Source organism: Vombatus ursinus, unplaced genomic scaffold (genome assembly GCF_900497805.2).
Source record: "Vombatus ursinus unplaced genomic scaffold, bare-nosed wombat genome assembly UNPS02014775.1, whole genome shotgun sequence".
In the NCBI taxonomy this organism is placed as follows: Eukaryota; Metazoa; Chordata; class Mammalia; order Diprotodontia; family Vombatidae; genus Vombatus; species Vombatus ursinus.
This window is the reverse complement of record NW_020954553.1, coordinates 15,631,953-15,704,041: the sequence shown is the minus strand read 5'-3', so window position 1 is coordinate 15,704,041 and position 72,089 is coordinate 15,631,953.

Below are 72,089 nucleotides of genomic sequence, written 5' to 3'. Positions count from 1 at the left end.
CCCTTCTAGGTCTTCAACTATAGCATTCTATAGATCTTGCTACTTGTGTAATATTGGGCATGTCATATATTTCTGGTCCTCAAATTTCCTCATCTATCAAAGGAGAAGTTGGAAGGAATTGAAGATATTTAGCCTAGAGAACTGAGCCAAGGATCTGTCAAACCCACTTTTACTCATTTGCCTTTTCCAGCTTGCAAGCCAGTGTTTCTTCTGTTGGGGGAAAGGGAGTTAAGGAGGTCATGTGATAGCTGTTTTAATGTTATTTGAAGGTCTAATCTAACAGGTGGTTGAGGGATTTTGACTTCTTTTTATTTTGAAATAAAAGCCACAATGAAGCAAATTTTGGCTTAATAGCAAGGTCATTGCCTAATGCTTTAACTTACAGGTGTGCTAACAGATAAGATCCCAAAATGTGGCTCTCATTTCCCTCTCAGGGCCTAGGGCTACCTCTGAGCTATAGTGCGGTTCTTCTTCTACTGCTACTGGCTTGAGTCTCCATCCTGGGATGTTGTTTCAATGTCCATTTGTCAGTGATGAGAGCCTCAATATCATCTAACCAATGAACATCAATGATTTTTTTTACAAGAGAATATTTATTGAAAATATATGGCAAGAATCAGAGTACAAAAACATCCTCCTAGAGTGGGAAATACTGTCTTATCTATTACCTTGGTCCCTAGGAAGAGTGGGCTCCCACTTAACTGGCTGCTCCAAAGCAGTTGAGTTCATTTCTGAATGAGGCACAGCTGATGAATAGTGTTGCTTCCTTGCTTATAGGATGAAGCATTTCAGCTTCCTGGCTGATTCACTGGAGGACTGGCTGAGGCAGATTGCTCCTCAGGGCTGCACTAGCTTATAGGACTCAGCCGCTGCCCAATTTTGGTATGGTTCTAGGACTTCCGGTGGCTCTTCTGACGTTTTTAGGCTCACAGGATTATTCTATGTTCAATACACCTTCACCAAAGAGCGGGAAAGAATGAACCGCAATAGAGAAGGAAAAACAAAAAAGCACCATATATTCTAGGCTTCATGATGACTGAGTGGGACAGGGGCTGAGACCCCTCCCCACCCCAAGAGCCAATGTAGTTCATGCCTCTCTTAATTGTCACCAGGGAAAAGGGAAACAAATTTCTCCCTCGAAGCCTTTTGTATGCACACTAAGCTCTGGCTCCATAAGCAATTAAAAGGCTTCTCATGGTCATAAAATAAGTGGACGGAAACAATAACACCTGTACGTGCTCTGAAGCGGTGGATAGGGCTCACCATTATGTATGCCAAGATGTTGGCTCCTCTAGCAACTGCAAGGGTTGGCATCAGACAGAGCAGATTGTGCATACTCCAATGACTGGTGTCTCACTGGCCACTCCCCTACTACAAAATAATTTCCTAACAATCTGAGCTATTTGAAAGTGGAGTGGGCTACCCGAGGAAGTAGTGAATTTCTACTCACTGTAGGTCTCTAAAAGAGGCTAAATGACCACTTGTCAGGTATGTTGGAGTGGAGAGTCTTTTGTGGGTCTGGGTTGGTCTAAGTGGTTTCTGAAGTTCCTTCCAGCTCTCAAATTCTGTGTCATTTCCTCTTTAAACTAAGGAACTTTCCTCCTCCAAACCCTCTGATCCTATGAAAGATGGAAGCTAGACTAGCAATTTGATAATCCTTTCAACCTAGATCCAGGCCATATTTTTTGGAGGAGGCAGGAAGGTATCCCTTCCTTGTTGTTCAGTCATGTCCAACTCTTCAAGACCCCATTTGGGGTTTTCTTGGCAAAGACACTACAGTGGTTTGCCATTTCCCTCCCAGTTTATTTTATAGATGAGGAAACTGAGCAAACAGGGTTAAGTGACTTGCCCAGGGTCACACAGCTAGTAGGTATCTGAAGCTGGATTTAAACTTCCTGACTCTAGGGCCAACACTTAGTCCACTGTGCCACCTAGCTGACCCTTCCTTAAACACAAACAATTAAGTTGGAGTCATCTAGTGCCTTTTTACCAAAAGACAACTGAACTACACCAGAGATATTAAAATTCTGGGCACAAGCTGAGAAGAACCAGAGGAGAAATTCACCCCAAGAGGAAGCAAAAGGGAAAAGTTGGGCATACAAGGAAGACAGGGGCGACATAGTGAAAGCTCTAAACCATTGTGAGGAGTTTCAATGAGTTAGAAGGTAAGAAAGTTTAAGATAAGAGAGAGGGTCCAAAGGGTACCCACACTTTGCCACTAATTCGTTGTGTAACTGGACAAATGTCTTCCCCTCTCTAAGTCTATTTCTTCCTCTGTAAATAAGAGAATTTGATCAGAAGAACTCTAAAGTCTCCTTTAGCCCTAATTCCCATGACCCAAGGATTCTTCTGACTGTACTAATTAGTGTGGACAGATTTGCCCACTCTGCTATCTGTGGAATTGGGATGGACCCACCTCTCTCTCTCCCTTAGGCTCACCTGCCACTTTCACCTTCCCAGGCTAAAAGAACTAGAACCTTTGGGAGGTTCTAGATGGGAGACAAGTGAGCTAGAAACTACAACTTCCTACCTTTCTTTCAGACTCAGCTCATAATGAGGATGGAGTGAGCAAATCACTTCACCTTTCTGAATTTCCTTTTGTAGATCACAACACTAGCTACTTCACAGAGTTGTTTTGAGGAAAGTGCTTTATATAAACTTTAAAGTGTTACATATATACATTTGCATGTGTAAGTGCATATAAATTTGTATGTCTAAGACACAAACCTATAATATACTTTAATAGTGGTTCAAGCAAAGTGCTTTGAGAGGCTGAAGGAGGAAGGTCCTTCCTGGCAGGGGGAATCTAGGAAGGCTTGAATCTAGGCTTCGTGGAGGTGTTATTTGAGTGGAGCTTTAAAATACAGTTAGGATTCTTGCATAAATAAAACCCATGCAGCCAAGAATAGAAGAGATGCAGGAAATTTGGGGGAAAACCTTACAAAATCTCTCAGATGGAATGGTATTGGGCTGGAATACTGCTATGGTGAAGGAAATGAAGAGCCGGTTGATTTAGAAAAACATGGAAATGATGAGGGGTCCATCATTCAGTTTCAGAAGCCGAGACCTTTGCCCCTTTTTGCCAAAAGGAATTTGGCTCCCATTTGTTTACAGACCCCAGAAAACCATTAAACTTTTAGATTCCTTATAGATTCCCCTTATCTCCTTTTTGATCTTATTCAGATGCACCTTTGCCCCTAGCCCTAAAAAGAATCTGGCTCCCATTTGTCTATGAACACCCTTAAACTTTTAGGTTCCTTATCTACTCTCTTTATCTCTGTTCAAAAGCCCTAACCCCACCTTCTGATCCTTTCAAACTTCTACCTTCCAGCTCCCTTCATTATCTATTCCCATTGTCTGTTCATTCTCTCAGACCTCAGAGAATTCTCATCTAGACCCTTTTCCCAACCACCTCCCCACTTCCTCTGGCCACTCAAAGTTACTTTAGTGTATAAAAGAAAAGATCCACCTTGGCCCACATTCAGATGCTGAGAATCTCTCATTCCTAGAGGCTGAGCTTTCTCATGCCTGTTTTTCATTATGTCCTTATGGGTGGTCACCTGGCCTATATGATTTATCTCTAATAAACTTTTTCTCTGCCTGGAAGAAGATTTGAGTTGAATTCTTTCAGGCAGGGCTCAGCACCACAATCTTGGGGTTTCCCCAGCACCCCAAAACCTCTAGACCTCTTCAGAAAGATTTGGTTCTTATGAAAGAAGATGCTGTCTACCTTCAGAAAAACAGATGACAAATAGAAATAAGCACAGTAGGTCTTACATATATATGTATATATGTGTATGTTTATAGGTATGTATTATATATGGGTGTATGTATATATGTGTTCCTATCTGTCTATCTCCTCACTTAACTGTAGCCTTCTTTGGGGGGTATGGGAAATAAAGTAAAAAGTGCACAGTGGAGAACAAAAGAAAACCTACAAGGAAGCAAAGAAAAGCTGGACAGCTCTGAAAACAGTGTGTAATATCATATGGGTTTTCTTGAAATGGAAATTTATTGCTTCATATTAAATCCTCTCATGTTCTGCTGTGCATGTGGCAATGTTTTTTTCTTTTCTTATTTTTTACTTAAGTTTAAAATAAATTTAAAAGCTTAAAAAATAAAATATAGTTAGGAATTCAGCAGGGTAAGAAGGAGAAAGAAAGATTACAGGATTATAGATTTGAAGCTGAAAGGTCATCTAGCCCAAGCACCTCATTTTAGGAGTGAGAGAACTTAGCCCCAGAGAAATGAAATGACTTGCCCCAGGTCATATGGGTAGGAAGTGGCAGAGCCAAGGTTCAGACCAAGGTCCTTTGACTCTAAATCCAGGCACTGGAAATAGGGAGAATCGGAAGTGGGAAAGTGGGGAGGGAGAGATTCAGAAGCTGGAGAGTAGTTCATTTTAACTGGAACACAGACTACCTGAGAACACAGAGGAGTTTTATAAGAGATCTTATTAGGGCCTACTTTGCCTGTGCCCTTCCATTATGTTCTAAGAAGCTACCATCTAGGGCTACCTATAGTTCTACAAGTCTTGCCTTGCCCCAGCTCATGTACCTTCCATGATCCTTCCTCCCCCTCTTCCAGCCACAGATAGCTTCCTGATGCCCTGGGACAACTCTACCTAAGGATGAACTCTTGTAGACAATGATTAGCATTCTCCCATCCTGTCATGTGCACCACATCCCACTGAGTCTAAACCCCTGGTTACCATTGTTCAAAATCTGTTCTCCATCCTCCAATGACTGATCCCTTACTCTTGTCCCCATCAACCCAACCTCCCACTCTAAAATCACCCAAACCTTACATTGTGCTTTTCTATTGTCGCTCCCTCCACCTCCTTGGACTCATTGAGACCTGGCTTCCTCCTGATGCCATAGCTTCCCTAGCCACCCTTTCAGTATTAGTTACACTTTAATTCATACCCTCCAACTCACTGGTTGTGATGGGGGAGATGGATTACTCCTTACTCCCCATTGCCCTTCCAGGCTCTACCTCTACCACCATCACTCAGTAACCCCTCCTCCTTTGAGATTTATTCTATCCATATCTATCACCCAACCAAGATTCTGGTAGTTTTTATCAGCCTTAAAGTACTATATGAATTACTATCTACCAACCTCTAAGAGACTTCCCTTCTTTCCTCAATGAGTTCAGTGTCTGGTTTTCTCTCCTATCTAACTCCTACTGTCATATTAGGGGACTTCACCATACATATCATTATGCCCTCAAATGTCTAAACCTCCCAATTCCTCAATTTACTCATTTCTCACAGCCTATATCTCCCCAGCTAAGCACAGAGGTGCTTACTCCCTTGATCTTGCCATCATCCACAAGTGTTCCATATCCATGTTCATGAATTCTGAAATTCTTTTATCTGATCATGATTTGTCATTCTACCGTTCCTTCTGCTTTGCAACTCCAAACCCTATTTTTCATCTTCACTTTAACCTCCAGTCCCTACACCCTTCAGTTCTTTCCCAGCCCCATGACCTGGCCAAACTCTCTTCTCTTCCCAATCCTGACCACTTGGTGAACCAGTTTAACTCCTCACTGTCTTCCTCTCTTGAGTACCTTGCCCTACTGATGATCTTGCCCTTCCAAACCCCAACCTTGGATTCCTCCCTCCATCCTCTGCTTTCACTCATACTCACATGTTGCTGAACAAAACAAGAGAAAACCACAAAACCAACCCAACTGGGTCCACTCAAGTTTATGTTACATAATCTCAACTAGGCCCTCATCATGCCAAGGCAATCCTTTTACACTTTCCTACCTGATTCACTATAACACTCACCACAGATACTTTTCCAAACCTTTTTATTCCTTCTCAAACTTCCCACACCTCCCTCCCCAACCCTCTTACTGAGAACCTTGCCTCATATTTCACTTTCTAAAAGATGAGACCATTCACAGAAAACTCCTTCTTCCCTCCTGTTCCTCATCTCCCATCATTCATATGCCTTAAGCCATTATTTCCTCCTTCACCCCTGTTTCATTTGGAAAGGTATCCTTTCTCCTTGTCCAGGCAAAGTCCTGTAAATTATTCCACAAGTAATCCCATTCCATCCCGTGTTCTCCAGCAGATTGCCCCCTTTATCATCCCTACTCTCACTAATCTTCTGCCTATGAACTGGTGATTTCCCTATTGCCTACAAACATTATCCATGGTTCCCCCATCCTCAAAAGAAAGTCACTTGATCCATCACTTGGCAGTGCTAATTTGTCATCCTATACCTGTACTCTCTGTAGCTAAACCACTTGAGAAGGCTGCCCGCAACAGGTGCCTTCACTTCCTTTCCTCTCTCTATTAACTCTTTGCCTTCTGGCTTCCAACTTCATCACTCAAGTAAAACGACCCTCTCCAAAGTTTCTAATCTCCTCATTTACTAACCTAATGGTCTTTTCTCAGTCTTTATCCTTCTTGACCTCTCTGCATCCTTTGACACTATTGATCACCCACTACTTTTCGATATTCTATTCTGTCATTTCATGACACTGCTCTTTCCTGGCTCTCCTCCTACCTGTCTGACATCTCCTCATTTTCCTTTGCTAGATCTTCATCCACATCATGCCTGCTAACTGAGAGAATCCCCCAAGGCTCTGTTCCAGAACCTCTTCTCTTCTCTGTCTATACGTGGTGATGACATCAGCTCCCATGGTTTCAATCATAATCTCTATGTAGATGACTCTCAGATATACGGGTCTAGTCCTAACCTCTCTCTTGATTACCAGTCTTCAAATCTCCACCTTTGTTTTGGGTATCTTGAGCTGAATGTGCCAGGTGCTTTAACCTCAACATGTCCAAAACTGAAATGATCTTTTCCTGACAAACCATCCCCTCTTCCCAACTTTCCCATTACTGTTGAGGTACCATCACTCTCCCAAGTCACCCAGACTGACAACTTAGGGTTCATCCTCAACTTCTCTCTCTCACCTCCCATATCTAATCAGTGGTCAAGTCTTATCATTTCTACTTTCATAACATCTCTCATACATGGTGTCTCTCTCCACTCTAATCCATCTTCTACTCAGCTGTTAAACTGATTTTTCTAAAAGGTAGATGTGACAATGTCACCCTCCCACCCCAGTTAATAAACCTCAGTGGCTCCCTATCACTTCCAGGATCAATATGACCTGGTCTACCTTTCCAGTCTTCACTCAACTTTCTCCCCTCCATGTGCCCTGCAATCTAGTGACATTGGCCTCCCTTCTGCTCCACATACATGACATCTCATCTCCTAACTCCAAGTGTTTTCACTGGTTGCCCTCCATTCCTATCACTCTCTCCCTCCTCAGCCCTCCCCACTTCCCTGTCTTCCTTCAAGTCTCAGATAGTCTTACCTTCTGTTAGAACAAGTAACAACACTGGAGGCACTGGAGTTTTTAGGCTCCAGCCTCTAACAGGTTCACTCTTGATCTGGGCAGCCAGAAGGACAGGGAAACAGCTTTGGAGGGGTTAAATAAGCTTACTTTATTCCAGTCTAGTCTTCTTGAAAGGGTTGCTGATAATGGGGGCACCAACTTCTACAGCATTCCCTAATCACTCTTCTCAAAGGGATGGGCAAGAATAGGAGTACAACTCCTCATCTCTTAAGCCTCAATGGGGGCCTGTTGAGGCAAACAGATTCCTCCCAAGCCTTGATGGGGGCTGATCAAGGCAAGCACACACGCACATTCCTTTTTTGCATTCCCATTCCCCAAAATGGGTTCCCCACTTACTGACCAGTGCCCACTTGCTTTATAGGGCAACAGACAAAGAAGGCATATTGCCAACAATAGCCTCACAATTTTACATTACCTCATTCATATATCTCACTGAGCAGTCATAGTAGGATTGTTTTGAACCATGATCATGAGAACTCATATCTAACACCTGGAAAACTAGAGATTGTTATGGCTATGGATCCTGGGAAACTAAACTCTAAGAAAGAATAACAAAAATCCACCTTACACATACTAAAATTCACTTTACTTACATCTTCTGAAAGAAGCTTTTTCCACCCCTGCTCAATCTTTGTCCCCCAATTAATCCTGTCTCCATCTTGTTTATACATAGTTGTTTACACACTGTCTTCCCCATTAGACTTCTGGCTTCTTGAGGGCAGGAACTGCTTTTGTAGTTCTTGCTTTGACTTTTCGTGTATCCCAAGGGCTTAGCATGACGTCAGGCACTTAGTAGGCACTTAATAAATACTGGCTGGTGGACTTAATGACTGACTGAGTTAAGGCCTCAAGGGCCAAATAAATAAAAATCCTGATGGTGATTTATAGAAAGTGGGGCTCAACAATATTTAAAATTAATTATGTGCTGGGAACTGGAACAGAATCAAAGTTTAGATAAAAGCCTATCCTTTCCCTCACAGGGCACACAATCTAGTGGATGGCCTCACTAGCCTTTTATAGTCATCTCTCCTCCCTTGTTTCTCCTCACTCATCTCCCCAGCCTTGGTGAAGCTCTCTTTTTCTGTTTCTTCTGGTCCCTGAGAGAGCAACATCCTATAATGAACTGCCCACCCCTAACATCCCTCTAACCCTGGCAGCTGTGCCCACTTTATCCCCACCTGCAGCTTCAGCCTTGACCCAGACCAAAGGACCAATCCTGACTCTGCCTGCAGTCTTCCTTCTGTAATCCAACCTTCACACAGTTGTCAAGATGATTTTGCTCAAAAACGTCCCATTGGTCCTTAGTGCCAAAAGGAAAAAATACAAATTCCTCAAGCCAGCCATTTGAGTGCTCCCATAATCTGGCTCCAATTAATTTTTCTTTCCCTTTTTTCTCATTACTTTCCTTTAGGCACTCTGCATTTCCACCAAACTGGACTAGTAGCTGCTCCCCAAACATGAAATTCCACCTCCCAATTCTCTGCATTAGCCCAAGTGGTCTTCCATAGTTAGAAGAGCATTCCCTTCACATCTCTACTGTTCAGAACCCTTCACTTTCTTTGGAACTCAGATCAGATGCCACCCACTCCCTAAATCCTTCCCAATCCTCCTAGCTAATCCAGCTGAGCTGGCACATAATGGCTAAAAGTGTTCTTTTCTTCATATTTTCCCATGTGTTTTGTCTAGAACTTTCTTTTGCACCAAACTTGCATTATAATTACCTAATTACAGTGCGATAAAACCAAGACATAGACCATTCCACTTACCCACCATCCCCGTCACAGCTACTCCCATCTGTTGGTAGTCTATTTGCATTCTTCCTCTAAGACTAGCAAAGTCATGGCTTCTCTTACTCTCCCATTCCCATGCATACTGAATCCTCAGCTGCCTGGATTAAATCTGTGGCCTAAGAAGACTTAAGGGGACATTACAGCCATCTTTAAATATCTGAAGGTGTGTCATGCATAAAAGTGCTTACTCTTGATTCTTGGCAGAGGGCAGAAGGAGAAGGAATGAGTAAAGGTTGTAGAGAGGTGGTGGAGATGACCCAATTGTAGGGAAAATCTTCCTACCAATTAGATCAATCTACAAGTGAAATGGACTGCCTTGGAAGGTTGCTATTGTTCCCTTATTAGCAGATCTTCGAGCCTAAGGAGGAGTACATGGAATAGAAGAGATTTGTGGTTAGAAACCTGGGTTCAAATATTGCCTCTGACATTGGGCACTTATTCAATCCACTGAGCCTCAGTCTCCTTATCCATAAAATGAGGTTGTTAAATTAGATGACCTCTAACATAACTTCCAGACCTAAGTCCATACTCCTATGCTCTTAAAACCAGATGACCACTTAGTATATTGCAGAGAAGATTCATATCCAGGTATATTAGATGATCTCTCAGGTCAGAAGAACATAGATCCAGGGCCAGAAGGAACCTCATAGACAGTCTAGTTCAAAGTACTTACTTTACACAAAAGCAAACTGAGGCCCAGGAGATTTGCCCAAGGCCACCTAGGTACTAAACATCCGAGGTGAGATTTGAACCTCAATTCTCTGACTCCAGTGCCGGTCTTCCTTCCACTGTACTGGTCCCATCTAACTCTGAGACTGTCAATTCCAAAATCTAGAATTGTCAATTATCAGGCAGACAAAGGTGAGTTCTCAGTTTATTCACAACAAATTAAATTCATTCGGCATTCTGGCCCAAACTTATGAATATCAATGAAGCACATTAGATGTTTCTATACTGATCAGTAAATTGTCACACTGAGAGGTCAAGTGCTTTACAAAAAAGCACATAACATACTGCTGTCTAAACTAGAAAGGATATCAGACTTCATTTACCCTTTGGTTTGGCTTCCCTGCCCTCCTAGGGACTGCTGAAGCCAGCTACCTAGTGCATGCATACAGGTACGAATGCTCAAATACCGTGTGCCATAGACTTGGTATATAGGTGACCCACATTCAGACCAGCTGCTGCCTCAGATACTTGCTAGCCATATAATCATGACAAGTGCCTCAATTTCCTCATCTGTAAAATGGGCATAATAGTACTTTTATAACCTACATCATCTTACAGAATTTTGAGGAAAGCTCTTTGCAAACTTTAAGACACCATAGAAAAGCACACGTACTTGTACACATTTACTATGAAATTTAATGGATCTTGAGTTGATCTATGTGGGCACTCCCTACAGTAGTATACACTCATCCATACTCCTTCATCCCTCACTAGCTGTGTGAACCCAGGCAAGCCATGTAACTTCTGTTTACTTCAGTTTCCTCATCTGTAAAATGGGATCACAACAGCACCTGCTTCCTAGGGTTGTTGTAATGCTCAAACAAGATAATGGTTATTAAGTGTTTAGCACAATGCCTGACATATACATGCTTATTTTCCCTTTCTCCCTTCCCACTTCCGCCTAACAGAAGGGCCCAACCAGCATTCTGGATGTCTTCCTCAATATAGCTTAATTAATTGCATGCCAATCAAGTAGGCAGCCTTTCTATCAATTATGCCTCACTCTCGTGGACTGACTGGCCTACCATCCAATTAGAGATTTCTCTGATGACAGGCATCCTTTACACCATTTCTCTTATGCATTTCTTTACTGGTAATGAGTTGCGTCCTACTGATGCCAGCCATATACCCTTAAAGTGACTTGAACCTTTACATTTTTGGAGTCTGCATTCCACTTTTGGAGCATCCCACACCAATGTCTGCTTCTCTGAAACCTCTGCCAGGTATTCCCAGTTCTGCCCTCCAGGGCAAACTGAACAAGGCTAATTATTCTTCCACAAGCTTTTAAAATACTTGAGAGTAGTTATCAAACCCCTGTTAAGTCTTTTCTTTAACTGATACTCCTAAGGCATAGGTTTTCCTTCCCTCACTACACTGCTTGCCCTCCTTTGTACCCCCTCCAGCTAGTCAATTATCTTCCTAAATTGTCACACTCTCAATGGAACACAGTATTCCAGATATGGACTGATCAGGGCAAAGGAGAACGGGATTATTGTTTGTCATATTCCAGATACTAGATTTCTATTATTGCAACCTAAAATTTCATTAGCTGTTTTGGTTGTCATGTTGTGCTATTGACTAATATTGAGTTTGCAATCCATTCAATCACTATATCTTTTATATAAAATGTTGTTCAGCCATGTCTTATACACCCTGTATTTGTGAATTTTGATTCCTGTATTTTTATTTTTAAAAGCCCGGGTAAAGGACTTTACATGCCCTAGCAAGGTTCTTTTTTTTTTTTTTTAAGTCTCCCATCATGACCTTATAAACAAAGTAGAGAAATGCAAACTAGATAAATTTGAAAGTGATTGAACAACCAGACCCAAAGAATGTGGATTAATCGATCGGTTAGAAACTGATCGAGGAAGGACTCTGATGGCAGCTGCAGGGTTCGGGATTTGGCCCTGTCCTGTTCAATATTTTTGCCAATACCTTTGATAAAGGTATGGCTGGCATGATTATCAAATTTGTTGATGAAATGAAGTAGGAAGGAATAGCCAACTTGGAGAACAAATGAATCTCAACAGATTAGAGTTATGGCACATATATAATATGATAAAATTGAATTGGGATAAATATTATTAGTCTAGGGGATGTAGCTTTCAGGTTCAAGCTAAACTTTGGATCACTGTTTCTTAATTGGGAAGGAAGGTCTCACATTTTATATCCAAGCCTTAACTCCCTTCCTACTAAATTCCAGTTCCACAATGAACACCCATAGGAAGTAGCAAAGAAACCCATTTATCCAAATTGATAGCAAAACAGAAATAAGAGAAAGGGTATGGTTGTTCAACCACTTTCAAATTCACTGTACTATCAATGTAGCTTGCATTTCTCCACATAGACTAGGCAATACAGAATAAATGAGCTCTCTCATTGGCAGTGAGGTACTTCAACTCAGCCAAGAAGGAGAAGAGATGCTCATAGATCACACCCAAAGGGAAATTCTCCAAGTTTCTAGTATAACAAGCTAGGGATAGGAATATGATGGAGACAGGTGGATCCTTTCATGTTAGCATCTTTCCAGAGTCTTGTTTTCCCTTCAGCAATCGAAAGTGGGCTTGGCATTGTCCATTTTCTCTCAAACTGGAAGCCGAAAGTGCCCAAAATAATTGCTAAGCTCAAAGAAACTCAATAGTGTGAAGAGACCTGAAGAAATGAAGAGTTCCCTCTCTGACTCTTCCACTTTTGCCAACTCCTCCCTGCTCCTCACACAATCATGGCCATTGCTTTCCACCATTGAGAAGGGAGTCCCATGCCAATAGGCTTTGAGACTCAAATTGGGTTACAAATAAAATGAAATTCCTTGCTGAATTCCAGGTATTCTATTTCACTTACCAGTTTTGGGATCTTGTCAAAGGCAATGAGATTAGTTGACTCAACCTTAGTGAACATTTTTGCTAGTTTGAAGTAGTCACTACTTCTGTTTCTAAGAGTTCACAAATCATCAATTAAAAAACTGGAAGAATTTTTCCAGGAGTGGACATAAAGCTCACTTCACTGTATATAATGTGTGGAATCCAATTTCTTCCCTCTTTTGGACAGTGAACCATTTGCCTCTCTCCAGTTCTGTGGCTTGAGTTCACAGATCCTCAAAAGTTATCTACCTAATTAGCAATTTTGGGATTTTGAGCTGGAACAGACCCAGAGGCCAGAAAGTCCAATTTCTTCACTCCATAGATGAGGAAATGAAAGCAGAGAAAGTTTGGGTAACTTGGCCAGGATCATAGAGCTAGTAAGTGCCTGAGGAGAGATTTGAACTCTGGTCTTCCTGACTCCAAGTACAATGCCCTTTCCAATATTCAGTACTGCCTCAAATCTACAAGATCTTTCAGTACCCTAGAATGGAGCTTATCTTGGCTTGGTGACTGGAACTTATTAAGGGATATCTTGGGTCTCCTTTATCTTCTAACTACAACTCTTGTCAATTTGAAGATCATTCTCCTTGATTTAAAACACACACACACAACAACAGCAACAACGACAAAGAATGAATTGAGAATCTTGTCTTTCTGTCATTCATTATCTTTGTTCTATCTATACCTATTCTTCAGTGGTTAGTTCTAGATGCCTCTTAAAATTACTCTGTATTATGTTGTATGTACTTTATAGAAGCAGCATGGTTTGGTGGATAAAGTTAGAGCTCTGGAGCCAAGCAGCCTGGGTTCAATTCCTACCTAGACACCTGCTAGTTATGTGACCGTAGGAAAGTCAGTCACCCACCTCATGCCCCAAGCAATTCTCTAAGACTGTGACAGAGGAATCACTGGGTCTGCAGCAGTGAAGGATGTTTCCACACTGGAAGCTTATTGACATGAATGAAATCACAGGTCTAGTTCTACACCCTCATCTCAGAGGGAGAAAAAAGAGTATGTTTTCTACGCTCCTCCCTGTGGGGACAGGGCATCAAGGCCATGGAAGAGATTGCCAACAGGTTGGCAGTAAAGTGGATTATGGCTGAGCCTTTTTCTGAAATAGTGATCTGGGAGAGGCAATCACCAATCAGGAAAATAGGTCCATAGGACCATCGATTTGAGGCAATAATAATAACTTAACTATCTTTTTAAGGTTTGCAAAGCACTTTACAAATGTTATCTCATTTCATCCTCATACAACCCTGGCAGATAGTTGCTACTAATAGCCCCATTTTGCAATTGAGGAAACTGAGGCAGGAAGAGATTAAGTGACTTGCTTAGGGTCACACAGCTAAGTAAAATCTAGAGGTCAGATCAGAATTTGGGTCTTCCTAATTTCCAGGCCAGCACTCTATCTACTGCATCACTTAGCTGGCTCTAGTTTTAGGGGACTTTAAAGTTCATTCAGCCAAATGCCTCATTTTACAAATAAGGAAATTGAGACCTAGAAAGTTTAAATGGCTTGCCCCAGGTCACACAGGTAGTGTTTAGTGGCAGAGTCAGGATTCAAACCCAGATCCTGTCTTCAAAGGCAGCATTCTTTCCACTGCACCATGGCAAGCACGCCTCCTTCTTGATCCTGACAACTCTGAGGAATCTTTCTGCTTGTTCTGCACTTTCATCAAGTCTCTGCTAATTCTAGGCTTTTACCTTCCTTAACACTGTTCTTTCAGATCCATGCCACTCATGAATTCGAGGTGGGGCATAAGGAGGTCTCCATTTCTTTCCCCCAGTGACTGAGAGTACATTTCATGTAGCTAACCCAGGGTGCACAAATACCTACTTGGCTCACAAATTAACTTTTAATTCACAAATGTGATGGGCCAGAAGGGGCTGCTTCCAATGACATCCCATACCTACTAGAAGAAATGAATAAGCATGGGCCCATAGGCCCAAGAGGGATTTCTCAACTGCTCTGGGGGGAGGCAGTGATGGTCGATTGCCTGGCTGAAATGTCTGTCAGGTTCTGGGATCCATGTTTTCAAGGAAGAAATGAAATCAAAGGGCAGGCAGCTGTAAATCTGGGATGGCCCAACCCTGAATATAATCATGCCCAGGGGCAGAGAATGTCATTCGTCATTCATTCTGTCATTCATCATCTTTGTTCTGTCTACTTCATGATGGGCAAGTCTATCCTTTCCTTGTATTTCCAGTTGTTAGTTTTAGGTACTTCTTAAAATTACTTTGTATCACATTGAATATACTTTGTTGAGGCATCTTGGTGTAAGTGGATGAAGTCAGAGTCCTGGAGTCGGGATGATCTGGGTTCAAATTCTACCTCTGACATTTTTGGGATCCTTAAAGTAGAGCCATAACTAGATATTTGTGCACGCTGGGTTAGCTACATGAAATGTCCTCTCAATTCAGTCACTGGGGGAAAGAAATGGAGACCTCCCTATGCCCCATTCCTGACCCCCCTCACCTGCCCTGATTCTCAGACACCTTGAGATCATGGATAGAGAGTCTGGGGAGAAAAGAAGATGCTAGAGCCAGGCTGGGGAAGAGTTTACTTGGAATACAGGTCCCGTGATTGAGGAAAGAAGCCACAGATGGATGGCTGGGAAGAAGCCATCTGGTGACTTCCTATTTGAACTAATTAGTTTTATGGGATACAAGGCTCAGTAGTTCTCTGTCACTAAAGAAGTAGCAGTGGTAAGTTTCAATGCCGTGGGACAAAGCTCCACTTGCCTCACCCTAGTGATCTTACCCAGAATCAGAGATTGTGTTTGAGAATCTCTTCCCTGAAACGGCCACTCTCTGGGGAAGGTAATTTGGGAGGCCTGCCCATCTGTGAGGTAGATACCGTCTGCCTGATCAACTGTAGAACTAGAAATAGATGACTTTCTAGAGGGAAAGGAGAGAAGATCACCAGGTAATGGAGTGAATATGGTGTGAAAAGGTCAAAGATTACTACCTTCTCATAGACACATCTGATGTATTTGAAATTTCATTTGAAAAGTCACCTGGAACTCAGGCACATTTCAAACCTTTTTCAGAACTCCCTTTTGTTCTATCTTTTTCTGTGATCAGGGAAAGGAATATTGTCAGTTGCTGCACCCCCCCCCCCCCCATCACAGTCACACAACAGGGGAAAGGAAAAATGAAGCTGAGACATTAAAACCCTGTGCTTCAATGAAACCATTAGAGAATGAGAAACCCCAGCTGGGCTTAGCTCAAGCACTCTTACTCAGGTTCAAAGACAGAGCCCTCACGACACAGAATGAGGAACCACAGGGAGAGATGTGGATGGCTTTGGAGCAATGAAGGATTGTTTTCCTCCCCCAGCCCCCTCCCATCAACCATGGCCTCTAGGGGGCTGCAATCAAAAGGCAAAGAAGTGTTTTGGCGACGCAATTGTCCTGCAGGGACTAAGCAACCAGCCAAGTCCTAGGGAGAACAAATTCTGCCCCAAGAGGGAAATTAACCCTTTGGGAGCCCTGCTACAGCACTTAAAATTCTAGTTTATGCAATTGACTCAGCATGGGTTTTTCAGAAGGCTAACTGAGGAGGTAAGAAAGATATTGGACAACCTGCCCATAAGTACAAGAATCTATTTATAGTTGGATAGAGTCATGGAACAGTTTTTTTTTTTTCTCCTTAAAAACAATCTGTTTTCTGTTTTAAATATTCAACAACTTCTTCCTCAGGAAAGGTATTCTTTCCGGATTTTTGGGTGCCTTTGTTGACCTATGCACATGGACTTGGGTTGTAGCCATTATCTTAAAAGGTCCAAACCTTCCTTTTTACCCATTGGGGTAGTTAGGTTTGGGATACCAAGAAACAGAGACCATCATCCTCATCCTCAACTAACTGTAAGTTTTACTGAATCATACATAAACTCCACAGACATACAGAGAGGATACAAGAAGGTATGCACACGTATGCCTTATTGCCAAATGAAGTTGCACATGTAACTATGCCCAGAAGGTAGGATATCCAGACATAGCCCAATTAGCAACTGGCCCATAGAGCCTGGAGGCTGTGTAGTTTTATATCAAAAGAGAAAAGGGGAGCTGGAGGAAGGGGCTATTGTAACCAGCTTGCATCATCTGAGCTTGCAGGCTTTCCCATCCTGCAGGATCTCAATATCATCATAATCCCTATCAAGGTGGTGGAATATATTAGGATGTCACAGATTTCCTGGATTTCTTTACTCTTCTTTGCTATAGTTTAACCATTAAGAGGAAGATGGAAAGTGGAAGGTGAAGGGTGAAAAGTGAGCATAAAGTGAGTTCATGGATGGGGGCAGAGGTGTGTATGGGCAGGGGGATGGATGAATGAATAGATGCTGGGGAAATTGAGCCATAGTCCTGGCAAGCTCATAGATTTAAATGATAATGGTGACAAATGATAACCACAATGATGACAATGGCTGAGATTTATATAATGCTTTCATAATAATGATGGCGATAAAAATAATAATCACATTTATATAGCACTTAAAGGCTTGCAAAGCACTTTATACATCTTAATCTCATTTAGTCCTCACAATACCCTGTCACATAAATACTATTATTACTCCCATTTTACAGATAAGGACCCTGAGGAAGGCAGAAGTTAAGTGAAGTAAGTGACTTGACCCAGGTTATATTGCTAGTAAGTGTCTGAAATTGGATTTGACCTCAAATCTTCATTCCAGGTCCAGTGCTCTATCCAAAGCATCAAAGTGTGTTATATACGTCACTTTATTTGATTCTCACAACTTTGTGAGGTAAATGCTACAGGGATCATAAAATTGAGATAATATGGTTTAGAAAGTTCAGGCTCAGAGGTAAATAATTTGTCTGTGGCCACTTGGCTAGTAACTGTTGGGGATGGGTTTTGAACCCAGGTATCATGTGACTCTAAGTCCTACTTCTGAAAAAAATTAAATTTTAGTATTTAAAAATAAATATTTTAATAATGTTTTAAATTAAATAAATTTAAATTAAATCATATTTATTGAACAATTTTTAATAAAGTATCTAAAAATAAAAATTTAATGTATCATTCCTGGCTTATGGATAGCGGATAAACAGAATTCACTCTGAGTGTTAGGGCTTGAATTTATTTTGTTTGTTTGTTTTTTCATCAGTGCTGGAAGCAAAAGAACTGAAGTCTCCAGGATGCATGAGACCAGCAAGAAGCAAACACATTCATGTGTGTCTGGATAAAGACACAGCCATTATTCAGTTCTAGTTAGCAGAGTCCAAGGGCAAAGGCTGAGAGGAGGTGAGGGCAGAGATGTATGACAAGGAGAGGACAGCCATGTAGGTCACATAGCTTGGGGCCATATTCTCATCAGCTGTAACTCCTGCTTAAGGCTGTTAGCCTATCTATGGGTTTTTGGACTTCCTCTGATTCTGGTTATCTACCTGATCCCCTATCTCAGCTTGCTGAGAGGGATCACTACCTCAGAAGAAGCTGTGAGGAAGAAGCAAGGCATTTGACACACACGCCATCTTCATAGTCATGTGTTTGATACCTACTATGTCTTCATCTGTGAGATAGATATAGATGGAGGTGAGACCTGAATCAATGACAGAGCCCCATGGCACTCTACTAGAGCCTACCCCAAGCTGGCATTAATATATTTATCATCACTCTTTGCATTTACCATTCTAAATCTACCTCCTTTTGCTATTGTCTAGCCTACATCTCTCCATCTTGTTTACAAAGGCACATGAGAGACTTCAGCAAATCCCTTGCCAAAAATCTAAGCTTCTATACCTATAATATTCCTTTGAAATAATAGTCTTGTGAACCTGTCAAAAAAAAAAAGGATAAAACTGAAAACTGATCCTTATCCCATGCTGGCTGATAATTTACTAGTTACTTAACCTTGGCCAACACATTTAGTTTCTTTATTTACAATTTTAAAAAATTGTCCATTGTTTTTTTTTATTTTCTTCTTCAGTATAATAAAAATTGTGACATTTCCTCAAACTACCTCACAGAATTGTTATGAGAAAAGCTCTTTGGAAACTCTAATGTCATATACAAGGGTACCATATAAATATAAATACAAGTTATTATTACTCAGAAGAAAAAAAAGGGTTTAATGCCTTTAAGAAACCAGTTAGTAAAACAGAGGAATTATTTGTCCAAATGACTCTGCCTGAGTGAGTTAGGAGATGTGTGTTGCTATATTAAGAAGGGCAGCTTAGAGTCACCTGGAAAAGAGATAGGAAAGAACTTAGAGTGCCAGATGATAGGGTGAGGGCTTCAGTATACATAAAAAACAGAGCTACTCATGTTTAGGGACTGACAGGGATGTATTAAGGATGCAATTAACAACCTTGTTTTGACAAAAAGTTGAAAAAAAAATCCTGGTGGACCATAGATAACAGAATGATAACAACCTTCCTCTAGGAAACAAGAGAAGTAAATGTTTAAATCAGCCAGAGAGCATAAAATATAATTAATAAGAGAGGTACTCAGAAGCTGCTTAGAAGAAGAAAGTATTTTATATTTATATGAACACATGCATACACAAACAACACACATAAATATATATGTATATATGAAACATTTTCTGTTTTTCTGCAGCCAAGAATATTTCTATCTTTATTTGGAATAAAATTAATATCTATTGTGGAAATTGAACTGACTTTTCTTTCTAAAAATTTTTATCAATATCTTTTGTTCTTACATCACTTTCAATTCTAAATATACTTCTCCCCACCTCCTCCCCTACCCAGAGAGCTATCCCTGGTGACAAAGAATAAAATAAAGAGGAAATATAAGCAATTCAACAAAACCAACCAACCCATAAACCAAGTCTGACAGTATATGCAATGTTTCATACCCATCATCCCCCACCTCTCCAATAAAGAGAGGAAGGTGCATTTTCTTATCTCTTTGGGGGGAAATAAGCTTGGTCATTATAAATGCACAGTATTCAGTTTCATTATATCCTCTCTTCTTAACAAATAATAATGTTTTGTAAGAAAAGCATAGCTGAGTGGGTTGAATATTCATTCCAAATGTGGTAAAATGAGAAGGGCATGGTATCTGGAGTCAAAGGCCCTAGGCTCCATTCCTGCCCACATTGCTCACCAGCTCCAAGGCTAGGCACAAGTGACTTCATCCTTCTGAATCTAAGTTTCATTTCCTATAAAATTGGAATAACTATACTTGTTTTTCAATCATTCTTCAGTTGTGTCCCACTCTTTGTGACCCCATTTGGGGTCACAAATTTCCTTGCAAAGATACTGGAGTGGTTTGCCATTTCCTGCTCCAGCTCATTTTACAGATGAGGAAACTGAGGCAAACAGGGTTAAGTGACTTGCCCAGGGTCACACAGCTAGTAAGCGTCTGAGGCCAGATTTGAACTCAGGAAGAGGAGTCTTCTGACTTCAGGCCAGGCACTCTATCCACTGCTGCCTCATAATTATACTTACAGATGAGGAAAGAGACTTAGAGAGTCTTGGTGATTTGCCCAAGATCATTGTTATTGGTTTTTGTTGTTGTTGTTGTTGGTGGTGGTGGTGGTGGTGGTGGTGGTGATGGTGTTGGTCCTTCATTCAAGAAGAGGACCAATGACATCACAAGGGTGATATCTTGACTTGTTCATGAATTGGATTTAAGTGAGGCAAAGAATCATGGGGAGACGTGTGAACTGATACACAGTAAATAAAGCAGAACTAAGAAAATCATATGTTCAATGACTGCAATAATATCAACAAAAAGATTACAAAGTAAAGATTAATGATGAGTAATTATAATGACTATTCTTGCCCCACTCCCCCCAAGAAAAATGAGAAACACCTTCCTCTTTTCATTTGAGAGGTAGAGATTATAGGTGAATAATGCAGCATGCACTGTAATATGAAGTGTCTGACTCCACTAGTTTTGCTTAAACTACTTTCTTTGTTACAAGGGAAGATTCCATCTGGGGTGATTCTGGGTATGTCCAGAAATTAATGTGATGTAAATACAAAAGGAATCAATAAAACATTTTAAGCCTACAGACTTACCTGTTTACTATAGTAACAGACACATAAGTGGGATTCTCAAAGGTCTGTATAATAACTTCAGGGTGGCATCACTAGTCATGCTCCTTAAAATTCATTTCAACAGATAATACAATTCAATGAGCTTGTATTACCTGCCTCTTATGCTTGGGGCCTTGTGCTAGGTGCTAAGGATACAAAGACGGAAAACAGCACAGTCCCTGTCCTCAAGAGCTCCTGGGCTATCTGTGGGGTAGTAGTAGCAGTAATAGCAGCAGCAGCAGCAGCAGCAGTAGTAGTAGTAGTAATGTAGTAATAATAGCATTTATATAGCACTTTAAGGTTTTCAAAATCTTTATTATATATGACTAGATATTACTATATTAGTCAATTAATAAACATTTATCAGATGCCTATTAAGTGCCAGGCACCGTGTTAGTCTCTGGGGATAGAAAGAAAGGCAAAAGACAGTCCCTGCTCTCAAGGAGTTCTCAGTATAATGAAGGAGATGACATTCAAACAGGTATACACAAACAAGAGGCACGTTGGAAATGACCAAGAGAGAAGGCACTAGAATTAAGGGGGAGCCAGGAAGGTTTCTCAAAAAATATTATCTCATTTGATCCTAACAACAACCCTAGGAGGTAGGTGCTATTATTATTCCCATTTTACATATGGAAAAACTGAGGCAGATGGAGGTTAAATGACATACCCAGACTCATACAGCTGCTGTCTGTGGCCAGACTTGAACTCAGGTTTTCCTGACTCTAGGTCTTGTACTCCATCCACTGCACTACCTAACTGAGTAAAATGAGTATTCCGTCTAGAATCACAGGTCCTGGGTTTGAACCCCAGCTCCGCCAACTAGTACTTGTGTGGCGTTGGGCAAGTCACTTCCCCACTTTTGGCCTCATTTTCCTGATCTGTAAAACCCTTCCAGCTCTAAATCTATGCTCTTATGATCATGGAGCATCTTACATGACCATCTATGGAGTTTGCATTTTAACATGGAGGTAATAGGGAGCCATGTAAGGTTTTTGAGTAGTGGAATGCTCCACGATTAGACCTGTACATGAAGAAAATTACTTTGAAATCTATGGGAAGAATGGATTGGAGCAGAGACAGCTAGAGGCAGAGAGATCAGTTAGGAGGCCATTACAATAGTCCAGGCAAGAGATAATGAAATCCTGGCCTCTAGGGATAGCTTTTTGAGTGGAGAAGAGGAGACAGGTGCAAGAGAGTTGGTTCTGAATAACTCACACTAGGTCCTGAATTGCAAGGAGCCAATGTTGGCATATGAGCTGTCACAAATGCCACATTCCTATGTGTCTTTATACCCCATAACTGAGGAAGAGCCACATCTATATGGGCACATTTGTAGGTGGTCATATGTCCCAATAAGAATGGGGGGAGAGCCAAATCCATACAAGTACATTCCTGTGTGTGCATATGCCTCAGTAAGACCCAAGGAAGAACCAGACCTATATGGGGAAGTTCCTAAATGGTCACATATGCCAATAGGACCAGAGGAAGAGCCAGATCTATGTGGGTAGAGGAAATGGAGTGGGAACCAGGAGTAGTCTACAGCCAGAGAGACAGCACATTCATGCTGCTTCAGCCTTTTTCCTGACTAGTTGTCTACCGTAAGTCCACATCTGCATGAATTGTAAAGTTTATTCAGGTCTCTCTGAGCACTAGAACAACTAACCAGAGGAAGAGGGAAATATTCCATCATCTGGACATTTAAGATGAGCCAGATATTTGGCATGGCAGCACAGACCATCCCACTTACCGGTGGCATTTTCTACCTCCTCTCCAGATGACTGAGGCCTTTTAGAAGGCAGTGGTTGTAAAGGAGGCTGTTTGCCTGCTTATAGTTTGGCTGGCAATGCCATAGCCTCCATTTTCCAGTTGGACCTTGCTTCTGTGGTAGATTTTTCTAAGAGTCATAGGCATGGTGACAGTCAAGGGGATCCCTGCATTCTGATTCTCCTTTGAGATAATGTCCCGTGATGGTCTGGCCACGTATTTGAAATCATTTCATGGCTACTCAATATTGTTGTTGTTGCTGGAGTCATCCAACTCTTCATGACCCAGTGGAGCATAGCATGCCAGGCCCTTCAATCCTCCACTGTCTCTCAAAGTCTGTCCAGGTTCATGTTCGTTGTTTCCATGACATTATCTATCCATCTCATCCTCTATCATCCCTCTTTCCTTTTGCCTTCAATTTTTCCCAATGTCAGGATCTGTGGCTACTCTTAGGGTTTGAGAAACCTATTAAACAGCACCAGCAGGGCACTCATTCTGTGGCAATAGCCCTCTACTGAACTGAAGCCCATTCATCAGCCTCTCCTCATCCACATGTATCAGTGTGATTCCTAGCAGTAATTCCTTTATCCAGCTGCTCTGAGAGGCGAACAACTGAGTATACGATTTCCCATGAAGTCTTTAAATTCCAGAAGAAGAAAGAAACTTTCTGATGCTCTCAAGCCCATTTGATAGAGCGCAAGATGAAGGAGATGGGGTAGGGGTTAGGGTAAGTAATAAGTCAGGAAATGCAGATGAAGTGGAAAGCTAGTCTGCCTAAATTGCTCAGGATGAAAAAGCTTTCCTCAAGCTCCCAGAGTGAAACTCACCTGTCGCTCAATTATCCAGGTAATCTGGGGACCAAGAAGAATATTTGTTGCCTGGGATTATCCAAATAATTGCAGCCAGGCAGACGTGATGCGGGGGTGGGGTGGCATGGATGAATTTGATCCCCTTCACCCAAGACCAAAAGTGGATTTTGATCAGGCTGATCTGACAGGTAAGAGCAATCCTTCGGACTGAATGTAACCAGTTTAACTCAACACAGATTGATTAAAGCACCTAACCAGTGCATGACTTTGTGTAAAGTACTGGGGGCTATGAAGGGGGGGGTGACACCTCTCGTTTATATAGCATTTTAAAAGCACTTGAAACTCATTTTCTCATTTTATTTTCATGACAATCTTGTGAGGATTTTACCCTGCAGTCCCTGGCTGGGTGCACCAGTGGTTACCCATGTACTCTGAGATCCAGTGACACTGATTTCTAAGAAGTGAAAGTGAGGCAGCAGCACATTCCAGGTACGGGGTACCTCCTATGCCAAGGATTGAAAGCAGGGGATAGAGTGTGGTGTACAAAGACAAAAATCAACCAATCAATAAACATTTATTAAGCACCTATGAGGTGTCAGGCACCATACTAGGTGCTGGGGGTACAAAGATAAAACAGACCCCACCCTCAAGGATCTTATATTCTAATACACATACCTAAGTGCACATAAAACAAGTACAAGGAAGTACAAGGTATATACAAGGTAACTTTGGGAAGGGAGGAGGCCCCAGTGACTGGAGGGACTAGGAAGGGACATGCAAAGAAGGTGGTGCCTGACCTGAGTCTTGAAGGAAAGCAGGTATTCCCAAGCATAGAGGTAGAGGTGAGGAGGGAAAGCATTGCCAATATGGGAGACAGCCAGTGCAAAGGCAAAGAGGGAGAAGATGGTGTGTCTTGTTTGAGGAGCAGTGAGAAGGCCAGAGGGCAGCTAGGTAGCACCATAGTGCTCAGAGCATTGGCTGCAGTCAAAAAGACTCATCTTCTTGAGTTCAGATCTGGCTTCAGACACTTCCTAGCTGTGTGAACTAGAGGAAGTCACTTAATCCTCTTTGCCTCAGTTTCCTCATCTGTAAAATGAACTGGAGAAGGAAATGACAAACCACTCCAGTATCTTTGACAAGAAAACCCCAAATGTCATCACAAAGAGTCAAAAACGATTGAAGCAAGTTGAACAACAACAAGAAAAGAGAAAACCAGAATGGTAAAGTGTGTGGAAGGGATTCATATGTAATAAAAGTAGAAAGATAGAATGGGGCCAGGCTACGAACAACTTTCAATGCCAAATGAAAGAGTAAAAATTTTATTCTGAAGGTAATGGGGGGGGGCCCACTGGAGTTTATTGGTGGTGGCAGGGAATGGTCATGGTAATATTTACTCTTTAGGAAAATCACGTTTGTGGCAAGGATGCCAAATAAGAGGTTATTGTAACCGTCCACAGAAGAAGAAATCAGGGCTTGAACTAGGGTCTTAGCTGTATGAGTGGGGAGGAGACGTATGTGAGAGATGTTGAGACAGAAGCAAAAAGATTTGGATGTTTGGGATAAACGGCGGTGAGAAATAGAGGATGACCTGGGGGTTGTGAATCTGGATCACTAGGACAACAATGGCACCCTCAACAGAGACAAGGAAGTGTGGATAAAGAGGTAGGTCCCTGGAACTTGAAGCAGGGTGCTTTGGAAAGAGGGTTGGGTTGGTAGTCAGAGGTTTTTTGTTGAGTTGTATTTTGGTTGTAACTCTTCATGACCACATTTGGGGTTTTCTTGGCAAAGATACAGGAGTAGTTTCCCTCTCCAGCTCATTTCATAGATGAGGAAACTGAGGCAAACAGGGTTAAGTGATTTGCCCAAGGTTATACAGTTAGTAGACAGAGGACTAAGTTTCAATCTTTTGTCTATCATTTAGTGTAGTGGTGACTGTTCTTGGGCAAATTGCTTAGCCCTCTAGGTCTCAGTACCTTCTCTGTAAAATGAGGAGTGGGGTGTGCGAACCAGATGACCTATAAGGTCCCTCCCAGGCCTAAGTCAATAATCCAATGAATTCTGTGTTGTCCCTGTATTTAAAAACATGATGCTAATAAGGCTGCAGTTGTTAGTTCAGTTCTCCCAGGGGAACAAGGTAACTTCATAAAGAGATAAACATCCCCAGATCACAGAGTCAGAAGATTTAGATCTGGGAGAGACCATCAAGATCATTTCAACCCCTTCATTTTAGAGATGAGGAATCTAAGACTTACAAAGGTTGAACGACTTATCCAAGGTCACACAGATAGTACATGCAGGACATGAGACTTGAACCCATGCCTTCTGGCACCAAAATGAATGTTCATAACATTGCACTGTGCTGCATCTAACCCTATCAGTACCATAGGAAATCAGGCAAGAAAGTGTGGATGACTCAGTGTAAGTCAGAGAACATTGATCAGATATATTATCTTCCAGGAAGAAGACTGGAACCATTACAATGTATTTCATACTTTTCAAAGAATTGCAGTCTGAAAATTGGAAAATGCCTCAGAGGCTCAGTGTCGTACCAGATGTGGATCAAGGATCCACTCTCCCTGCCTCCACTCCATAGCAGTCTTCTCCTTTGAAAGCACTTAATTGCTAGCATGGGGTCACAGTGGTCCTCGATCTACTGATTTGTGCTGCCCCCTCCCCAATTTGATGTAATCGCAGAAATCAAAGGGCAAATAAAAGAGTTAATTAAATATTAATATGTGAATGGGGTATAAAAATGAAAATATGGTCTCTGTTTCCTTACGAAGTATCAAAATGTTTCTATGATTGAATCAGAAGCAGAACCTAGGATTGGCTGGTTGAAAATGGATCATGCCCTCATTGGATTTTGCATCCTAAGCCTGCCAGGCCATGAGTCAGTTTATATAGTTCATCAGTTTAAATCCATTTAGGTTGGAAGCATCTTTGGGGAGTGAGATGGAGCCCAAAGGAAAAATGATCTTAGGGAAAGGATATTTTCTCTCCCACCCACCTGACTTACATTATAGCATCTTAACAAGGCAGCTCATTCAGCAATCCAAGAGTTGGTTTGGTTGGGAGAATCCAGGCAGCAGGCAGCAGTGAGAAAGATGCCCTTTCTGGACAGACCCAGACCCAGAGAGTCAGTGACCCAAGAGCTGAAGCAATTTCAAGGAGTATGAGACAGGAAAGAGATGGAATCCATAGATTCAAGGGAGAATTATTGCTAGTGGAAGAGCAGACCCAGCGAACCCAGCTGAGCCACCCAAAGAAGATATGGAGCCCTGGGACAGGGGCATAGAGTTTTCACATGAGATGTAATTGTTTTAGCTACACATGTTCTCTACAGTGCATCTCCCACTCCCATTATACTCTATGTTTGTGCCCTAGATCAGGAATGAGGAAGACCTGAGATCAAATGTGACTCTGGGCAAGTCACTTTAACCTGTTTGCCTCAGTTTCCTCATCTATAAATGGGAATAACCTGTCTTCCAAGGTTGTTGTTAGGATCAAATGAGATAGTATTGGTAAAGCATTTTGCAAAACTTTAACACAGCCTATCCAATCCAATAAACATTTATTAAGTGGCTACTATGTGCTAAGTCTTGGGGTTACAATTAATAAAAGAAAGAGTCCCTGCCTTCAAGAAGTTTATAATCTAAAGGGGGAGCCAACACACAAAAGAAGAGCAGAAAGGGGGATGGGGGGGAGGGGGGATCCGGGAGTCAGGGGAGTACTCTCCATGGTGGGGGGGGGGCATCTTTTTCTCTCAAGTCGAAACCAGGCAGGATAGCAGATACAAAGTAGACTGTCCTTCAGCCCTCCAAACAGATAGGGGCTGAAGAAGGAGGTGTCAATCAAGGCTTGAATTATCTGCACGGTAGTAAGTTTAGAAGTGATGAGCTTATCCTGGGAGGGGCATCTTACTTCTAGGAGTTGAAACAAGACACGCTAACAGATGAAAAGCGGAATGCATATAAATATATAAATAAATGCTGGCAGTGGTGGTGATTGTTGCTTTTCAAAATAACCTTTCAAATAGGATATTCTCCTAAACTATATTGAGAAGTTTAATACTCAGACCAAGGGTGATAATATTTCTACATTTATTTTTTTAACTGTCATTTTTCACTTTTGATTCCTATTGAGCTTGTGTTCCCCTGTAACCCCAAGATCCTTTTTGCGTGAACTCATGTCTAGTCACAATATTGTAAAGTTGATGTTTTAAGCCTACATGAAGTTATTCCCCTTGTCCCTTCCTTTACATTTGAAGGACTAAATTGTCATCAAGGCAAGCCACAAATTTTCAGCTGTTGGCAGAGAGACCAATATTGCAGATGTCTGTATGGGTGCATTTCCCCAAATGATACTGGCCAGAATTGCCCTTGGCACTTACATCCTTTCCTTTCCTCATTTTCTCCTTGAAAGATTCCTCCCCTCTCCCCCCCACCACATTCTTTTAAGAAATACTTCATTCTTTCTGAACACCTGGAGGAAAAAGCACTTCTTAAGGTCTTTTACCTTCTCCTCTAGTCTGAAGACCCACTCTCACTTTGCGCATACTTGCTGTTGGCAGAAACACAAACAGAACATTCTGTGTAGGTTAATGAAAATCCTCTGCCTTCCATACTTGCTGAAACCCAGATCCTGAGTTCTTTGCATCCCTTTTTCATTGTTGACTTAGCTGACACTTGGCTAGCTCTTGACTATCTGCTGGGGTTAAACTGCCTGTTGGCCTGATGTGAGATCTATTGAATCCTATATATCTGCCCTTTTGTGATATTGTCTCCTCTACTAGAGGTTTGGTCACTGGGAGCTCCTGCAAAGAGGTTTAATATCTTAAGGTGGGCTTATTTTACCTTTTCTGGCAATCTGACAATACAATCTACTCAGTTGCCTTTAATTAGCAGTTAGTATATTCCTGCCAAACCTTAAGGGAGACAGAAGCAGAAAGATGCCAATTCAGAGGCAGAAATCTGATTGTCTAATTAGACCTAACCAACTTGTTTCTCCTTGCCACTGATGTCCAGATTTCTCCTTCACTTCCTTGGCCACAGGGCTCCTTAATTTCAAAATTCCAGACACCTCCTAACTCTCAGCATCAGCATCACCACCATGAGTATCATTCATAAACATGCATGAAGCATTCATTATCTGAAGGGTACCTTAATAGTTACTAGGGATACGAAGATATGACCTATCTCTGCAGGGAAGCAGGATACAAGCATGGCAAAATAACCATTAGTGATAATTTGTAACATTCTGAACACAAGACTATTGGCACAGGTAATAAAAGCTATAGGAGTTCTGAGGAATGAGAAATTGTTGAGGGCATGGTTGATCATGGTAGACTTCATGAAGGAAGTGGGTCTTAACCTAGGTTAGCAATACAGGAAGAGAATTCCCATGGTGAAGCACAGGCAACTTATCAAATAACTTGGATTTTTAGAGAACTACAGAAGATGGAGGGCAGCTAGGTGGCACAGTGGATAGAGTGCCAAGCCTGGAATCAGGAAGACGTAAGTTCAAATCCAGCCTCAGACTCTTACTATTTGCATGATCCTAGGCAAGTCACTTAATCTTGTTTGTCTTAGTTTCTACATCTGTAAAATAAGCTGGAGAAGGAAATGGCAAACCACTCCAGTATCTCTGTCAAGAAAACCCAAATGGGGTCGCAGAGAGTTGGACATGACTTAAAGACTGAACAACAACAAAAAATAGAAGATGGAAGTGTGGGGAGGTAAGATGGGATGGAGATGGAATAATGCAGTCCTGTGTAGTATTGGTATCGGTAAGTGATAAACTTCATAATGAGTTGAAGTTGGTGAGGAATACTAAGGATGATGAAAAATAGTTGTTTTGGCTGTGATGGAGAAAGATCAAAGAAGGGATAAGATGATGGATCAGGGTAGATGAAATGATGATAATGGTTCAAAGAACTAAGGTAAAGATACACAGTTCTTCTTTTGCTTCTATTTTGCATATGAAGTAGATGACCCTCCTCTGGATACTCTCCAGTTCATCAATGCCTTTCCTGATATGTGGCAGTCACATATTAAGACAATGTTACACAATTACTACAATGTTCTTGGTGTGGTCTGATTTGGTCAGAGAACATCTCCCTGGCCCTAGATATCATGTCTCTCCTAATGAAGCCTGAATTCACATTAGCTTTTTTTTTCTTTTGAGACTCATATTAAATTTGAGATCTCTTGATATTTCCTCAAGTGAACTTCTCTCTATCTAAGTTTCTTCATTTTATATTTATGGAATTGATTTTTAGAACATGTGTAAGATTTTACATTGATCTCTATTACATTTCATTTTATTCAATTTCACCCCAAATTCAAGGTTACTGGAATCTTTTTGGATCCTGACTCTGTAATCCAACATACTAAGGATCATGCCCAGGTTTATGTCATCTGTAGTCTGGAGAAGGGCATGTTTTCAATTGGCAGAGAGGATGGTGAGATATTGGCACATAAAGTGATCCATGGCTGGGACTGGCAAGATGTAGGGGAACAACCCAAACTGTGGCAACATTTCTCCTTCTTCAATATTTCAGGACCTCTTTGGTTCTCTGTGATCTTTCTTTTTTATTACTATTTTCTTTGATTTTTACAGATTCATTTTGTTTTTATCAATTCATTTAATTGTTAGCATTTAATAATTATATAGCTCGTTAAGGTTTTTCAAAGTGATTTTAAAATTATTATCTTATTTTATCCTCACAACCAACTGGGAGGTGGGTGCTATTACTATCCCCATTTTCCAGATGAGGAAACTGAGGTTTCTCTACCCCATACAGCAAGCTACTACTTCTAACAAAGATTTTTTAAAAAGATGAAAAAATCAGGTCACCAAAACCAACCAATATGTCAACCATATCTGATAGTGCATGTAATGTTTTACATCTATAACTCCCACCTATTAGTGATATCTCGCATTTCTTTAGCAGTTTCAGGTTTTCAAGACACTTTACAAATATTATCTCATTTGATACTCACAACCACCCTGCAAGATAGGTACTATTATTGTCCCCATTTTACAGATGAGGAAACTGAGGCAAAAGTTTAATGACTTGCCCATTGTCACACAGCTAGTGTGTGAAAGAAGCAGGATTTGAAGTCAAGTCTTCCTGACTCCCGGTCCAGTGCTCTATCCACTGCATCTCCTAGCTGCCTCTTCAATACAGTGAGGGAAGTGTATTTTCGCAACTCTTCTCCAGGGCCAAGTTTTATCATTAAAATTTCTCAGTGTTGAGTTTTGTTTTATTGTTATTTATGTTTACATCACTGTAATCCTGGGTATTATTCTCCTAGTTCTGCTTGTGTCACTTGGCATCAGTTTACATAAGTCTTCCGACGCTTGTTTGAATCCTTCATATTCCTTATTTCTTTCAATGTAATGACATTCCTTTGGAGTCATGTACCATAACATCTTTAGCCATTTCCCAGATTGATGGGCACCTACTTGTTTATAGTTCTTTGATACCACAAAAAAAAACCTGCTGCTATGAAATGTTGACATACGTGGGACCTTCCTTTTCATCTTTGAGTTCCTTGATGTAGACCTTCATGCCTTTTCCATAATCATCAATGGTGGCTCAGCAATCCCGACTGTCTGTTCTTTCACAATACCCGAGGACGTCATGCATCCAAGCCTGAATGATTTGAACTCATCAGGGACATCTGGGTCCTGTCTTATTATCTTCCTATCTCCCTACTTATCTTGTTTATCAACTACCTATTAGCCATTTTTGTTCTTCTCTCTCCAGGCCAGAGATCGCAGTTCCTGGCAGAGAAAATGAACAAATGAGAGCCAAACTGCTCTGCTTTCTTTCCATTGCCTGTTATTTTCCCATACACCTGCAGCAGTAGTTTTATTCATTCTTGGATTCTACTCATTCCCAATATAGCTTTAAAAAAACAAACCTGAAGCATCCCTTGTTGTCTTTAGCTTCCCTCACCAGCCTCAGCTCATTCTGAGCCTTCACACTCCTGACACTTTTCTTACAGGACCATGCCATGCTTTTAAATTCATCCTCTGTTTTCCGCTCTTCCTTCCAACTTCTGCACATCTTTTAAAAATCTAAGCCGGTTGATGAGTTCTCTCTCCACAGACATTCATCCACATAAGCCTCTTTAGACAACTTCTCCCTTTTCTTCCTCAGTGAAAATGTTTTTCTTTGAGTCTTCTGAATATCATTCTTGAGAGCTTCCCATCCCCCTCCCATGGCTGACTTCTTCTATAAAATTTTAGTGCTTTGGATACTGCCTATCCTTCATATTCCCTCTATATTGGGCAGAGGGTGGGAATTATCTGCTGGGGCTTATCCTATTCCCCTGGGGGTGGGGTGGGGTGAATAGGAAGCAGGAGATTCCTTAACACCAGCCCTATTGACTGGATATGAGGTAAGTGCTGGGCCTGGTACATTATCTTTAATAAAGAAGCTTTGGTTCTTGGCTTCTGAATGTTCTAGTGGGTAAGAGATACAGTTTCCCTTCATGGGCAACTGCCCTCTTATCATAACCAGTGATCATTCCTAGAGATTCACCTGCATCCAGGAGTTCCTCTGGCCACAAATCAAGAATAGTGTTTGAACATTTTATCTTCCAGTTTACAAAAGGCAGCTAGATGGTATAGAGGAGAGAGCACCCGGCCAGGAGTCAGAAAGAGCTGAGTTCAAATCTGCCTCTGAAAATTACTAACTGTGTGACCCTGGGCAAGTTACTAAACCTCTGTTTGCCTCAATTTCCTCATCTGTAAAGTGAAGATAATAATAGCACTTACCTGGCAGGGCTATTGTGAGAATCACATGAGAAAAATACCTTAGAAATGTTATTGTTACTATTATTGTCTTCCTGAGTCTGAACTTCCCTCTTCCTCTTGATGACATCCTCATCCTCCTAACCACCCAGGCTCTGAATTGTCAGAGTCGTCCTTAACTCTACCTTCTTCCTCACCTCCTAAATTCAGTTAGTTGTCAAGTCCCAGCAATTTTACCTCTACAGCATCCATCCCCCTCTCTCCACTCCCATGGCCGCCACTGTGATTCAGGCCCCTATTCTCACCAGCCTCAATTGTTATAATAACCTCTTCGATGATTTCACTCTTTCCATTTTCTCCCCTTCTCCAACCCTGTCCCTCCTACCAGTGCTTTCTAATGCACAGATCTGACTATATTATTACTTTCTTCCTCAGAATTCTTCAATAGCTACCATTAATGCCTACAGGGCAAAATGCAAAATTCTCCACATGGAATTTAAGGTCCTTTCCAATATCTCTAATCTACTTTTCCAGCCCTTATTTCATGCAATTCTTTACATTCTTTGTTTCAGCTAAACTGGACCACTGGCACTTTATTCTGTCCTTTCTGCATTCTGTGGATCCCCACAGTCCACTCCTCATGTCAAGATCTAGTTGTTCCATATCACCTACTGAAATCCTTTTCTTCCTTCAAGGCCCAGATCAGATACAATCTTTTGAGAGTCATGGTTGTGTAGTGGTTAAAGAACTGGACTGGGATTCAGGAAGATCTGGGTTTAAAGCCTGCTTCAGATGAGTATTAGTGTCCCCATCTTATGGATGAGGAAACTGAGGCTCAGAGAGTTTAATTCAGTTGTTCAGGGTCACATAATTCATAAGCGTCTGAGGTGGGATGTGGCCCTTTATCTTCTTAACTCTAGGTTCAGCACTTTGGCCATTAAATCAGGCTGCTCTTCATTGGATCATAGATTTAGAGCTGGGGCAGGGGGGCATCAGAGTTAGTCAACTAGTACTTACTAAGTGCCTACTATGTGCCAGGCACTGGTGCTCAATGCTGGGGATACAAAGAAAGGCAAAAAACAAGCAGTATCTGTTCCAGGACCTCATAGACTAATGGTTCTTAAAAAAAATTAATTTATTTTTTAACATTCTTTTCTATTTTGAGTTCCAAATTCTCTCCTTCCCTCCCAACTCTCCCCCACTCACTGATAAAACAAGCAAAATGATATCAATTATACATGTGAAATCATGCAAAGCATATTTCCATATCAACACTATAGCAAGAAAGGGCAAAAAATAAAGAAAATGAGAAAATTATACTTCAATTTGCACTCAGAATTCATCAGTTCTCTCTCCGGAGGTAGATAGCATTTTTTCATCATGAGTCCTTTGGAATTATCTTAAATAATTGTATTGATCAGAGTAGCCAAGTCTTTTAAAGTTGATCATTACTACAACAGTGCTATTACTGTGCACAATGATGTCCCAGTTCTTCTCATCTCACTTTGCATCAGTTCATAGGTCTTGCCACTTTTTTTTCCTGAAAATCACCCAAATGTCATTTCCCATAACACAAGAGTACTCCATCATAACCATATGACCATACCACAACTTGTTTAGCTATTCCCCAGTTGATGGACATCCCCTCAATTTCCAATTCTTTGCCACCACAGAAAGAGCTGCTGTAAATATTCCTGTACAGATAGGTCCTTTTCCTTTTTCTTTAATCACTTTGGGATACAGACCTAGTTGTGATATTGCTGGGTCAAAGGGTATGTACAGTTTTATAACCCTTTGGTCATAGTTCCAAATTGCTCTCCAGAATGATTGAACCAGTTCACAACTCTACCAACAGTTTATTAGTGTACCTACTTTCCCTCTTTCTGAAGGATGTGAGGTGGTACCTCAGACTTGCTTAAATTTGTACTTCTCTAATCAACAGTGATTTAGAGCATTCTGTCATATGACTATAGATATCTCCAATTTCTTCTTCTGAAAACTGTTCCTTCATATTCTATGACCATTTATCAATTAGGGAATGGCTCTTGTATTTCCAAATTTGACTCAGTTTCCTACATATTTGAGAAATGAGATCTTAATCAGAGAAACCTACTGCAAAAAATTTTGATATTACTTTATTGTCTATGGTACCTTTTAGCAAAAGGTAGTTTCCCTGAATCTCTTTTAACTAGCTTTGTTTTTGCTTTTGCTTTGTCTGTGATCGTAATTGCTACCCCTGCCTTTTTTACTTCATCTAATGCATAATAGATTTTAATTCCGCCCCACACACACACCTTTTTTCAACTCTGTGTGTGTCTTTCTGTTTTAAGCATGTCTCTTATAAACAACATAATTGTTGCATTCTGGTTTCTAATTCATTTTGCTATCTGCCATTTTATGGGTTAGCTTGTCCCATTAACATTCACATGTAAGATTACTAACTACATTTCTGTCCATCTTGTTTTCTTTTGTTTATCCTTCTCTGATTTTTTTTTTTATTCTGTCTCTCCTTGAAAGTCTGTGTTGCTGCTTGGTTAATCTGCCTTCTCTTTTATCACCTCCCCCATATTTCTTATCCCCTTCTGTTCTTATTTTCCTATTGGGTAAGACAGATTTCTATACCCAACTGAGCATGTGTGTGTGTGTGTGTGTGTGTGTGTGTGTATGTGTGTGTGTGTGTGTGTATTTTTCCCTCTTTGAACCAATTCCAATGAGAGTGAGGTTCAAGCATTGCCCCCCTTATTTTCCACTCCACTACAAAAGCTCTTCCTTGTGTATTTTTTATGTGAGAAAATTTTCTCCATTCTACCTGTCCCCTCTCCCTTTTCCCAATGCATTCCTCTTTTTCACCCCTTCATTTTTTTTTAGATTGTTCCAACATAATCAACTCACACCCATGCCAAGTTCTTAAGAGTTACATGTATCACTTTCAATATAGGAGTGCAAACAGTTTAACTCCATTGAGTACTTATGATTTCTCTGACATGTTTACTTTGACATGCTTCTCTTGAGTCTTGTGTTTGAATGTCAAATTTTCAATTCATCTCTGGTCTTTTAATCAGGAATGCTGAAAAGTCTTCTATTTCACTAAATATCCATTTCCCCCTTGAAAGATTATACTCATTTTTGTTGGGTAAGTGATTCTTGGTTGTAATCTCAGATACTTTACCCTCTAGAATATCATATTCCAAGCCATTTGCTCCTTCAACATGGAAGCTGCTAAAACTTGTGTAATCCTGCTTGTGGTTTCATGATATTTTAATTATTTCTTTCCGGCTATTTGAAGTATCTTTCATTGACCTGGGATTTCTGGAATTTGGTTGTGATATTCCTGAGAGTTTTCATTTTGGGATCTCTTTCAGGAGATGAACAGTGGATTCTTTCTTTTTTCTATCTTTTCTATTTTCTATGTCTATTTTACCCTCTGGATCCAAGATATCAGGGCAGTTTTCTTTTATAATTTCTTGAAATATGATGTCTAGGATCTTTTTTTTTATCATGGCTTTTAAGTAGCCCAAAAAGTCTTAAATCATCTCTCCTTGATCTATTTTCCAGGTCAGTTGTTTTTCCAATGAGACATTTCAAATTTTCTTCTATTTTTTCACTCTTTTGATTTTGTTTTAATGTTTCTTGATATCTCATGGAGTCATTAATTTCCATTTTCCAAATTCTACTTTTTAAGGAGTTCTCTTTTTCAGTGAGATTTTGTACTTCTTTTTCCATTTGGCCAATTCTATTTTTAAGGCATTATGTTCTTTAGTGTTTCTTTGCGCCTCTTTTATCAAGCTGTTAATTCTCTTTTAATAATTTTCTTGTTCCACTCTCATTTCTTTTCCCAATTTTTCTTCTAGTACTCTTATCCCTTTCTTTAACTCTTCCAGGAATTCTTATTGGGCTTGGGTCCAATGACCATTTTTCTTTGATGCTTTGCTTGTAGCTGTGTTCACATTGTTGTCTTCTTCTGATTTTATGTCTTTGTCTTCTCTGCTACCATAGTAACTTTTATGGTCAAGCCCCTTTTTTTGTTTGCACATTTTCCTAGTCTATTTCTTGACTTTGAACTTTATGTTAAAGTTGGGCTTTGTTCACTTAGGGGTAGGGAGGCACAGTCCCAAGCCTCAGCCTTCTTCATGCTGCTATTTTCAGAGCTAGTTCTGGGGGTCTGCAGTTTTTGGGGCTTCCAAGGTAGTGTGATACCAGGGAGAGATGTGGTCACTGCTTTTCTGGTCTGTACTCAGGGCCCAGGAAGGGCCCTGCTAATCTCTGTCATGAAACTACACTGCAATCAAGTTTCCAATTAACCTTAACTGCACTCAGTGCTAACAGAGGGTCTTCCACAATCTCTTTCTGATCAGTTGTCCAACCTTCTTACTGTCTCTGGCCTGAGAGTTCTCACTGCTGCTGTTGTAGTTACCTCCAAATCTGGTGCTGAGCTATGTGCACTCTGGGCCAGCCCCCACCTCAGTGTCACAGACCTCTCCTGCTTAGCTCCTATGTTTTCTTAGACTGGAAAAATGCCTCACTCTGACTTTTTGTTGGCTCTGCCATTCTAAAATTTGATTTGAGGAGTTATGTTAGAGACATTTGAAGGGGAATGTTGGGAGAACTCAGTGAGGTTGTTGCTGGTACTCCACCATCTTGGCTCTTCCTTCTCCAATGTCCTTTGAGACCACAAAATCCAACCTTCTCACTTTGCAGATGAAGAAGTTGAGGCACAGAGAGTTTGAGCGATTTAATCAGGGTCAATGTAACAATTTTAATTTAACAAACATTTGTTAAGTGATAACTATGTGCAAAGCACTATGCTAGCTTCTAGGAATCAGAAAAAAAAATTAATAAGATCACAAAAGGTACCCACCTCTTCCTGCCAAGAGTTTCCCATCAGGATACAACATGCATTCAAGGAAATTAGCAAAAGATAAAATGTGATCAGAGTAAAGGTATCTAGACAAAGTGTGAGAAGAAATGTGAGGAGGCAAAGATCCTTTTCAACTGAGGAGATCAAGGAAGGTGGATCTGAGTCTTCAAGGAAAATGTTATCAATAGGAGCTGTGGAGGGCATGCATTCTAGGTATGTGGAATATACATGGATGAATAAGATCAGAGAAGTCCCATTTGGCTGGAATGCAGTGGATTAGAAGGGAAGTAGAAGGAAAGAAGACTGGGAAGGTTGGAGCTAGATAGAGGAGGAACTTGAATTACTAGATACATACACACACACATATATACACACATAAATACATACATACATACATATATATACATGAACAATACATATACTATATATACACACAGAATAAAAAGTATAGAGCCTCTATAAATTTTGAGCAGGACAATGACGTTGTCAAATCTAAGTATTAGGAATAGTCCTTGGGAAGTTGCTATAAAGGATGAATTGAAGACTACTGATAGTAGGAAGACAAATTAGGAAGCTGTTATAATAAGCTAGGTGAAAAGAGAGAAGGGCCTGAACAAGGAACATGTTAGTAATAGGAGCAGAGGAAGGGGAGAGGATGATTCATTTTATTTCAACAAACATTTACTGAATGGCTACAATGTGCCCGGCACTGCATGATGTTCTGGGATACAAAGACAAAAATTAAACAGTCCTTACCCTCAAGGATCTTATATTCTAGCAATTCATCAATATTAAGAGGTATGCACATTAAAACAACTCTGATGTTTCATCATCAAAACTCAAAAATTGGCAAAAATAACAAAGACAGAAATAGTTGATCTTAGAGAAATGCTGATATTAGAGAACCTGTGAAAATAATGATATTCTGTTAGAAGTCTGACTTGGTTCAACTACTTTCAAAAATAATTTGATACTATGCTAGAAAAGTGACTCTATGTTGAGCCAGAGAAAACCACTACTGGGCATTTACTCCAAAGACAGAGGGAAAGATCTCATTTGTACCAAAATATTTAGAGAAGCATTTTTTTGTGTTAGCAAGAAACTGGAAATAAAATAGGTGTCCATTGACTGGGGAATAGTTGATCAACCTGTGGCATATGCGTATAATGGAATATTATTGCCCAGTAAGAAATTAAGAATATGAAAAATTCATAGAAACTTGGGAAGGTTTATATGTACTGATAAAAAATGAAGTAAGCATAACCAAAGGAACAATGTATATAATAACCAGAATAACATAAAGGAAAGCAACATTAAAAGCAGATCAATTTCAAAGATGAATATTGTCTCCAAAACCAAAGAATCATTTATCTAGGGCTGAAAGGAATCCAAGGATTGATGACAAAACATATCTTCCTCTTGGAACCTCATGGAAAGGTTGTGACTGTAGTTGTAGTATGAAGTGTGCATTGTCTAGGTATGCAGTGGGATGAAAATATCATTGACCTGTGAGTTACAATAGACAAACCTACAGAGGACTTTCTGTGAAACCTTAGATAAACTATGTCCCTCTTGGGGCCTCAATTTCCAAATCTGTAAGATAAAATGCTTCATCTCCCTCCTTTTTAGCTTCCTTTTGTGTATAGTGTTTCCCCAGTAGATGGTAAGCTCCTTGAGGACAGGGACTGTCTTTTGTATTTTTTTGTATTACTCAGCACTCAGCACAGTGTCTGGCATATAGTAGGCACTTAAGAAATGTTTAACTGATTGACTCTAAGGTCCTTTCCCATACTACAGTATCCTATGGTTCAAATGTCACCTCTTCTTTGAAACTTTCCTTGAGTTCCACCTACCCCAACCTAAGACAACAATGATCTTACTTAGTGACAGTGGATACAGGACTAACCTTGCCATTAGCAAGCCCTGGGTTCATGTCCCACCCTCAAGCACATGTTGGCTATGTGATTTTAACTTCCCAGTAGGTGAGCAAGTTGTTTAAATGCCCAGTGCTCCAAGTGAATCTCTAAGACTAATTTTCAGAAAAGTTGCAGATCTGTATCCACAAAGGAAGTTTCCATGTTAGGAGATTAAATCACAGGTCTAGACTTTTTTAAAGGCATCCATCCTGATATTAAATTGTAGTTGACAGCCATTTTTTTAAAAATCTGAGCTCTCTCTCCCTAGCACCTGGCACAGTCTTCTGCACACAGTAGGTGCTAAATAAATAAGTACTGAGGTTGACCATCTCTTTTTGTTTTTGGTGTGGGACTTCATTAAGAAAGTCATAGCTTCCAAGAACAAGGAGGAAATAGTCCCTCTGTATTCAGCCCTCACCAGATTTCATCTTAAGTATTGTGTTCAGTTCTGGGCCCATGTTAAAGAAAAATGTTGAGAATCTGGACGGTGTGTTCAGAGGAGAGTAGCCAGTATGCTGAAGGGCCTTGAGTGCATGTCATATGAGCGTTGACTGAAGGAAATGGGAATGTTTAGCCTGGAAAAGACTCTTGTGAGGCAGGATGGTAAATGCTTCAATCATTTAGGGGGCTGTCATGTGGAAAAGGGATCAGACTTCTATTTTTTGTCCCAAAGCGTAGATTGAGGAATGATGAGTGGAAGTGGCAGAGACAAAGTTAGGCTTGTTATCGGTGAAAACTTCTTCCCAATTAGAGCTGTCCAAAAGTGGATTGAGCCCTCCTTCTGGAGGGGTGGTGGGTTCCTTAGCCATGGAGGTATTCAGACAGAAGCTGGATGACCTCTCCTCAGGTACATGATGGGGAGATGCCTTTTTACCCATAAATCAGACTAGGTGGCTGCTGAGGTCTCTTTCAACTCTGAAATTCTGTGATTCTGCTATCTGATTTGATCGATTCTTTTCCCTACTCTCCACCGAATGACAGATTCTTTCTCTAACTCTTCATTTAGAATCTTTCTTCCTCCTCCCCCTCCCAACTCACTTCCACCAATATCTACTTCTTGGGGGAAGAATTTCCAAAGGTAGTCAATCCCCCTGAGAGTCACAGAGGGTACGATTCTGATCCAACTGGGTTAAGAAGCTACCAGAAGCCTATGTAGTTGACATGAATAACCATTCCATCGAAGAGAGGGCTTTTCCCCCCTCTGACTGATGACAGCTAAATTACTGCTAAATATAGGACTGGAATTTGCATGAATCCTCAGCCTGCCACAGCCCCTTTGGGGGATCTGATTGACAGCCGAAACACAGGAGCCAGGCAGGCACCTGCCGACAGTGCAACCTCTTCTGAGAGGGAGCAGCTCATACACATAGAGTCAGGTGAAGTCGGCCTGACAGTTCCAACAGCCTCTCCCATCTCCTCCAGCTTTTTATCTAAAGAGGCTATCTTCCTATCAAACATCAGACCCCGTCGCTCACTATCACCTCCCCCTCCTCCAAAATACCCAACAACACTCTACCATACAGGTATTATTTGTATAAATCTGAACTTTGCAATGTAGCGAGGGGAGGGAGTGTAGGTGACAAAAACTATGCCCATCGAGGTTCCCACTCTCCAAAGGTACACAGTCTACTTGGGGATATAGCTCTGGGATCAGAGACTGTCTCATGATGCAAAAGATCAAGGCACATTTTTCTTAATATAATTGACATTTTTTGTTGTTCAATTATTTTTAAGTTGTGTTCTACTCTTCATGACCCCATTTGGGGTTTTCTTGGCAGAGATACTGGAGTGGTTTGCTTTCCTTCTCCAACTCATTTTACAGATGAGGAAACTGAAACAAACACAGTTAAGTGACTTGTCCAGGGTCACACAGTTAGTAAATGTCTGAGGCCATATTTGAACTCAGGAAGATGAGTCTTCCTGACTCCAGGTTAGGTGCTCTATCCCCTGCACCACCTAGCTGTTTTATAATTCACATAGTAATTATAGTGACCAAGCTTGTCCCCCCAAAAGAGGTGAGAAAATGCAATTCCCTCTCTTCTTTTCAGAGGTGGGAGTCTATGGGTATGGGATATTGCTTCTGCCACCAGGATTGGTTGAAGTTTTGGTCAGTTTTGCTTTTTTAAACCTTTTTCTTTTTTATTCTTTATTATAAAAGATGGCTCACTGTGTAAGGGGTCAATGGAGCAAGATATATTCAGAAATGAAGGTCATATAAAAATAAAAGATATTCATACATTTTAAAACCACACATTCTTTTTTTTTAACTTAACCTATTAAAGCAATACATGAAAACAAAATGTTAAGATAGTTCTCTTCAATGACAAGATTCTTTATGCCTACACCTTAGCAAACAGAGAGGGTACATTTACTTCTCAACATAAGAGGTATAGTAAAGTGTTTCAACTTGCTATGAAATAAATATTCATAACATCTCACTAGTATTTTGTAAAGCCCAGCTCAGCCTATATTCTTTGGGTTGCCCCAATATTATTGCCAGTTTTCACAAGAACATGCTAAGAAATGGAACAATTTTGCTTTTGCTTCTTAGCAATGAGCCCTCTTTCCCTTTTCCCTTCTCATTCCCCTTTTTTCATCCCTCTTTCTCCTTCTTTCTCCTCTATTCCCAATCTCCTTCTCTCCTGCTTCCCACTCTGCTCCTTGTTAATCCTTGTCTCTCCATTCCTCCTTCTCACTCTCTCTTTCTCCCTCCTCTCCTTTTTCCCCTCTCTTCCTTCTTATTCTCTTTTTTCTCTCCCTCTCTCTCCTCTTCCCCTCTCTCTCTTTTCTTTCCACTCCTCATGACTCCATAGCATAGCCAAGAAATCAGTTTCTCAGGCTGGATTAAGTGAGGAGACTCTATAAAAAGATTCCATCAACCTTTTGACACCATCTCACTGGTTGAAGATGAAGGCAAACACTTAACTTCTGGGTACTTCTTCAACCTCTTCTCCAGTTGCCACCATTTTTTCTTGTTGGAGAAGGAGGGCAGCCAGGATGGTAAAGGATCTGAGTTCATGTGATATGGAGGGCTAATTAAAGGAACAGAGATAGTTAGCCTGGGGAAGAGAAGATTCACAGGGGAAATAGATATCTGTGTTTACGTACTTGGAGGTTTGTCTTGTGGGAGAGAGATTACACTTGTTCTGTTTGTCCCCAGCAGGCAGAAACAAGAGCAAAGGGTGGAAAAGCCTCATTTGGACTTGATGTCAGAAAAAAAATAAAACCCAAAACTTCCTGACAAGTAGAGCTAACTAAAAGTGGAATGGTCAATCATATGCAAGATAATCACTTGTCAGGCATATATACTTGGGATTTTTTTCCCATATATGGTTTGGATTGGATGGCCATAAGATCTTTTCAAACTCTGGCATTCTGTGAATCTTCCCTAGGGTCCCTCTCCCTTGACTCTTTAGTCTCTCCCTCAGTTATCAGCCCCACCAAGGGGTCTCAAATAGGAAAAAGTGGGGAAGGGGCAGGAGGATTACACCAAGGATTATACCCTTCAAGAAGGTAAGATGCATACATGTGAAACAGTTAAGTAACAAGGCAAGAGAGTCTATGATAAATGCTATAAGGAAGAACATGGGCTCTGAATGCTATTGGAGTTAAGAAAGGTGTGAGATAGGAAAGGTTTCATGGAAGATACAAGGCTAGAGCTGGGTATGTGACGAAACAGGGACTGGGGGAACAGCACAAGGAAGAGAGGAAGGAAAGAAACAAATATTTATTAAGTGCCTACTATGTGCCAGGCACTATGATAACTTCTGGGAATACAAGAAAAACAGGCCCTGCCCACAAAGAACTTACATTCTAATGGGAGAAGATGACACACATGAGGTAGCTGACAAGGACAGAGCAGTCAATCTACCTGGTGTCCAGCTTGGGGCATGGTCCAGAAATCAGGAACAGGGAAGACTCTGAGTAGAATGAAGAAGAAGTGTGGAGGTGAGAATGGAAAGAGCATGCTTGAAGACACAAAGGAGACTGGTCTGAATATAGTGAGGGATGTTAAGATGGGGAAAGGTAGGGTGTGTCCAAATGGTGGAGGGACTTCAATGCAGGTTGAGGAACTTGGGGAACCCTAGGGCAGCGGAGAACCACAGAAGATTATTAACTAGGATAAAATGGAAGTGTACCCTCCTGGTTTCTGGGCATTGTGGAAGTCACATATTTATTTGGACATATTTATAGGCTCAGCTTTCTCTTGAATTGGATCCAGGTTAGGGGCAACAAAAGGTGCCATCTTTCATTAGCTCACCAACTCATCATTGTTTCTCTCTTTCTTTGGGTCCCACTCTGATCCAGCTACCCACGTTCTCCCATGACTGGATTCCAGCCTTCAAAAATATGCAGGTCTCCCCTGGAATACAAAGGGAAGTATAATGAACACACTGAATAATTGGGCAGACATTTTACTAGAGCAGAAAGAAAATTGGGTCTGAAGTAAGAAGACCTAGGTTCAAATCATGGCTTTGCTATATGTGCACTTAACAATTCAACCCTTTTCTGGGCTTCCATTTCATCTACAAAACAAGAAGGTTAGATTTCATCTCCAAAGTCTCTTCCAGCTTTACAATCCTATGGATCCAGACCCATTTTGACAGGCTGGAATAATGGACAAAATTTAATAAGATGAAATTTGAGAGGCATAAGTGCAGTCCTACACTTGGGCTAAAAACAATTCAACTGCTTAAGTACAAAATGGGAAGGCCTGGTTAGACATGAGTTCATTTTTAAAAGCCCTGGGGGTTCGGGTAGACTTGCAAGCTCAAAATGAGTAAGCAGTGTTACAGAGAAGCCAAGAAAAGTCAATGCAATTAATAAAATATGGTATTTGAACGCTATGCCCCATGAAGACAGGACTTCATCTTATCTAATCTCTGAATCACCCCCAGCACCTCGCTGTATGCACTTAATAGTCAACCAATAAATATTTATAAAGTGGTACTATATGCCAGACACTCTGGGTACTTACTGAATTTAATCGAAAGTCTTACTGTCCTCTTCCCTGTTTAAGGAGATGATATAATGAAAAGAGCACTGGATTTGGATAAGGTGGTCCTGGGTTCAAATGCTCACTCTGCTATGTGTGACCTGAGTTGCGTTGGACCAGTCATCTAACTTTGGGAGCTCCAGTCTTCTCCTTTGGCAAATGACAATGTTCAGCATGATTTCCCTTCCAGCTCTAAATCCTAGGTTCCTTTGGGCCTAATTCTGGGTCTCTGAAGAGGATATTTACATGCTGGGGCATATTCAGCAGAAAAACAGGCAAGGGGACTTGAAAATGTATATCACTTGGGGAAAAGTGGAAATGTTTAGCTAGGAGAAGAGGAGACTGAAGAGAAGGAGACATAGGGAGGAGATGGAGTGGTCATGCTATCTGTCTTCAAACATTTGGAGGGCTGTCATGGAGAAGATGAATTGGACTTCTTTTGGTTGGTCCCAAAGGACAAAACTGGGAAGAATATGTGGTGGTTATAGGAAAGAAGATATCAAATATCTGTAAGAAAGAACTTCCTAACTATTAGGGCTATACCAAATTGAATCATCTGCCTTGGTAGGTACTGAGCCTTCTGTCAAGAGATGTGTTCAGAGAGGCTGGATAGCGTCAGGCTAGAACTAAGGACCTGTTTGGATAGAGGTTGATTAAATGACCTCTGAGATCCCTTCCAACTCGATTATTCTATAAATCAAAAGAGCATAGATGTAGAGCTTGAAGGGATTTTAGAGGTTATCTGGTCCAAACTCCTTTTATAGATGAAGAAACTGAGGTCCATAGTGGCTAAATGAGCTGCCCAAGGTCATACAGGTAGCAAGTTTCACAGCTAATAGTTGAACCCTAGGAATCCAGATCTCAATCCACTATTAGCTTGTGAGTTCCTCAAGGGCAGGGACACCTTTTACCTTTCTTTGTATATACCTAGTACTTAGCAAAATGTCTAGCATATAGTAAGGTGTTTGCTATGTTCTTTAGAGTAGGGCAGCTAGGTGGCTCCATAGTGCACAGGGTGCTAGGCCTGCAGTCAGGAAGACTCATCTTCCTGAGTTCAAAGCTGGCCTCAGATACTTACTAGCTGTGTGACCCTGGACAATTCATTTAACCCTGTTTGACTCAGTTTTCTCATCTGTTAAAAAAAAGAAACGAGCTGGAGAAGAAAATGGCAAACAACTCCAGTATTTTTGCCAAGAAAACTCCAAATGAGGTCATGAAGAACTGGACATGGCTGAAAAATGACTCTACAGCAACAACACTCTTTACTGTATACTATACTATTGACTTATATTGACTTATAAACCCTCCTGATTTTTTTCAGATGAACAAATTATCTCACCATATCTCCTCCATCTCATCCTTGTGGTCTTGAACCCAAATGTAAAACTTTATCTTGATTCCTATTAAATTTCACCTAGTTAGACTCCATCCCCACGTGATTTGCCCAAGGTCACATGGAAGGTAAATGGAAAGTAAAAAGTAAAAGATGGGATTCAGACCCAGGTCCTTTGACTCAAAATCCAGCATTCTTTTCTTTCCACCTTGTTACCTCTCAGGCAAACCTTCTTTTCTTATTCTCAGTTCTCTTCTGCCTTCTGATAGATCTCCCTAGGGCTGACCACTCAGCATCTGCCCTGGATCTAAAAGGTGGCCTCCCTCTTAAGCTCTGTTTGGACCTCCCTGCCCTCGTGGCACCAGATTCCTACAAATCCTACAGGCTGTTTCCCCCAGTTGTGGTCCTGCTTTCTAGACCCAGATCCCTAAGCTGCCCATCCAGAGAAGAGCTGACTCTTGGTTGTGTTCTCCCTATTAAACCTTTTCTTCTGGGAAATCTGCCTGAATTCCCAGGCCTGCCCAGCCCAGGATGACCCTGCTTGCTTCCTGAGCTCTGCCTGTGGCAGAGTTTTAACTAAAGGGCTTTTACCCATGGCCCAGACAGTGCCTTAGGGGAAGTAAATCAACAGGGAATGAAAATGCCAGCCTCCCTTGCTACAGCCCCACCTCTCTACATTATCAGCCCAAGATGCAGCCCTGGGGATCAAGACACTAGAGCGGGAAACCAGCAATCTCATGTTCTCTCTTTCTCTACTGCAGCAGCCACAGAGATTTAATTCCTGTATCCTGAGGCTGACACAAGGAGTAAGGAAGGGAGGGTTGACTGAAAATGGAATTTAGCTGCTGAACCATCAACCTGTCTCCTTAAGACAGAAGCCTGGAGGCTGGATTCTTGTGACAGTCTCTCCTCATGGGAGAGAGATTGTAATGTCCCAAAAGACCTTCTCCAGTTGTTGCTATTGTTGTTGTTTTCCTGCATATTGCCTGGTTTTTCTCCATAAGAGCTGTGATGAGAAATAGCCCCCAAAGGTCCCTCTTGTGTGTTCTTTACATCTGGGGTAATTTAGTTGTTCCTTATGCAGAAATAGAAACACCTCCTTTGACTGGCAGCAGCAGTAAGGCCTAGTGGGGAGAGAGAGCGAGCGAGAGAGAGAGAGAGAGAGAGAGAGAGAGAGAATACATCCATACACACACACACATATAGACAGATAGATAGATAGGTAGGTAGATAGATAGATGGAGAGATAGATGGAAAGACAGATACATAGATATCTTAGATGATAAATAAATAGAGAATCCAGCTATCCATACATGGATGGATGGGTAGAATTTTTAGATGATGAATAGATAGATAATCCATATATGCATAGATACATGGATGGATAGATGGATAGATAGAGCATTTATTAAGCCCCTGACTCTGTGCCAAGCATGCTACAAAGCACAGGCAATGCAAATACAAGTAAACAGACCAGTCCCTAACTCTCAAGGAGCAGAAGTCAATAGGACAGAATATTGAGGCTGGAGCCTCAGATGCTTATCAATCACATGACCCTGGGTAAGTCACTGATATCAGAACTCAGTTTCTTCATCTGTACAAGCAAAATAAAAATACTTCCAATATTCACCTCCCACAGGCTTTGGGCATCGGACAAGTACTACTCACTTTTGTCTCCTCAACTGTACAATGGGGATAAAAATAATCTTGATACTTACCTTGAACTGTTGTGAGGAATGCATGTTGCAAGCCTTAAATGAGCACTATCAAAATATGATACATGGATATGGCAAAGAAACTTTGCTGAGCAGTCAGGGCAGGGGGAGACAAGCTAGGGAATTCACTCCCTCTAGCAGGGCCAGGAGTGTCCCTAGACCATCATGCAACTGTGACCCTTGAAGGTGGCAGATCTCAAACATATTAGTTTCATAATCCATCTTCCTCCTGCAAGCCTTCCTATCCTCTCACCACCAAAAAAGGAAAAAAAGGAAAGAAAAAAAAGGAAAAAGAAGCCCACAGTTTATTTTTTCTCCAGTAGGGTAGAAAAAGTGAGAGGGCAAGGGAATTAATGGGAAAAAATGTGAAGGAAGGTGACCTAGTCATACCAGATCTCAAACTGTATTATAAAGTGGTAATCAAAACAATTTGGTACTGGCTAAGAAATAGAGGGGTGGATCAGTGGAATAGATTAAGTACATAATACACAGTAGTGAATAACCATAGTAATCTAGTGTTTGATAAACCCAAAGATCCAAGGTATTGGGACAAAAACTCATTATTTGACAAAACTGCTGGGAAAACTAGAAGACAGTATGGCAGAAATTGGTACAGACCACTTCTCACACTGTATACCAAGATAAGGTCAAAATGGATACATGATTTAGGTAATACCATAAGCATATTAGGGAGTCATGGAATAGTTTACCTGTCAGATCTATGGAGAAGAAAAGAATTTAGGATGAAACAAGGAATAGAAAGCATTACAAAATGTAAAATGGATAATACATATCATATTAGATTAAAAAGGTTTTACACAAACAAAACCAATGCAGCCAAAATTAGAAGGAAAGCAGAAAACTGGGGAAAATTTTTTTACAGCAAGTATCTCTGATAAAGGCCTCATTTCTCATATATATAGAGAACTGAGTCAAATTTAGAAGAATACAAGTCATTCCCCAATTGACAAATGGTCAAAGGATAGGAACAGGTAGTTTTCAGATGAAGAAATCAAAGCTATCTATACTCATATGAAAACAATGCTCTAATTCACTATTGATTAAAGAAATACAAATCAAAACAACTCTGAGGTACCACATCACACCTATCAGATTAGCAAATATGACAGAAAAGGAAAAGGATAAATGTTGTAAGGTATTTGGGAAAACTGGAACACTAATGTACTATTGGTGGAGTTGTGAACTAATCCAACCATTCTGGAGAGCAATTTTGAATCATGGTCAAAGGGCAATCAAACTGTGCATACCCTTTGATCCAGCAATACCACTACTAGGTCTGTATGAGAGAGAAAGAGAGACAGAGAGAGAGAGACACAGAGAGAGACAGAGAGAGACAGAGAGAGAGACAGAGAGACAGAGGGAGAGACAGAGAGAGACAGAGGGAGAGACAGAGAGAGACAGACAGAGACTATTTGTACAAAAGTATTTATAGCAGTTCTTTTTATGGTAGCCAAGAATTGGAAGTTGAGGGGATGTCCACCAACTGCAGAATGGCTGAACAAATTGTAGTATATAATTATAATAGAATCTTATTGTGCTGTAAGAAATGACAAACAGGATGATTTCAGAAAAATATGGACTTACATGAACTGATGCAGAGTGAAAGGAACAGAACCATGGAACATTATACACAGTAACAGCAGTACTGTATGATGAACAACTATGAGTGACTTAGCTATTCTCAGCAATAACAAGACAATCCCAAAAGACTCATGATGGAAAATGCTATCCACCTTCAGAGAAAGGACTTATGGTGTCTGAAGACCAAAGCATACTATTTTTCACTTTCTTTCCTTCTTTCATTTCTTTTTTTGGTTTGAGTTTTCTTCCACAAAATGACTAATATGGAAATACATTTTATATGATGGCACATGTATAATCTATATCAGATTGCTTACAGTCTCAGGGAGGAGGAAGGAAAGGATAGAATTTAGAACTCAAAACTTAAAAAACAAAAATCTAAATGTTAAAAATTGTTTTTACGTGTAATTGTTGAAAAACTAAAATATTTTTTTAAAATTCCAAGCAGTATGTAATAATAGTTATAGTTTCAAAATCCTCTTTTTCCGTTCTTTATATACGTAAATATTCATGTTTGTTGTTGTTTGTCAAGTTCATAATTAAAAAAGAAAAGAAAAAAGAAAAAGAGAGAAGGGTATATGGGTGAAAAAACAAGAGCTCAACCCACTTATTGAGTGTAATTGACTCCTTCCTTTATCATCTAACAGCTGCTTCTACTCTTCACTTACAAAAGCAGCACCATAAAGCCAAAAGAATCCTGAACTTGGAGACTGGGTTCTAGTTGTGTTACTTTGGGCATGTCACTTTACTTCCATAACCCCAACATCTTCATTTGAACCTGAACACAGAAGGATTTTTTAATTGCATCAGCATAGGGAAACTCCCTACATGGAAACTCTGTCTACAACTGCAGATTCTAATCCATCAATGATCACCAAATCATAGATATATGAATTATAAGGGACTTTAGAGGTCAAAAGCCTTTCTGATTGTGAACCCTTTGCTTTTCTTCCTTCCCTGGGGGGTCCCTCTCTAACAACAATTTCAACAAATATTCATTAAGCATCTACCATATGTAAGACCCTACAAGATTGGTGCCAGGGTGCAAAGATAGATATAACTCAGGCTCTAATCTCAAGTAGATTACAATCTAATCAGGAGAGGGATAAGTACACAAATAACTAGGATAAAAGGGAGAGTGAAATGAAAATAAGGAAGAAATTCAGGCATTGGTGTTGTAAGAAATTGGGGGGAAGTAAAGTCACATTTATGAGGGTGGAGGCAGGGGTGGGGTGGGGTCAGAGAAGTCTTCATAGAAGAGATGGCCCCTGAATTGGATCTTGAAGGAAGAAAGAAACATCACAATGTGGAGCTGAGGTATGTGGGTGTTTGCATGGGGGCTGATGTGAGGATAATCATGGATCCAGGAGAGGGAAGGATGAGAATATGATTAGCATGAGAGTAGTAGGAGCCAAAGCTGGACAGAAAGGTTGTTGCCACATTTCAGGGGACCTTGAATAGCAAAATCAAATAGGATGCCTACTGCCATCAGAACAAGGTTTAATCTCTGTTAAACTTTGTGAAACAAAGTTTAATATTTGTTGTGTTGGCAATGGGGAACCACTGCAGGAGGCTGAGGAGAGTTGGTGTGCAAAGAGCAATATCTTCAGAAGATTACTCAGACAGTATTTGAAGGATGGGCCAAACAGGAAGACTAGTCATGGACTACCACACTAGATTCTAGGTTCATAGGTCTAGATGTGCCAGAGGAGAAGAAGTGAGGACCTAAACTAGGGTGGTTGCCATGGGAATGGAGAGGAGGGGCTGAATGTGAAAGATATTGCAGGCATGGAAATTATGAAACTTGGCAGGAGAAAAGCTATCGTCTTCAAAAGGATTTGCTAATTACTGAGCCATGGGATGGGTTATCCTGGGCACGGTACAAAGCAAATTAAGCAGGCACAGCCTGTTTAATCCCTCTGGGGGATTACTATTTTAAAACAGACCAATGCTTTGTTGTGTTCCAAAAATGGATTTTCTGCAGCATGGCCAGCCATAGAATGTTATAACTGGGAGGGACTTAGAACAGAGAATGAAAACTGTCGGAGAAGGAAGGGACCCCAGAAAGAGAATATAAGTTGTTAGAGATGGAAGGGACCCTAGAACAGAGGATTTAAACTGTCAGAGATGAAGACACCCTAGAAAAGAAAACACAGAATCAGAATTGGAAGGCACTTTAAACATGGAACCTCTACCCCTTAGAATCCTTGTTTTCTTCAAGTCTCAGCTAAGATGCCGCCTTTCATGGCAAGCTTATCCTGATCCCCCTAGCTGTTAATGCTCTCTCCTGCTCAAATTATCTTGTGTTTACTTATTTGTTTATGTGTCATATCTCCCAAGAGAATGTAAGTTCTTTCCGGGCAAGGATTATTTTTTATTGTCTTTACACCTGCAGTACCTGGTATAGTGCCTTGCATGTATTTAACTCTTAGAAATCCCCCTAGGATACTGAACACTTCAAGAAAACTTCTGAGTGGACCTCGTGATGAGCATTAGGGGGAAATTATGCCCTGATTCCTCCTCCTCCTCCTCCTCCTTTTTCATCATCATCATCACTAACATTTTGCACTTTAAAGTTCATTATCAGGACCCATCCAAGGACCAGAGATCCATATACAGACCTCTGGCTGTCAGGTCCTAATCTACAGAAAGAACCATAGGCTCCAGGTCCAGTCCCCTTTAAAACAAAAGATTCAAACATTTAGAGCTGGTTGTAAGAGGTTAGGTCACTTTTTTGAGTCACACAGGTGAGTGACAGAGGAAGAATTTGAAACATTGTCCCCAAAATTCACTGCTCTTTTCACCCCATTCTTGAAAGGGAACTAGCACATCCCTCTGCTATTCAAGGGACCCTATGGGGAGTAGAATTAGAAGCCAAAAAGTACTATCTCCTCATCCTATGAGTAGAAAACTGCCACTTACTTTCCTCCTGATCCCAGTGATACAGAATCCCCAGCTGTCCAAACAAAAGCCACCCTTGTCCCCTGCTACCCTCTCCTGATTCTCCCTTTCCAATCCACCTAATCCATTCCTCCTCCCAAAAGTACTTCTAGTTAGGTCCTCCCTTTCTAATGTACCCTTTGGCCTTTTATTAGCAAATTTCCCTTTACCTTTTTTTCCTCCCACACATCTTCCACCTTCTGGCACCTGTGGAAACCTAGAACATCCCCAACACACACACACACACACACACACACACACACACACACACACACCCCTCTCACTACTACCACAATCACCACCAGAAGACATTGTCTTCCAGACTACCTTCTTCAGTACTGGACACACAAAGATGAGAAGTTTTCATTCTAAATCATTGAGGGATTTCAACTGTCAATACCAACTACTGACCAACAGCCATCATGGGATAGGTAAAGTTAAGAATCTCAGAAATAGCATTAGCCTCACTCCTCTAGACCACCAACCCTGCCTGGAACCTGGTTCCTCAAGCCATCCTTCAGAAGAGTGATCCACAAAGACATGGTTGTCTCTACTTCCTCTCCTCTTCCTCACTTCTCAGCCCCTTGCAATCAGGCTTCCAACTGTATCATTTAACAGAAATGGCTCTATCCAAGGTACTGATAATACATCAACTGCCAAATCCAATGGCCATTTCTCAATCCTCTGCCATCTTGATACCTCAGAAGCACCTGGCACCACTGACCACACTTTCTACATCAATACTCTCTCCCCACTGGGTTTTCATGACATTGGTCTCTCTTGATTCTTTCCCTCTCTGTCTAGATTCTCCTCAGTCTCCTTTGCTGGATCATCATCCATGACCCACACACTATGTGTAAGCAGACCCCAGGCAGAGGTGTGCTGACTCAGGAGAGCCAATTATTAAATTGTCAGTGTGAACATTTGTATATCAGAAAATGGAAAAAGCTACAAATTAAGGCTTAATTATTTTGTTGATTTCTAGACTTTAAAAATTGATGAATAAAAAGTTGATAATGCAGATTGAACTTACAAGTGTGTGGTGGGTACCTTACTTTCCCCTCAGAGAACTAGTTGTTAAATATTTATCAGCACACCCTTGACCCCAGGGCTGTACCTTTTCCCATACTTTTTTATGGATCTAAATAATAATAATAATTAGCATTAACATAGCTCTTAATGTATATAGTGGGCAACTCTATGGCACAGTGGATAGAGTGCTGGGCCTGGAGTCAGGAAGACCTGAATTCAAATCTGGCCTCAGAGACTAGTGTGACCCTGGGCAAATCACTTAACCCTTTTTGCCTCAGTTTTCTCTTCTGTAAAATTAGCTGCAGAAGGAAATGGCAAACCACTTCAGTATCTTTGCTAGGAACATCCCATATGAGGTCATGAAGAGTCAGATATGCCTAAAACAACTGAACAACGGCTATGTATATAGCGCTGTGTATATTATGTATATGGAACTTCCTTTGTGCCAGGCACTGCGCTAAGCACTTTTTAATTATTATCTCATTTCATTCTCATGACAACCCTGGGAGGTAGGTGCTATTATTATTCTCATTTTACATATGAGGAAACTGAGGCAAACAGAAGTTAAATGACCTGCCTAGAGTCATACATCTAGTAAATGTCTGAGCCAAGATCTGGATCCACTGCACCACCTAGCTAGCCCTACATCATTGCATCCCATGAGTTCAACTATCATCTCTATGCTGATGACTCCCAGAACTAGATATCCAGCCCTCTTCTCACTCCTGAGCTCCAGTCCTGAATCCCTACGTATTCAGTGGATATTTCCTACTAAATGTCCTGCAGGCATCTTAAACTCAACCTGTCCAAAACAGAATTCATTACCTTCAACCACAAATTTGTCCCTCTTCTCAACTTCTCCATTCACCATCCTTCCAGTCATACAGGTTCAAAACCTGAGCCACTAACTCTTCCTCTTCCTTCACCCTTCACCAGATACAGTTAATTGTCAAGTCTCATCAATTCTCCTTTCACAACATCTCTCACATCTGTCCTTTTCTCTCTATTCACACAGCCTGAATTGGGCCCCTCACTATCTCTGACCTCAGCAATAGCCTCCTAATTGGTCTCCCTTGCACACAGTCTCACCCCTCTCTGATCTGTCCTCTACACAGATGCCAAATTGACATTCCTAAAACAGACACCTGCCTCCCCTGCTCAAGAAGAATCAGTAGTTCTCTATTGCCTCCAGGATAAAATACAAACTTACTTACCTGCAATTGCCTCTGCAGGACATTAAATCTTCAGTCTTGGTGCTTGGCAATAGCCATCTTTCCTATCTGGAATGCTCTCCCTCCTCACTGCCACCTCTTAGAGTCCTAGAGTCTTAGATCCCTCTTAAAGCTCAGCATTAAGCTCAAGGACCTCCCCTTCATAAGGCCTTCTCCTGATTTCCCCACTTATTAGTTCCCTCCTTATACTCCCCTGCCCAAAATACTTTGTACTTACCTGGGACATGTTTTGTATAATAACTTATCTATGCCCAGAGAGTTTGGTCTCAGGAGAATATAAACTTCTTGAGTGCAGGGTTTTTTTTTAAATTTCTTTGTGTCTCTGTGGCCTGGTACATAGTGGTTACTTAATAAATGCTTGTTAAATGAATAAATGCAAAACATTTTACATAGATTTACATACATTATTGCATTCAAACCTCCCAGCAACCTTGTGAAAGAGGGATTATTATTTTCCTCACTTTACAGTTGAAGAAACTGAGGCTCAGAGAGGTTAATTGACCAGGGTCACACAGCTTCTAAGGAAATGTTGGATAGGAACTGGACTTATAAATTCACCAGACAAGAGGGTGCCCCTGCAGATTGGCACCTTCTCTGAGCTGCCTAGCTCTAGACTCTTGAGAGGTTAAGGGACTTGCCCCATCACATAGTCACACATGTGTTGAAGGCAAGATTTGAACTTGGGTCTTCCTAATTCTGAGGCCAGCTCTCTATCCCCTGTGCCATACTGTCTTCAGTGTCTACAATGAGATTCGGATGAGGTTTTCCTGACTCCCAGGCCAGCGCTCTAGCTATAATACCACAGTTGCATCTCCCTCTCCCTTGTTATTCTAACAGGCACTGCTAGCTGGTTTGACAACTCCATTCTTTTCATTCACTGGACTCATTTGAAAGCAAGGGACCAGTCCATCAGTGTTCACAATCCCTCTCCAAGCTCCTGGCCTCTCCAGAACTAGGGTCAATCAGAATTCTAATCTGCTGCTCATTTAGACACTGGTGAACCAACCTCTACCTACTGCTAAGCTCAGATCCATGGAGAAGTCATCTGTGGGCCAATCCTGTCTGTGTCACAGAGCCCCAGGCCTTGAGCCAGGATGAATTCAGGCCTTAGCTCAAGCACCAACTCCATTGATGCAGGTGCTGTCCTGAGAGTATAGGGTTTTCTTACGGAGCCCCCTCAGAAGCTCCATCATGTTCAACCCAAAGCGTCTACTAGCTGAGCTTTGCAGGCAGGCACTGTATTCTGCTGGTTGCGGGAAGGCAAAGGAAAGGGGTATGGTCCCCACCCCACCCTAGGATCTACTACCTAAAGAAGAAGGTATAACCTTTGATATCAGAGGGATCCCCTATCCTCCATTACAAGATTTGCACAGGTCTGAGGTAGGGGAAGGAAGGGGCAGAATCTCTGTCTCTATCTCTGTCTCTGTCTCTCTCTTTCTGTATGTGTGAGTGTGTGTGTGGGTGTGCGTGGGTGTGTCTCACTCTTGGTCACAGTCCTCTATCTCTGTCTCGTTATTTCTTTCTCTCTGTCACTATCAGTCATGGTCTCTCTGTCTCTCTTTCTGTCTCTCTCTACCTTTCTCTCTCACATGCACATGCACACACACATTGATATGTAGACACACACACACACACACACACACTCCCCTTAAAAAGTTAAATACAGGGGCAGCTAGGTGGCACAGTGGGTATAGCTCCAGCCTTGGAGTCAGGAGGACCTGAGTTCAAATTTGGCTTCAAACACTTGACACTTACTAGCTGTGTGACCCTAGGGAGGTCACTTAACCCCAATTGCCTCGCCAAAAAAGCAAAAAAAAAAAAGATGTGATAAAAAATAAATATTTGAAAACTGTTTTAAAAAAATTAAATACGATACTCTATGAATAAGAATCTTCCAAAGGGATCAGGAAGGGAGGACGCCAAGGAGACCAATGTGAGATGAACTGATTCAGGTCAAATAAAAATGTTCGAAATGGCTACAAGGACAAGAATTCTAACTCCTTCTGTGACTTGAAGCCAAGTCTGTGCCAATTGGATTGTTTCTCTCAACTGCAGTAAAGTATAGCACTGAATCCTCCAACAAAGTCAGCTGAACTTTTGGATCCTATGGACCATGATGTGACATTTGACACATGGTGTGGTGCAGGTAGAGCCAAACTCAGCTAGAAACGGAGGCTCTTCAGGCTGCATATTGACTTAGAAAAACCATACATTTCTAAATTCATTTTTATACATTTATTTTTATTAAATTCATTAAATAACTTATTTATTAAGTTATTTTTATTAATTTAGTTTGCTCAATCTTTCCCAGGTGTATTTTAACTGAACATGTGGTTCGGGTCTCACTTGTGGGTGTTGTGGGCTGCACGTGGCCCACAGGCCACATGTTTTAAACCTCTGTAATGCTCTGTAGAGCATTACGCTTGGTATCAGGAACAGCTGAGTTCAATTCTCCATCAGAAACCAACTGTGTGTCCAAAGGGGATGTTACTTAACCTCTCTGCTCTGCCATCTTCTTATTCGTAAAAGGAAAGGAGTGGGTTCAATGGGCTCCAAGGCCCTTTTCAGCTCTGCCATTTCATATATTTTTTCTAGCTCTGATATTCTATGCTCTAGGTTCCTTCTAATTCTGACATTCTGTGTTCTAAAGTCCCTTTCCATTCTGATGTTCTATGTTCTAAGGTCCCTTTTACCTCTGGTAATTCTGTATTCCTAGGTCTCTTTCAGTTCTGACAGTCTTACCAAGTGCGAAAGGTGGAATTATAGGCAGTAGAGATTTGGGGGGCTTGGTTACCCCTCAAATTCTAGTCCATAACCCAGGTCTATCTTTTCCTCCACTCAGATCCAACCTGCCTGAATAAGGTAACCTGTGAATTTTCCTCCAAAACTCCTTCCTGTTGAAGTAATTCTATTGGGTTTTTTTGTCCTGGACAAAGAAGGGGGTGACTTGTTTTCTGTTTCTTGCCATGAGTAATGCTATTTTAGAATAGGCCTCCACTAACACGTAGTCACCAAAAGATAGATTTAGCTCTGTCTTGAACCCCAAGACCAACACAGACTAGTAGATTAGGGAACTTTTGGCCCTTATCCTGAAACACAACAAACTTCCCCTCAAGGCCAGTGTCTGTGAACCCAGCATGACAGTGTTTTCTATATAAGTACTAGTGGGAAAGGGCTGTTATTTGAGAAGCCTGCTTGACCTATTGAAACTACTCTTCCTTATGGACCAAATGATACTTCTCCTTGCCTTGGCTTTCAACTATCGATGAAATAAAGGCTTTCAACTGCCTTGTACCATATGTTACAGTGTTATTGTTGTTGTTTTCCCACAACAGTATCTTAGCTTGTTGTCATCCTGTGAGTGAATTTGTGTGCTTCCTCAGGGATCTCCCCCTTCCAAAAATGGGTTCTAGGAGCCCAACCTTTGGGGTAGTATGTTATCTTTGTGTTACTCTGAGTAGGGGGTTCTTCTAGTCTGTATTTACTTATGGGAAGGAGCCAAGGAGCTCAGGTTGTGACGGGTAGAAGGCACTGAATATGGCAGCAGTCCCAGACTAGGCTAATGAAGTTTACATCTAAGGATTTATGTCTGAGGCTCCCTCTGTCTCCACATTTGAGGAACTACATAGGAGGAAGAAGGCTTCTGGCCAGGAGCCTCACCTCTCCTTGGTGCCAAAGAACACTATTGTGAAAGTGCCGAGATGCTTGCCTTAATCTAATCTCAATTCAAATGCACAATGAGACTGGGGGTGGGGGTGGGGATGGAGGTAGGGCGAGGAAGAGAGAAGCAGGAAATCTGTGGTATGCCACTAGCCTCTTTTTCTACTAGGCCCTGGAGACTCCTGTCTGTGAAGGTTACCTTGATGCTTTCCCTAATCATCTCTCAATTCCAAAGTGGCTCCCTTCCCCACCCCCCCATTCATTCCTTCTCAAAGACGACCTCTCAGACTTTTTTCTTCTCTAAATTGCTTTGTTGCAATTAACTTGACAAGCTGACAATGGAAGGCCATTGATCGTGTTCTGTTCAGGGGGGGAATCAACTAACTGGAGAAGATGCAAGCGAAGGAAAATAAACTCCTCTCTCCTCCCATCTCAACCATCCCCCCACCCCCAAAATGCACCACACCTGGCTGGCGCGATGTTTGTGTCAATCTATGTCGACACCCACATTTTCCTTGGAGAGCAGCTGTTGGGGCTGCTGCTGCTGCTACTGCTGCTACAGAGGAGGGAGCCAAACCCAGGAGCTCCCCTAAAACTGGGTCTCTTCCCTCACCCTCCTGCTCTGCTAAAAGTGATGTATTGATGGCTTTCATTTAAGTGTAACTGTAAAATCTCAAGCCTGTCAGGGGAGAACTTAATAGTCTCCCAGCCAGACATGCCCCAAAAAGTCTCAAAAGACCTGCTGAAAGCTGGAAATATATGTAAAGGTGTATGGGATAGTGCATATTTCCCATTCATAACCCCTTCTAAGCATTAAAGTTTCATAGGAAAAGCTCAGCACTCAGACTCATTTTGAGGCCTAACTACAGGCCCATAGATATTCACAGAGAAGTGTGCATTCATGCAGAGATGCATATAGACACATAAATATGTGAGAGGCAAGCAAGGTGTAGTGGATGGAGTACTAGGCTTGGAGTTAAGAAGACCTGGGACCTGGACACTTGGGTATTTTCTAGTTGTATATGATGGCTCAGGGATATTAAAAATGATGTGTCCCTGGGCAAATCACTTAGCCTCTGGGTCTCAGTTTCCACTTTTGTGAAATGACACAAATAATTCCTATGGTGCCTTTTTCATAGAGTTGTGAGGCTCAAATGAGGGAATACATGTGAAACAGTTTACAGACTTTCAACTGCTAGATAAATGTAAGTTGTTGTTTTATGTATATGCAGCTTTTCCTTTCCTTTTATTCATGCTCTAAATCTCAGACCTGGAAGGGTCCTCAGAGAGCATTTAGTGTAGCCAGAGCTCATGTTAATATCGTTCAGTTCAATTCAAGAAACATTTATCAAGTGCCTACTGTGTACGGGCCACGGGACAAGGCCCAAAAGTATTATTCTAGGAACTTAACATTCTATTGGGGGAATTCATGAGGCAGCTAGGTGGCACAGTTATATGGAGTCAGGAAGACCTGAGTTTGAACCAGCCTCAGACACTAGCTGTGTGACCTTGAGCAAGTCACCTGACCTCTTTTTGCTTCAGTTTTTTCATTTGTGAAATAGGGACAATAGCACTTTACAGGGTTGTTGCGAGGATCTGATGGGTTAATATAAATAATATGTTTTGCAATCCCTAAAATTCTACATAATTGCTAGATATCATCATCATCAAAATCATCATCATCATCATCATCATCATCATCATCATCATCATCATATCCCCAGAAAGGAAGGAAGGAAACATTCATTAATCTTTTACCAGTGTCAAGCACTATGCTAAGTGCTAGGCAGACAGGATACAAGCACGAGCAAAAAGAGACAGTTTTGGCTCTCAGCTAGCTTAGATTCTAATGAAAGAACTCAACACACAAAAGGGAAATGAAAAGCAGGGTGAGGGGGAAGGGTAATGGGAATCAAGGTACCAATTGAAGAGGCGGAGTTTTGAAATCCAGAAGCTAGGAACAAGGCCAGGAAGGAAATTAAGGACAACTCAGACTCCTCCACAAAATGGAGGTCCTAGGATGACCTCACCAATGGGAGAAGGGGGCTGGTCTTACGGAGGGATATTCCAGGCTAAGGCCACAGGGATGAGTGGGTGTTCCAGGGCAAGGAGGCTCTAGGATTCCAGTGAGTTCCAGGATAAGATGATGGATGAGGCATGGTTTTAAAGTAAGATAAAAAGTGTGTGCAGGGTAATTCAATGTTATTTTTAAGAGGCAGAGCACAAAAAAAAACTAGGTGGATAGAGTAGACCAGGAAAGGACTCCTGTAGGAGCTGTGCTTTGAAAAAGGACAACTGGTCATGCAGTCTCTATTTGAAGACTTCCATTGATGGGAATTTCACTACTATCCAAGGTAGCCCTTTCTACTTCTGAATGGTTCTGATTGTTAGGAAGTTTGTGCTTACATACCTAAATCTACATACCTATACTTCCCAATTAGTAGAATATAAACACCTTGAGGGCAGGTACTATTTAATTTTTGTCTCTTCCCTCACCCCAGTAGCTAGAACAGTGCCTGGTACATAGCTGGCACTCAATAAGTGCTCGAGTTGAATTGTTCCCAGAATTTCATTCTGTGGTCTGCGTAAGTAGATGACATCATTTGGGGACAATATTCATTAGGTAGTTCTTCACAGAGAACTGAAATGTGCCTGGCAATTACAACTGCCTATTCTTCTTAGTTATGTACTCTGGAGCCAAGAAAAACAAGTCTAACCTCCCCTCTCCCATGTCACCTTTCAGATGCTTGAAGATGGCCATTGTGAATACACCCCTGACCTTCTCTTCTCCAGGATGAACACCTGGAATTCCTTCAATTGATGTTCCAACAGCATGGTCTCCAGGCTTTCAGTTATCTTGGAATCAGCCTCTACTTCGTTCACGTCTTTCCTAGCCTGTTTTGCTCAGAACTGACCATGATACCCTAGAAGTGATCTGATCAAGATTGAGGACAGTGATATGGTAAACTTTGGTTTTCCTGTCAAATAATTAAAAGTAATATCCTATGGCAGTCTTGAATCAGCCACTGCCCCTGATTGGCAGGAAGTCAGAGGCTCCATGATGGCTACACACACAAAGTATTAAAGCAATTAGAATTGTAGAGAGCCTGGAGTTCATCTCACCCAACTTGTCATGTTATAGATAGGATGCTAAGATCCAGAAAGTATAAGCAACTTGTCCAAGGCCACACAGCTAACCAGTGTCAGAGTAAGAATTTGAGCCTTGGTCCCTAGCTCCAAATCCAGTCCCCTTTCCATCATTGTACACTGGCCTCAGTGCTACACAGTAGGACTGAACTCTGAGTAGGAGGAGGTGGCCCAGAGTTCTTAGTTTTGGAGGCCTGGGTCATCTGTCTTACTGCTTCCTCCCCCTTCAGCCTTCAGTCAGCCACCATGCCAACCTTAGGCTTGGGCTAATGTGAGGGGCTGCCTACCTCCCTTCTTTTCCCTTTCACATGATCTATCATTCCTACCAAGAGATCCATTCTTTGCACAATGGCAGGGGCCTGGTCTTCATAAATTTCCAAAATTAGGAGGAAGAAAGGGAGGACCAGAAGTCTGCCTGTTGCTAAGAATAGATTAGTATTCATGTTAACGAATACACAAGGACATAGGTTAGTAGTCCCATCTATATCACATTCAATTCAATTGAGCAATAATTCATTAAACCCCACTAGGTGCCATGTTCTGTACAGGGTACTGGGAATGCAAAAACAAGAAGAGAAACAGTCCCTGCCCTCAAGGAACTTACATTCTATTGGAACAGAGAGGAGTCACAAAAACATACAAAAGTAAAGTATATCCAAATTATATACAAAGTATTTTAAGCGGGGAAGAGAAAGCTGGAGAGGGGAAATCATTCATGATCTCCTTGTAGGAGGAGACGGTACCTTAGCTTTGGAGAGTAATGGAGGTGATCAGGGAGAACACCCTGATAATCTGTATTAGGGAATCTCCCATGGAGCTGGGTATGTGCTCTGATCTCTTTCTTTGGGAGATATGCTCTGGCCCCTTTGCTGAAGGAATTTTCAAGATGATGCAGCAACTCCTGATTGGTCACCAGTGACAAGGATTGAGCCATGTTGAAGATGATTAGCTACTGGGTCAGGAGGAGTTGCTCATTCACTGGAAAGGAACTGAGGAGAAATAGCTCAGAGATGCTTCCAGTGTTTTTTCTTGGGCTTCTAGCAAGGGAGGAGGGAATATCTTTCTCCACCCCACCCTCACCATTAAGCAGCAACAATGATGGCTCTTAGCCCATGACAGCAAGAATATGGGCTTACCCAGGCTAGCAGGAGGTCTTTGACAATCCTTTTCTGCTTTGTTTTCCTCCCTGATCAAAGGTCCAGAAACTTGCAATCCTGAGAAATACATATTTCTAGCCTTGGAGGTAACTTCATGAGTTTGAGAGGTTGAGAGTTTCTAAGTAGGATTCCAGCTGCCTTGTAAGAGATGTTTCTCACAACAGCACCAATTCTTGGAAGACAAAAAGGACCATCACCAGGGGACTGCTGCAGTGGAAGGACTCACAAAAAAGCCCAAGCAGTTCCCTGGCTGCCTGGGAATACAAAGGGTTCTGGTTAATGTTTTATGTCTTTGTTAAGCAAACTGTTTGTTTATGTATCTTCTGTATTTGGAGAATTTTTTGTAGTGCAGGAAATAAAACATTGTCCCATAATTGACTTCCATATTGTATATGGAGTATCTTTTCTAAAAGGCCCACTTTGAGGTAAGATCCTAGATTGCATAATACTTAGTTTTATTTTAAGAAGTTCTTTAGATTTTCTGCAAGGTTGGGGCATTGAGACAGAGAATTGGAGAGAAGCCACCCTCTCCCTAGCCCATCCCCACCACTACCCATTTAGGTAGCCTGGTCTACCTAAATTTGGAGCCAGGGCTCCTTAGGGAAAGGAGCCTCCTATGTCAAGGGACACAGAAGCAAACTAAGGATTCTACTAAGATTCTCTAAAGAGAAAATGCATTTCAAACATGGGGGACCACTTGTGCAAAAATCAGTGGAAGATAGTCAACAAGCATTTATTAAGCACCTACTACATGCTAGGCACTATGCTAAGAGCTAGGGATACAAAGAAAGGCAGAAGACAATCCCTGCTCTCAAGGAACTCACAGTCTAATGGATAGAAGTGGAAAGATGGAGGCTTCCAAATCTCTGTCCAGATTAGGGTTGTTGGGGTATGGCAACTTGTGATGATAAGGCAGCAACAGGCATGGTTTACCAACTTTCCCTTTTTGATAAAGGAAAAGTCCTATCTCTGAAACGTGTTGGGTGTTCCTTCTTTTGGGGGAATGCCACAATGGTCAATGATATGGAGCAAGGTATTTCCTGCTAATTCTGATTCCAGATCTACATTTCTTATAAATGGTTTTTAAAAGCTTGGGATCCTTCCCCTCCTCACCACCCCTCCTCCCAGGATTCTAAATATAAATACAAACAGATTCCATGAGGAAAGAATAAAGGCCTAATTATAAATAATGCCTCATTTATTAATATAATTATGTATAAATGTGCATATACATCTATATATTCTAGAACAAATGATATTGATTTATTTACATTCCTCAGAATGAGGAAGGACAACATTTAGAGTTCCCAAATGATGAAGACTCATCTTCCTGAGTTCAAATCTGACCTCAGACACTTAGTAACTGTGTGACCATGGGCAAGTCACTTAATTCTGTTTGCCTAAGTTTCCTCATATGTAAAATGAGCTAGAAAAGAAAATGGGAAACCACTCCAGTATCTTTGCCAAGAAAACCCCAAATGGGGTCAAAAAGAGCCAGACACAAATGAAACAACCAAACAACAAAAACCATTGGTGAGGTCTCTTGATTATCTATGGCCTTGAATAGTAGTTCACTACTTTCCTTTAATTTGTAAACAAAACTATTATATGCCTTGAAGGTGGTCTCCCAGTGATAGATTTTTGTTGTTGTTTTAGCATGGCAGGCCCTGGAACTTAGAAAAATAAAAATGGTCTTGAGTCTTTTGCAGTCGCCATTTGCTTCTGCAGTAATCATGCCAGAGTGGAAGCGAAGGGGGAAGAGGATCACAAAAATCAAACAGCTTTTAGACCATTAACAAGCTTTAATTTGATTTCTGGTATTTTAAATGTGAAAACTTGTCCAATGTCCAACAAGTGACCACATAGCTGGAGGAGATGAATAATACAAATTTGGCATTCTTGCGATAAATGAAATAAGAAGAAAGGTACAAATAAATGAAAGGGTACCTCACAGTCATTCCCTGGGGAGGTAAAAAAAAAAGGAGTTGGAAGAGTAGGTTCAACCTTAGACCCAGAAGCAACAAGAAATATTATTTCATGGCTATTTGGTGTTACATACTGTAGTACTAATCATAACTCTTTTCAAAAAGACCACTATGAAAATCATTGCAGCTCATGTGCAAACACTGGTTGCTGAGGATGAAGTGAAATAAAAATTCTATGAATAACCTCACTTTCTGAATGAACTCAACGTAAACAACAGTCACTTGGTGACTTTAATGCAAAGGTGAGAAAAGATGAAATGTGGAGAAACAAATGGGATAACATTGTTCAGAAAGAAGAAATGGAAGATGTACATTTCATAGAAGCCTCATGACTCTATATAATGAGCATATTTTTTGGAAAGAAGAAGAAGAAAAAGAAGAAGAAGAAGAAGAAGAAAGAAGAAGAATGAGTCAGAATTAGATCTGGTGAGCACTAAGCAATAGCATAAAGAACGAAATAGATTACATTTTAACAAGACGGGAAAATGCTTGTCATTGATGTGGGAGTTACTCCTGAGTCAGCTGTCTGCGTATAATCAGATCATCAACTTGTCAGAGCTAAGATCAGAATTAGTTTAAAAAAAAGGAAAAAGAATAATAACAAGAAAAATATGATGTACAATTGAAACAACTTAACCCTAAGCTATTTAAACAAGTAATTGAAAATTAAAAATGGGAAATGGACCACATAAGTGACATTGGCATTGATTATGATGATTTTATCAAGGAGTTTAACCAGTGAAAATTAATTGCTTTAACAAGAAGAAAAGAATCCAGAAAGTGCCTTGGTCAGCAAATGTCTGACATAGTTGCCAAATGGCAAGAGATGGCTGCCAAAGACACACCAGGTTAGAATATGAACTTCTTTGTAAAATCTTACAAAAAAGAATGATGGATTATGAACAATATCACCTCATAAATCAGAAAGATGCAGTGGAAAGTAAAACTAATTTTTAAAAGCTTGTCACTGAACCAAAGTCATTCTAAATGCATTCAAGGATAAAAATGAAATGGGGTACAAAAAGAAGAAAAATGGAAAAGATTTGCAAAAAAGCATTTTACCAAATTCTTTTCTCTATCAAGGGCAATGGAATCATCCCCACTTGAAACCTGACTTCATAGTCCTGGATGTGTTTATAGAGGGAGTAGAAATGTCACTAATGAGAGCAAAGGCAGGAAAAGCAACCAAACTGGACCAAGTTTACACAGAACAGATCCATGTTGGAGGTGATATAATTATGTAAACTTTGAAGGACTAATATACAAAGTATATGAAGGAGGGGGAGATGTCAAAAGCATAGAAAAAAAAATCTTGGACTTCATTGTGGTTTATTCTTCATTCTCAAAGAGGACTATGCACTTCATTAATATAGAAAAATATGAGCAAGAGATCAGTAAACTATCTGCTTACTCTCCCATCTATATAAAATCTTTATTAATCATCTATATATGAATCAGGGGCATCTTCAAAGAGAGCATTAATAAGGAACAAGGAAACTTTTATAAGTGTTAGTCAACAATAGACCACATCTTTACCATTTCATAATTAACTAAAAAAAGACCCCATTGTGCATAGTGTTTGTTAATTATGAAAAGTATTTTATTCAGAAGAATAAAATGGCAGCTTACAGTAGACTCTCTTACAATAAATCTGTCCTCCACACATCAAAATTATACAAAATATTTTGAGAAGATAACAACAGAAAAAATCTTGTGCTTCAGGCAAGCCACAAAATGGAGATGTATTCATGGCAAGATATTCACCTATAGACTACAGGTCAAAGTCTGGAAAGTCAGGAAGTCAGGAAGTCCTGAGTTCAAATCCAGCCTCAGACACTTACTTGCTATATAACAAGTCACTTAACCTCTGTTTGTCTTAATCTGCTGAAAAAGGAAATGACAAACCATTCTAGTACCTTTGCCAAAAAAAACCATGAAGAATCAGACACACCTGAATGATTGAATAACAACAAAAAAAGGATCCCCTGAGAGTGGTGAGGACCTCCATTTACCTATTTATTGATGATATTGTACTGATGGCAGCAAGCCTCAGAACACTGCAGAACCTTTTGGAAGAGATCTGTAATCATTCAAAAAAGTTTGTACTACCCATCCAAACAGGAAAGACAAAGTAATTGAAGCATGTCTATTACCCAAACTTCTGCATTTTTGCAGACACCGTATAAAATTTGTCCACTAGTATGTATGTCTTGGATAGCAAAGATGGACCAGGAGTTGGGCCCAGAGCTGAACAGAAGAGTGGACTGGTACTTTGGGAAAATTGCAATGTTCTCATGCTTCCTGTGAATGAGTAAGTATCACACAGAGGACAATGAAAAGACTTCTGGTAGGTGTAAGCAGGCTGATACCTATGTCCTATGAGTAACTCTGAAGAAGATCAGGAGTGAAAGGCATCAGGGAAATCTATGAAGGGAAGAAAAGATGGGAAGGTCACACAGCAAGAATAAAGGATGTCAGATGTACAGCCAGAGTGCTCCACTGGTACCTCTGCAATGTCAGGAGAAAACAGGGAAGGTTTCCAGCATTTTGGGTGGATGCCCTGGGGTGAAGTGTAGGACATAGACAAGAGTCACACAGGAGGATGGGTGTAGACAGGTTGGGATATACATCATTTCAGAAAACTGCTGAAACTTGAAGATTAAAGATCCATTTGAATATTTGAGTATTTGTTTTTAACTTTGTGGACTTGGTGCCTTAAAGGTGATCTAATTCCTAGCTGTGAGGGAAAGTTAGATACTGAAGTTCCCAGGTTCTACCTGAGTAGGGGAAAAGGGCCATAGAAGTAAGCAGTTCTCAATGTGCTCCTAAGTTCTTTGTATTAGAAGGGAGCCTCTGTCACACGGGTTAAATGTGTAGTGAAATGTGAGACTGAATAATAACAACAGCTGACTTTGCACAGCACTTTGAAGTTCGCAAAACACCTTGCATATGTTATATTGCATATTCTTTTGAGCTTCTTTTCTTGCAATCTTGTCCCTGGACACTCCCATCTCCCTCTGGGTGCTTGTTTTGGGCTCAGTTATCAAATCAGTAGTACCACACTACCATTGTTCCTGGAAATGGCTTGTCAACTGACTTCCCCATGGACCACCTTAGCATCCCTGGGATTCTCCCTTGCCTAGCCTTCACTCCCGGTAATGCATTGCTTCCTTCAATTAGAATATAAGTTCCTTAAGAACAGAGACTGTCTTGCTTTTCTATTTGTATCCCCAGCAGTCAGGATAGTGCCAGACATATAGCAAGCACTTAATAAATGCCTTCCATTCATTCATTCCAGCTCTGAGTTAAATGCTACAGTTTTGATTATTTCCATTTTATAAATAATGAAATTTTAGGTCAAGAGAAGTTGTGACTTCCTAAGCTTACACAGCTAATAAATATCTGAGCTCTTCTTGATTCAAAGTCCAGTTTATAATGTAATTTGCCTCAGTGCCTCAAGCATTAGAACATATGATAAATATGATATACATGATGGACAGGGAATAAATATTTATTAAGCCCTTTCTATATGGCAGGCACTGTGCTAAGAACTTTACAAATGTTATCTTATTTGACCCTCATAATAACCCTGCGAAGTGGGTACTATTACTAGCCCTATCTTATTTCACAATTGAGGAAACTGAGACAGGCAGAGGTTAAGACTTGCCCAGTGTCACACTGCTAGGAGTGTCTGAGGCTGGATTTGAACTCAGATCTGGATAACCTATGCCCTATCCACTGCACCACCTAACTGTCTAGCCAGGTAGTGGTTGGAAAGACTGTCAAAAAAGGGTAGAGATCGATATTAACTGGAATAATTTGGGAAGGCCTCCTGGAGCCAGTGAAACTGGAGCCAAAGGTCTTGAAGGATTGATAGAATTTGGAGGGTCATTGAGAATGGTGAAGAACATTCTGGGTAGGAAAAACATAATGAACCAAGGTCCATAGGCAAAACTAAACCACAATGAAAGATGTAATCCTGATATGGATCAAGTGTGTTCCACCCCCCCACCCCCATCTCCCAGGCCAACCTGCCCCACCCCCACACCTAGGAGGAGCCTGAGGACCAGGTCATGAAACCATAGACAGACTTAGAGTTGGAAGATGCATTAGAGGTCATTATATTCCCTCCATTCATTTGGCAGATGAAGGAACTGAGGCCAAGAAAAATTAAGAGACCTGCCCAAGGTCAGATAGGTAGTAAGTGATTCAACAGGGGTTTGAACACAGGGCCTCTGATTCAAATCTTTCATTCTCCTCATTGTAGCAAGAGATTCCAACATCTCAGGTCTCCTGGTTTGGGAGTAGGGGAGGAATACGAAAACTATTGTTCTCTCTCCTTAATAAGCCTTTTAACAAAAACCCCTACTTTGTCTACCCTACCCCTCCAGCACAACCTAAATACATCAAATGAATCTCTCCACCCACTCACCCCCATCACCCCAATTCCTACTCATGAGTAACGTGATTGGAGAGGTTGATTGGAGAAGTGTTAAAGGTGGTAGAGGAGGTTTGTATACAGGTGTGGGTCGGGCAAGATGGCCCCTGGGATGTCTCCCAATTCTGAGGTTCTGTGATTACTTCCATAGCTCCACCCAAGTGAAATCACTGAGAAATGGGGAGAACACTAGAGGACTACAGTGAAAAGACTTGGCTTGGAGTCTGGAACTTCTCCCAGCATCCCGCCACCAGTGGCTTCCGCAATTATCATACTCTTCTATCTTCTTCATACAAGGTGACTCTATGGGATCTAAAACATTGTAGCCCTCCCTTCCCAAATATTTTCAAACATCTTTGCCTCTGGTCCCATATTGTTATGGGCAGCTAGGTGGGACAGAGGAGTTAGGAGAGCCAGACCTAGAGTCAGGAAGACCTGAGTTCAAATCTACCCTCAGATACTTACTAGCTGTGTGACCATGGGCAAGTCACTTAACTGTGTTTGTCTCAGTTTTCTCTTCTGTCAAATGAAGTGGAGTAGGAAATGGCAAATCACTCTAGTATCTTTGTCAAGAAAACCCTAAATAGGGTCACAAAGAGTGGGACATGACTGAAAAATGACTGAAACCTGAAAATCGTGTTGGTACAGGTGAAAAGTTGCAAAGAAAGGGTTAGGTTCACAAAAGGGCCACGTGAGATGGTTGTGTGTGTGAGTGGAGTGAGGACTAAGAGGTTAACTAGTCCCTTTGCCTGGTGTTGGGGAGGAGGGATTGGAGGTTTGCTGACTGTGCATATAAAAGTCAGTATGACATAATGGATATAGAGACTGGCTTGAAGCCAGGAAGACCTGAATTTAAATCCTACCTTTGACATACAGACTATGTGCTCCTAAGCAAGTCACTTAACTTCTCAGGGTTCTAGGCAGAGAAGGGGCCAGCCTGCACTGGTAAATGGACTTTCTTCACCTGGAAGTTCCTTACAGCTTTGAAATCACAAGTCCATCATGATGAAAAAATGCTATCCACATCCAGAGAAAGAACTGGTAGAGTCTGAATATAGATCAAAGCATACTATTTTCACTTACTTTGTTTTTTTACTTTTTACTTTTTTTTATGTTTTTTTCCTTTTGTTCTATTTCTTCTTTCATAATATGACTAATGTGGAAATAAGTTTAACATGATTATACATGTATAACCTATTGTTTGCCATCTTGGAAAGTTTGGGAGGGAACTCACAATCTTATAAAAAACGAATTTTAAAAACTATCTTTACATGTCATTGGAAAAAATAAAATACTCTTTACATTTTTAAAAGATCTTTAAAAAAATAAGAGAAATCACAAGTCCATTCCCTATGCCCCCATAGCAGCTTCAAGTGGACTTTAGAACTCAAAAGAAAATGTGGCCTCCTGGAATAAAAGCACAGTTGTTAATATCTCAGAGGTCTCTTAAAGAACCAGAATTTAAGAATACCTTGAAAAACCAAGTGGTATCAATTGACAGCACAATTTTTAAAAATCCAAAATGCAAAGAAAATAGAGATACCAGCATGAAAATTTATATTTCAAGATAAAATCACATCTGCTTGCAATTAGTTTTACTTAAAGGAAATTTGCACAGATAGAAGAAATCCTATTAAAATTAATTTGCATACATTGATATGCTTAGTTCTTAGACCAAAGCCAAGGATGAGCCCCTAAGCTCTGAATCTGAAGAGGCAGTTATGCTTTTAGGCAAGGTTCCAGGGTTCCCATGGTCCCTGTTTGGCCAGTGGATGGGTCAGTATCTTTGGGATCTCACTTTTCAACCACTCTCTCTTGTTGCTTCTTGAAGATACCTAGCAGTAGCAGAGTATACCTATATATTCCTTTCTGAGGTCTTGCTCAGAGACCACTGGATTTATATTCCAGCATTACAAGATTAGAGATCTTGAACTTAAAACAACCTTAGAGACAATCTAGTCTAACCCCTCTCATTTTACAGGTGAGAAAAATGAGGTCAAAATCAGTTAAGTGAATTATCAAAGGTCATACATGACATAAGTGGCAGATCTGAGGTTCGAACCCACAGCCTCTCACTCTAAATTCAGAGCTCTTTTCAATGTACCCTGCCTCTTCCAGTTTCTTCCTTGGAGAACAAACCTACATACGATCCCACAATGCCACACTTTGAGCTCCTCCAGGATCCTTATTCCTGGCAACTGAGGTCAATAAAAGGTCTTTAGATTCTCCCTTTTTAGAGAATGGGAATTGTTCACATACTCCTTATTAGGGCAGTCCTAATGAGTGTGTCCCGGAGTCTGTCAATTCTCCCAAGTAGTGTCCAAACACAGATAATCCAAGGATCTCATCAGCAGGTCTAAAGTCCTCTCAATATGCTTTTTAGAAAGATTCAGGAATAGTCCAAGATATCTCATGGTATGTATGTAAGTTCAACTCAATCCTAGATTACATATTCATACTTTTTAGAATAAGTTTTTATGAATGGCTTTTGTTTTTTACATGATCATAATTTCTCCCAATATTCCTATCTCTCCCTCTCCCACAAAGCCATACTGTATAACATACTATATAACAAATAGTATTTTTAAAGACAAAAAAAGAAAGAGAAAAAAATCAGCATAACTGATCAATACATCAAAAATGTCTGAAAATATGTACAACACCTGTGGCCATCCCACCTTCACAAAGGGGTAGGTTGGGAGCATCTTATAGCTCTTCCTTCCAGCTATGCTTATTCTTCATAATTTTGCAAGATTTACTTTGATTTTTGTGTTTATGTGGTTGTTCTTTCTATTTCTGTTGTGGTCATTTTGTATATTGTTTTTTGACTCTCCATCAGTTCTTACAGATCTCTCCATGCTTCTCTGTATTTACCATATACATTATTTCTTATAGCACAGTAATTACATCTGTGTACCACAATGTGTTTAGCCATTCCACAATTGAAGGGAATCTACTTCGTTACAACATTCTCTTTTTATTTGTGTGTGTGTGTGTGTCCTTTTCATTTCCATTATTGTAACCATTATGTACATTGTTTTCTTTACTCTGCCTGCTTCACTTTGCATCTGTCTGAGTAGATCAAGAGATCTACATGCAGAATTTTCTGTATTCATCATATTTATAATATTTTCTTTTTTAGAGAATTGAGTGGGGGGAGGGTGTGATGCTAGATCTATTGAACTTCTTTATCCTATCCCACTGAATACAAATCCATGGCTGACAATGTAGCATCACAGAATCTCAGAGTTGGAAGGCAGCAGCACCCTTCAGAGGCCATTTAGCTAAAGCAGTACCTGAACAAAAGTGCCCTCTACTCCATCCTCAATGAGTGTCCACACAAAAGAATTACAAACTATTATTTATCACATTTAATACTGCTCTAAATCACTAAGAATGAGAGAAATGCAAATCAAAACAACCTTGAGGTTTAATTTCACAACTAACAAATTGGTAAAGAGGACAAAAGAGGGGAAGAACCAATCTTGGAGGGCTTGTAGGAAGATAGACACACTGGTGCATTTGTTGGTGGAACTGTGAGCTGGTATAACTATTCACAATTGGGAATTATGCAAATGAAGTAACTAAACTGTCCATACCTTTGACCCTGAGATTTTACCGCCAGGTATGTACTACAATGATGTCAATGCCAAAAAACTCTCTTCATGCATCAAAATATTTATATATCATTTATAGTTGGGCCTAACCCTATGACCATGACAATGGGTTGGGATGGCAATTAGCAACTAGAGGAGTCCCCTCCACAGACATTCTTCTATACAGAGGATATTATAAATGCAGGTGCTATTTCTACTTTAACTGTCTAGTGATCCATAGGCCTCGTTGCTCCTCAGAGAAATGTCACACTCGACAAGATCATATTCACATTGGGTTTATCAAAATCTAATTAAAACTCTATCATTATGTCTAACATGTCACC